The following is a 53,700-nucleotide window of genomic DNA, read 5'->3' on the forward strand; positions in this document are numbered from 1 at the left end:
TCGCGTTTGTTTGAAGATTTACATTATTACTGAATAATAGTACGCTAGTAATCATAATCACCGCCCTAACTCAAACCCGAAAACCAAAAACTCTAAAAAGATAATACACCCGTTTAAACAACCTGATTACCGTAGTATTGCGGGCCACCCCGTCCCACTTATCATAAACGCTTCTACTATTTTCCATCCATACTCCATAATCCATCTTAATATTCATACGAATAAATCTTTTCATAAAAACGTCAACAAGTAAGTAAAGATAATACATAATTACAGCAAACCCATCAATAAAAATCAAATCTTTTCATGAAATAATCAACAAGCAAGTCAAGAAAGTAAAGATAAGACATAAGTACATAACAATTTACAGCAAATCCATCAATAAAAATCAAATATTTGCTTGAAAACATCAACAAAAAAGTGAAGAACAAGATTACCCAACATAACGTTTGGATGACAGAGTTCCATTAAACCCGGAAATTTGAGAAACTGCAGCATTTTCAAGTTCGGAGTGTGCCAAGAAAATGGTAAGTGATATGCAAATTAAAAAAATAATCTTGTACATGTTTTTAAAAAATAATGATTTTGAGCGTTTCAAGAAGATTAGATGGGTATAAATAAAAAATAAAAAAATATATATATCGACAACAAAGGAAAATTTACGAAATTAGACAAGCACCGCGCTTTCCGCCTTCTATGCTTCACCCACACGAACGAAGTTGCCTTTATGTCATCCACCAATTTGTCCACCAAAACCCGCAAGCATTTAAAAATCTTATCATTCCTAGCCTTCCATATCAACCATAACATGACTAAAGATATTGCTTGAATTGTTTGGCATTCCTCCATACTACTCTTGTGTTTATAAGGGAGTTCCAACACCTCAATAACCGAGTCAAAACCTAATGAGAAGGTAATTTAACCCAACAATGGACCAAATTCATTTTACTACCAGACAGTGAGCATAAGATGAACCGATGACTCCGGGAAAAAACTACATAAAGCACAAGCGTCTTCCTCCAAGTAAACGCCCCTTCTAGTGAGTGCGGTTTTTATAGATATTCGGTTTATTAAGAGCCTCAATATGAAGCAATTCACTTTTAAAGGGACCCAGTTAAACTAAAATATCCTATTGAATTTATTTTTCAAATGAAATGGTTATGTTGTGACTTAATTAACTACCGTAATTACTAAATAGTTACTAAACTTATTTACTGAATTAACTATATATATAGTAGACTACGATTAACCAACCATGAATTAACGTTGCCATGCAAACAGTTTAAACAAATTTTATTTTATGCGTGTGTTTCGATCCCTTTTTAGCATACACGTGTACTAATTTACAGATTATATCTCTGAACTTCTCGTTGCTTTGAAAGTTAAAAATTTATGCTTGTCATCCCAATTTTCACTTTTCGTTCTTAAGATGGGAGCATCTGAGGACGTTGTGGACTGGGCAAAGGGAGATTGTAATGTCCTTAGCATGGTCGTCCCCGAGAGCTAAAGAGTCTCATGGACCCTCAACGAGTTATAAAAATGGGACTCGCAAAATTAAGCATAATTAGTTAGGTTATTAGTTAGTTATGAAAAAAAGTAATAAAAAATGTACGTGGTATTTTAATAGAAATAGTTTTGATATTGGGTATGGTTTTATTTAATGAACCAAACACCACCAATTAAGGCAACAATCTAAATGTCACAAGATATTTTTCATGCCGATTTTCATCATCCATGACATTTGCTTTATAATTTTCTGATTTTCTCCTATCATTCTTAACTTAACAAGTGCGTAACACGTTATAAATATCGTGTTAACGCACTATCAATGAGTTTTACTTATATCTGCTTTCCCTCCAACCAACGACTGTAAAACGCCAACGCTTCCTTAGGCTTGTACTCTGGTACCGTATGGCCTGATCCCTACGCCAACATTAACATAAAATTAAATCCAAATAAACACACGACAAGATAGCTTAAACGATATTGTAGCCTAATCAATGGAGTGTGTGTGTGCGCGTATTTATAACCGATTCTTTTCAAAAATAATATCTTCAAACACATAAAAGTGCATGTCTTAAAGCATCAATCCCATACTACACATTAACACATGGTATACCTTAATAGTGAGAAAGGTGAGGTTCTTGTCATATCCTTGTAAGAATCTACAAATACATAGCACAAGAAACACTTGTGCATAAATATAGACATCAAAGAAAAAATTAACCATTTTTATATAAAAATAAAAAACTTACCCCGCAACTTGATCGTCAACCAGCCACTTCCTCCACTCATCAATAACTCGGTAACCTAATGCTCGTGTCCACGCTTCAGTTCCAGTGAAAGGAACACACATATCATGATCCCCGCTGCACGTGAATAAAATTATTATCATATAACTATTTTTTACCTGTTTGGCCCGTTACAGATATTATCAGCCTAGTTATAAGTAAACAAGTCGAACTTGTCACATCTAATACAATTAACGTTGATGCGGCTCGTGATGATTATATAAAACCCTACCTGTAAATAAGAGCCCGATAACCACGAGCGGTTAGGGTTTTATGGTATGGGATCATGCTTCCAACATCATGACCATAGCTTAGCTTACTAGTACATATCTCCCAATTTCCCGCCACGCTAATCTGAGTAATCATTTTAGTTTATTTTTTGTCAAGGATTCCATTGGTGTATAATTTTACAAAATTAGAAATATATTATGTCTTACCGGGTCGGCATGAATCGCCTTTCGGACTGCTTCATTGTTTAGCCATATTGTTGCAACTTCATCATCCTACAAATTTATATATACAGATATAAGATAGATGATTTTTAGATAAAATATAAGTAAGTTATAAGATGTAAATACCTATTTGACCCGTTATCAATAAAACACAATTCGATTAACATAATTAAAATAAGAAGACTTACAGTACATGTGACTCTTACTGCACTGCTGAGAAGCTCGGGCCAAGAAGGCACATAACCAGGCTTAACCGGGGCCCGAAAAGGCCAGGCCCGCCCAAACATTCTGGTTCGAACCGGAAGGGGTCGTTCAGTCTCACCCAATTTCTTGAAGCTAGCAGGCAACTTTGACTTTGCAAGTTTAGTATCATTTGAACTATCACCATGATAACAGGGTTCCAAAATGTTGTACAGGTTTATGCCATCAATGGTCTGAATTTACAAGTGTAAATTCAGTATATATATGTAAGGATATTGTTTAATAAATTCAAGTTAATCAAATAACAGATGGTAGGAAGATTACTTCATAAACTTTTGAAAGATTGGTTTGACAAGAGTCGCTTGGTGGAATGTAATAGTTTCCTTGGCATTCTTTGACAACATCCTGCATGTGTTTATGGTCAACTTCTGTTCAAACGGATGAAAATCCTCAAGTTTGTACCATTTTAAGCTTAATGAAAAAAATTTACAAAGATTATCATGGGTTTGAAACTTATAAGGAAAGCATTTTAAAATTAGAAACTTAAAGATAAATTTTTTAATATATTTGACTTCGAAAGTCAAAGTTCCAACGTGCAACAATTTCCTAACCATATCAAATTTTATAACATTATATTACACTATGGATGTTACAGCTAACAATTTGTCAGATTTTACCTATAAATTAGAATCTTGAAAATAAAAGATTTGACTTTTAAAGTTAAAGATCCAACAGAGAGAAAAAGTATATAGTATTTGACTTTTTAAGTCAAACGGGCCCGTTCTTAACTTCAAATGTGAGACAAAAATCATACGACTCCTTATGGAACTTTTGTAACAATATTGATATGAAAATGTTTAACTTGGAAAGTAGCAGATTAAGTTAAAGATCAAAGAGGTCGAGTATATACTATTTGACTTTTTAAGTCTTCCAAATCTGATACGAAAATCATTCGACTTTATATGGAACTATATTGTTTATTTATTTCTAAACCATTTTCTACCAAAGGAAAACATGGATGGCAAAATTGTAAATATACTATATGAAATGTTGAACCTGGAAAGTAACAGATTTGACCTCAAAAGTCAAAGTTTACCTGATATAGATCTTCTGAAATGAGGCCCATCCCGTGTACATACGGAACAAGTGCATTTCCATCAAACGTTTCATCCGTAATTCCATTTCCGATCATGTATCCCTATATTTTCATAAATTAAAACTAAGGCACATAATATTATATGCACATGCCTCTATTGTTTGAAGTTGTAATAATCAGATAATCATTCTAGTAGTTACTGAATGAGGGTGCACCTTAAAGTTAAGAGTGGGTTTTACACCAGCATCAAGTCCTGAAATATCAAGCAGGGTATTTTAGTAATTTCTCAAACGTGTGTTTCTTCGGGTTTAATACGAGATGATTTACCTTGCACCACTTCTTGCGATAATGTAGGGATGTAAACTCCAGCATACGACTCACCAGCAATGAAAAATGGATTCGAAAGGAATTCGGGATATATCTTAAACCACTAAAATAAAAAAAACAAAAACGAAAATGTAAATATGTTTAATGAACAATAAGATTTAGCATTTAAACTTTCTATGTTGGACTTAAATATTTTCAAATTAGGCTTAAAAAGGGTAATTAAGTAATTTAGCTTTAACACCGGAATAAAACTGATTATCAAATACTTTGATAATCAGTTTTAAAACAAAAATCCACACATTAAAGATTATAAAATTAGCATCTCTAAATTTCGCATTTAATTTGTTTCCTTTTATTTGTTCCTATTTTATCAAGAATACCTCGAGGAGAAATTTGTGCGAGTCTGAAGCTGTTTTTGTATCTGTGGTGGTATAGTCGGTTTTATTCCTTGAATAAGACATTCCGACCCCAGCAGGAGAGTCCAAATATATCACATTCGAAACCTAAACAAATTCAAATAAAAACAACCAAGACTATTATTCTTGATATAATCAAATTTATGCTACTAGTAGCACGTCATACTAGTTTTAACAACTCAAAAACATCATCATATATATATTACAAACCTTGGTCCATGTATATGGATTGAGATGAAGCTTGGGCAAGCCTCTGGTTTTTTCAAAATTAAACGGACCTGCAAAACAACGTCGCCTTTTTCTAAGAATCTTAGATGAGGTAAATAATCAAAGAATCACTTTACAATTTACATATAATATATCCATATATATATACACAAAGCTAGAAAACTATCCACAAATAATATTAAAAATAAATAAAATGATTGGTTGTTAAGAGTTATTAACGTTCTTAAACTATTTGGAAGTTCTGAAATGATTATAGAATTATAGAAAAACCATCAATTGCTGATAGTTACTTGTATATTGAATTTGTGATTGATTGGGGTCAAATAATCAGATTTTTATAATAAATTGGTTAATTAAATTTGATTATTTAGATAAATGTAAAATGTTCTACCCAACCTATAACTGATTAATGGTTATCTTATCATCTTATTCTGATTCTTGAAATATCAATGTTCACTTTCAAAAGGCATATCGAATAAACAAGTTCTTTTGACTGGAATCAAGTCAACTTTGTACATCAATTCAAGATTACATGCAAGTTCAAATAAAACAGTTCATAACACTAAAGCATACCATGTTCATAAACAAACCCATCAAGACTAGAGCAACCAGGGCCACCATTGAGCCAAAGAACCACCGGATCTTGACAAGGGTTCCTTTCAGACAACACAAAATAATAATATAATTTCTTGCCATGTTTTTCATCAATTGTCACATACCTGCAAACCCATTACAACAAACCCATCAACAAAAATAAAATCTTTTCATGAAAGCATCAACAAGTATCTTAAGCAAAGATAATACATAATAACAACTGACCCATCAATAAAAATCAATCTTTTTATATGGAAACATCAACAAGTAAGTCAAGAAAGTAAAGATAATACATAATTACAACAAACCCTTAAATAAAAATTAAATCTTTGCATGAAAACATCAACAACAAAGTAAAGATCTTACATAATTTACAACAAACCCAGCAATAAAAATTAAATCTTTGCATGAAATAATCAACAACAAAGCAAAGATAATACATGATTACAACAAACCCATCAATAAAATTAAATCTTTCCATGAAATGATCAACAACAAAGTAAAGATAATACATAATTACAACAAGCCTATCAATAAAAATTAAATCTTTGCATGAAAACATCAACAAAAAAGTCAAGAAAGTAAAGATGATACATAATTACAACAAACCCAATCAATAAAAATTAAATCTTTGCATGAAAACATCAATAAGAAAGTGAAGAACAAGATTACCCAGCATAATGTTTGGATGGCAGAGTTCCATTAAACCCGGGAAGTTGAGACACTGCAGCATTTTCAGGTGCAGAGTGTGCCAAGAAAAGGGTATGTGATATGCAAATTAAAAAAATAATCTTGTACATGTTTTTAAAAAAATAATAATTTTGGGGGTTTCAAGAAAAATGTATGGGGGACAGATTCTTGAACCTGTGTGGAGAGTGTGAGAGTATAAAACAGAGTGAAATTTGTCTTGGTGTTGCCTTACAAGGCAAGTCAAGATAAAAGGAGAAATGGGTTTACAACATAAGCATATAGAGTCATAGAGCATCAAGACTTTTTGTAATTTAGTCAAAGATAATCCCTCTTTTAGGGCCCAAATTCATAACTATTAATGTATTATGATTCCTTTGTATTTGTGGTTTTTGTATTTGTGGTAATAAAATAAACGGTCTAAAGGATTGAATAACAATTTAAATAATGTCTTTTTAGGGTACACCAATTCAAAATAGACGACTATGAAATTATGGATGAAAGCGTATGTGTAACGCATGAGTTATGAACGGTTTTCTTTCTTTTTTGAGCAATGTGAAAAACTTTTGTTAGCATCGGGCAAAAAGCTAAAGAATCAAGAAGTTACAAAGAGCTTTCACGTTGTAGAAAATTGGCAAAATGAAAGTTGGATACAGATGTATAATCATATGTGGTTGGAGAGAGAAAAATAGACGGCTAAGATTAGTCATATAAATGTTAAATACGGTTTGTATAGTATTTTAGTTTCGCATAAACATTTTAAATGATAACTTTGGATTTTTTTTTTTAAATGACGTGGTTTAACTTTAATGTAGTAAGTTAATTAACCCACCCATATTCACTATAGTTATTACAGAAATCAATGCTTTGGATTCTGAACTTATTAAGTATTAACCAAACTAAACAGTATATTACGATTAACCGACAACAAATTAACCCATGTAAAACAATTTTAATAACTTTTGTTATAGATGTAAATTCACAAGAATAGTTTATACATGTGTTTGTTTTGATCCCTTTTGGTATAGGCATGTACTGGTTGCTAGATTTTGACTTTAAACTCGTTGTTGCTTTAAAAGTTAAAATTTATGCGTGTAACTCAGATGCCCGTGCACAAATCAACCTCAGCAACACCGGTGGCGAGTTTGAAACCGACCAAGAATCAATACGTCCGCGCGGGAGGAAAAACGGAAATGACACCATCCTCATACATACTGAATACAAAGAAAGTTGGAGCAAACTAATGGGGAAGATGTCAGAACTTGTCGGGTTGAAGAAAGATGAATTCGGACATGAAAATGCTTAGGCTAAAGAGTGTGGGTCTCCTACATGGCCTATACAAGGAGTTGATGGGTGGAGTTAAATGATAGAGAAAAAAACCGAGGTGACGCAAACGTGACAAATGAGAGGACATGAGAGGAATGATGTATACCCTTCGACATTTGTACTAAAGTATCTCCATCCAATTGTGAAACATTTGAGATAACCATCACACAAAATACCATACGTAGTACTTTAGGGATTTGATTGGTACATTTATTTTTACTATTTGTGATTTATTAAATGGGCATTTGTCTTTTTCTCACATTTTAAATTAGCTTAATTATTTAATTATAAATTATAATTTAAATAAATATTTGAAAAATTAGATTTAAATAATATTAACCACGGGCTACCGACAAATAGCACCTCTAACTAATAAGTTTGTTATTGACAGTCTCATCTTTTAACATATTTATTTCTAACAAGCCACGACTAACGAAAACTTAACTTTGTTAGTGTCATGATGACATGGCATGCATACATGTCAAAAACATGTTTATGGAGCAAAATCAAAACTTACGTGGCAAATTGCACCACCAGCACCATCACCACCATGGCAGCCACCAACTATTTTTTAATAGTTTATTTTATAGTAAAACTAAATAAAGAGGAAATTTAGAGACTCATTTGCATGTTGTGACAAATAAATGGATAGAGTACATTGGCAGAAAATACAGGCAAGGCTCTTAATTGAACAATTTTATTAGCAAGTGCATGTTATTCAAATTTCAAAATAAGTTTATACAATGCTTTAGCACAACATATAACTTTTTATTAAATTGTTTTGTGGATTCATTTACATGTGCTTATGGATCGGACACACATGTATATATTAACGTAATATTAACGTAAACGTAAACACAAACTTTTTAATGCAATATTTATAAACATAACATGTGTAATACATACTTGAAGCACTTCCACATGTAATTTGCACATTAACATGTTCACTCATCTATAAGCAGTGACGGGCACATGATTTTTTGCCAATGGGGTCCCAATTTTCAAAATTTTCGGGTCAATGCGAGGAACTGAATAAAAAAACAATATTATAATAAAACACACAATATCCCGAAACTCATCAACTAATATAGAAAACACATCGTCACCTAGTTCTTCAAAAAATATGTTTTAAAACTTCTAGTGTAAAACAATTACAAATGTCTTTCTGAATTTTGAGAGATGTCGTTTAGTTATTCCCAGGAGTATTTCCTAGCATAACCTTACCAACAGACTTGTTCAATGCTCCCAATAATTAAAAAATTTTAAGAAATGTCTTCTGTAAATTGAATTTTCAGACTCATTATGATCACGGAAAGCTATCATAACATTCAGAAAAGCTTTAACAAGAAATGTCCTTTATAAACTATAACTCATTACAATTATAGGTGCACAGCCCGGTTTCAAAGTCAAAACCAATTCAGGTTGGTCAAGGAAAAGTCAAAACCAGTTGGTTGGTCAACAAAAAGTCAAAACAAATTCGGGTTCTTGACTGTGTGGGTTCGGTTTAGCCGGTTTCAATGGAGAGGTTTATAAATCAATTTGGAACCTACGGGTTCTATCAGGTCAAAACCGGTTTCCATTAAATTGGGTTCAAACTGATTCGGGTTGGGTCAAGTAAATACACTTTAACATATTAATGTTTGCAATATTATGAATTTGTAATTTTACATAAATAAATTGGAGGTCCAATTACCAAAATGCCCTCACACTAAAAACGAAAACCTTTAAAACATGATATTTTACACCAAAGCTGTATCCTAATTCACTAGAAGAAAATAATATTCAAATATTACTGTTGCTTTTCCCAAAAGATATCAACTTTTTCTTCTTTTATGTTGATGGCACTATGCTTTCTTGATTCATTATCCTATCTTCTATTGCAAACCATTCAAACGCCGTTTAAGTGAACCAAGTCATTCGTACACGCATCAATGCACAATGTAAAAAACACAAACGTAGCTGAATCCCAGTTCACAAAAAGACTCAAACCGAGCAGCAATGAACATATAGTGATGCCAAACACCCCTATTTACCAGGGCAACAATGACTTTTCACCAAGAAATGAACTTTCTATTATCTAATTACAGTTAAGTTAAAGTGAAGAATACAGAATTAGCACTTAGCAGCAGCATTCATGAGAACAATTTGGTCTAAAATATTTTTACCTATAAATGTGTCAAAACTTGATTCTTGATGATGTGTCATCTCATAAAAGTTCCAACAAACGTGATGATGAATGCTATAAAGACCGTTCTAATTACAACACAAGCCGAAGATGTCCCAGAAAAATTAACTCTTTGTGCCTGATCCCTGCAATTGATTTATAAAAAGTTATGTTTTTAAATAAAAACAGGTCAAGCGGGTCAAAACTTGCCAAGATTGTATTTTTAATACATATGAACTTCTACGATGTTTTAGCAAAAAAGTTATATTAATATAGTAATCATATTAAACAGACTTAATATTTTATAAAAATTTAATATTTTAGACAAAAATTGTTTCGGGTCAACCAACCCAGCCTGTAGCAACGACACTAAATACTGCAATTATATTTGACACACTAAGTATTTATCAAAAGTTCAAAACTTTGTGCAAAACATGTTTGGGGTCAACCCAGCACACCCCAAAAAGTACTTTTTTGACCGTTAGCAAACCAGCCCGACCCGCCCATCCTGTCTCTCGATAATTGTTTTAATATCTTACTTTTGTAAGGAAGAAAGTACTCCACAGTATATGGTATTCTCAGGCAGAGGAAGCTCGGTTTTTTCAGAAACCTCAGGGTTGACCACACTCAAATAAACTTCTTGACCAAGGTACCATGAATCTAGGTTTTGTGTTCTAAGGTTCCATAAGCCTGCATTATCAAGATACACCAGAATAGCGGTCCATGCACCCGGAAAAACCTGTCGAATAAAGTAAATACTGCGAGTTTAGTTTTCGTTCTTAAAAGTATTATTGAGTGTGATCATGCAAATATAACAAGTCAAGTGTGCTAGTTTTGACTCAGGTCTCAAAAGGTCAAACTAGTCTATCCCGAATTGAGACTAATATGAATGATTTGTTTCCGTTTAACTTTATTTTGTAAAGATTCCTCTTTTTTATGAATAATAGATTAATGTTTCAAAATCAAGTTAACAAGCACTGAAGTTGACTCGAAAAGTCAAGTCAAGTCAAGTCAGGAGCAAATGGTGAGATAATATTTACTTGCATATTAATTCCCAAAGTAGCAACAAAATCACAAATGGTGGCAATTATAACACACTTTACTTGTAGATAAAATGGGTCAAATAAAAAAAATAGCTGAAAGGGAAACAGATCAAACGGGTCGGATGAGGTCAAACGGGTTGAGACTAGAGTGACCCAGACTCTATTTCTAATTCATACAACCTCCTTAATCATGTTTGTTTGAGGATTTAGAATATTACTGAATAATACTACGCTAGTATATGAACTTGGCACACTATTTTTTTAGAAAAATATGAAGAACAAGTTCATGAATCAACTCAACCCAACTTGTTTAAGTTCATGAGTCAACTAGACCCGACTCGTTTAACTCACACATGTTTTGACCCGTTTCACAACCCACCCAGGCACCCATCTTGCAATTAATAAAAAGTCAAGATTAACATAAACTGATTAGAAAAAATATTGTAAAGTAACGATAAATCAAACCCGAAAACCAAACACTAAAAAAAGAAAACAGACCCGTTTAGACAACACCATTACCTGAGTAGTACTGCGGGCCACCCCATCCCACTTATTGTAAACGCTTCTACTATTTTCCGTCCATACTCCATAATCCATCCTAACATTCATACAAATAAATCTGTGAATCTTATAAACTCATAATAAATTACAAACAACAATATAAAGTTATAAACATACCCGACTACAAAAAATGCATAACCATCCAAATGGTAACTCTGAACGGTAGAATCATTATTTTGGAGAATAATTTCAATAAAACCTTTATATGTACCATTAATCACTGATGTGTCAATTACCGCGGGCCGGTTCATTGGTCGATTTGGGAAATCAAGCTTGTATATTCCCAAAACATTATATTGTTGAGCAAGCTTCAATGGTGTTGATGGGGCAAAATAGGATATTCCATTAAGAGTAGTACACCTTTTTCCATTTATAAGTTCAGGGGGTCTATTTTCGAGCAAATATACATCGGTTACTGTGATTTCACCGTATTTGAAAGACCCTTGTGGATTTGGACGAGCAGCACCAGCAGTAACATTCATTCTAGAAAAAAAAAGGTTAAAAAAACAAGTGTATAATAAAATCAAGAAAGTCTTGGAAAGAAACGAAAACAAAAGGGTGGTTAGTGGTATTAAAGGTGGTGATTTTGACCCATCTCAGTTACAAACGGGTCAATTCGGGTTATGTTTAATTACTAACTAGTCAAACGAGCAAACTTAAAATATAAAGGCTTAAAAGGAAACGGGTCTAGGCCTGTAAACGAATAGAAGATTTAGTGAACTGCCCGCGAACCATTCGGCGGGAAGTTCATTATTTAATAAAGGAATATTGGTTTTAAATAATCCCAACTATGACCTATTGGTAAATATCAGTCCCAACTTTACACTTGCCTGCTGACCGTTCCAACTATTGATGTATTTGTTTTTAATGGGCCGCGACTAACGGATGTTAACTCCGTTAGTGATTTGCTGACGTGGACCTTCTTCTCCGGCCGCATCACGCCGGAAACTTGCCGGAAACCTGCAACTCGCCTCCATTCTCTCTAATATCGTTACACCATCTCTCTCTATCTTTCCCCTCATTCGAAACCTAACCGACGTGCCGCCGTTGTTGTCTCCGGCGAAGTCCACCCTCGTCAATCGTGCACCATTCGAGGTAATTGACACATCATTCGACTCGTTTTTATCCTCTTAACAAAAGCCCTATGCTTATTTTGTAAATCGTGTAACATTGATTTCAAATTTTTGAAAATAAAATCGGGTTTGGTATATAGGGATTGGCCATGAAAGAAGATGAAATCTACTTCATTTTCAAATTTCCGATGTCTTTTGAAGAGGGAGGGAGACGGTGTGACGATATTAGGGAGAATGGAGGTGAGTTACAGGTTTCCGGCAAGTTTCCGGCGTGATGCGGCCGGAGAAGAAGGTCCACGTCAGCAAATTACTAACGGAGTTAACATCCGTTAGTCACGGCCCGTTAAAAACAAATACATCAATAGTTGGGACGGTCAGCAGGCAAGTGTAAAGTTGGGACTGATACTTACCAATAGGCCATAGTTGGGATTATTTAAAACCAATATTCCTTTAATAAACGAACGAACATGAACACATGCCTTGTTTGTTTATGTTCGTTCATTTACAATGGTTTGAGTTTTATTCGCTTGCATTTGTTAATATACATTTAAATTTTTAGGCCCATTACAACTTAGTATAGTTTTAATATTAGGTCCAATGCATTGTTGTTCACATTTAATTTTAATTGGTTTTAGCTCAGTTATGTCCATTCATATCTGTTTGTTTGTTTACTTTCGTGAACTGTTCATTTATATTGTCAATGAAAAAACATGAAACAAGCTCATTTTCTAACAAACGGACATGAACAAGAAACCCCGTTCGCTTAATTTTTCATTTCTGATTGTTTGTTTGGTTAAAGTTAAACGAAAAAACACAAAAATGCTCTGTTCGGTTCGTTTACAAGCCTAAACGCGTCAAACAGGCCAAAAGCTGTCTAAAATGTGTGTTTAATGCATATAACCTCTGAAACTATTTTATCTCAAACTACAGATTATTACTTGAATAATATAAATTTTGCAACCATATTTGATCTGATGACATTATATGAATAAAGTTAAAAACTTTTTGGACAAAATTGTTTCGGATCAACCCAACTCAAACCAAACCGCCCATTTTGCCACCTAATGCAACGCATTCAAGAAAATCTTGGAAAGGAAAAAAATGATATTTTTCTTTTTTAAATTATAATATACCCACCTTATGGATCTTGCTTGATTCATTGAGAATGACGGGTCAGATTTGTTAGGAATATCGGGAAGCGGGCCCGAAGCGGGCCCTTGAGAATTCGAGTAATGCAAGATGGCAACTCCTGAAGCTTTTGTCGAGTTGATAAACCGAGGAGTGGCAACAATGTAATAATCATTACTTCCAGTTTGATCCATTGTCACCAAGAAAGAATATGATTGGCCAACATGAATATCCATGTTGGTGTAATTCTGTTGTAATGTGTATGAACCTTCGGTTTCCACAAGTAGCAAATTGTGGTTTTGGATTCTGAAGTTTACACTAGTTGAGATGCCGACGTTGTGGACTCGAAAGCGGTATGTTTTTCCTGTTAAAGTAAAGTCAAACAGGTCAACCCAAAAAATGGCTTATAAGAAAACAGGTCAAATGTGTGGAAAGGGTTGGAAGTCACCCAAACTGTATATTTTTTAAGCATTAACCCCCCTTAAATCATTATTAGAAGATCAGGTTATTCTTTAATAATATTTGTAATTTTATTTGGCAGTTCGCCTCACTGAATATTTATAAAATTATAACCTTTTTCGGGTTAGTCAAACATGGCCCATATTGGCACATATAAGGAAAAATATCCAGTTTACCCCTTCACTCAAGTACTAATGAACATACGGATTTGGATTTATATGATATCTAACGGGTCAAATGGGTAAAACGCTGAAACTAAAAATAGGTTAAAAGGAAACAAGTCAAATGCGTTAAAAGGGTTAGAAGTCACCCTAACTATATGTTTAATGCATAAAAACTCCAAAATCACTATTAAAAACCAAGATTATTTTTTAATATAAACTCTTTAACTTTGTTTGGCTGTTTGCCTCTCTAAAATTTTATAAAAAAATATATATACTTTACCATGTCAACCCAGCCCAGTTTGGCCCGTATGAGAACAATAGTAAAATATCCATTTGACCCCTTCACTCAAGTACTCAAACCACCCAAACCGCCAAATTTTCCACCCCAAAATTAAGTATTGTAACTTCAAGTTGAAATAATCAAATTAACGCTCATCGGCTCATCCGAACACCCAAAAGTTTTGAACTTTATGCTTAAAGAACCTCAAGAGTCAAGACTAGGCCTGGCAAACTGGACGGGTTGGCGGAGTTCGGGTCACAAGTCAAAACGGTTAGGGTCAATATGGATTCTGAGAAAAATGAGTTCAGGTCAAACGGGCCATTTACAAAAAAAGAAAAGAAACATTAATTGAGTCAAGAAAATACCTGGCTCAATATTTATCACTTGGTATTCAATACCATCAGGAACACTACTACCATCATACCGATACGGGCCAAGCCCATTAAACAATATTCCATCAGGAGATCCAAGATCAACCCCATTTTCAACATTCTTTCTAAGCTCCTGTTTATAAATTCAAATATATGGTGTTACAAATTACATGTGTGCAATTTCGACCCACTTACTTAACAGGTCAATTCAGCTTATGGGTTAAATGGTTGGAAGTTGTCCAATGATTTGTTTAATAACTTTGATTATTACTGCAATAATATAGTTATTGTAATTGTATTTCACACATAGGCCTGTAAATGAACCGTACATTCAGTGAATTGTTAAACAGGAAGTTCATCTATATTCGTTTATTTAATAAACGAACGAACATGAACACATGCCATATTCCTTCATTCATGTTCGTGAACATTGATTCATTTAGATTCATTTGTGCTTGTTGGTTAACGTTAATATATGTTCATTAGTTTACGTTTTTTAAGTTCGTCCATTCACATTTGTTTATCTATTATTTTTTAGGCCAATATATTGATGTTCACATTTACTTTTAATTGGTGTTTCCTCGGATATGTTTGTCTGTTCATCCATGTTCAGTTATGTTCGTCTGTTTGTGTTCATTTCCGTTCGTGAACCATTCATTTATATTTTAAACAAACGAACATAAATGAACACGAAAACACTCATTTTCTTAGCGAACAAACATGAACAAGAAAACCTCATTCGGTTAATTGTTCATGTTCGATTGTTTGTTTGGTTAAAGTTAGCTTAAACGAATGTGTTCGTTCGGTTCGTTTACAAGCCTATTCACACACTTATTATAAACAAACTTTTGGAAAGAAGTATTCCCAGCCAACCCAATATGGCCTGTCCCATACCCAATTTGACCCATTATGAGCCTGACCCGCTCAAATAACTACATTTGTTGCAAATAATTAATAAAGATTTGAATTATGCTAACCTTATGGCTCTTCACAAACCAGTCCCCAATAGTGAGTGTGATATCTCCATCTGGATTCCCAAACGGTACTGGAATCACATCTCGATTATTAATAATAATTCCTCCAAACCCGCCAGCAGCCCGTTGGAAGTTTGTTGATGGAAAATAGAAAAAACTGCCAATTTGATCTTTAACTTGAAAAACATATGTCCAATTCCATCCAGCTGGAATTGGACAATTTGTCCCCAATACGCCATCTTGCCATGAATTCTTTCGGTGTTGGACCCCGTTCCTATAATGAAAATAAAGGAAATTTCATGAGAACTTATAATAATAAACAAAAATATATTTTTAGGTAGGCATGTAAACGAGCCAGACGTTCAGTGAACAGGCCGTGAACCTTTCAACAAGAACTTCAGTTATTTTCGTTTATTTATCAAATGAACAAACATGAACAAAACTTTTTGTTTTTATATGTTTGTTAATTTACATTTGTTTAAGTTAGTCATTTATGTTTCCGTTTAATATGTTACAATGTAGTCTAGTTTTATGAAATTAAAATATCACCCATTACAATCTATGTAGTTTTATGAAGTTTTTCATGTTTACTATTTAATTGGTGTTTGGTCAGTTACGTTTATCTATGTTCGTTCATGTTCAGTTATGTTCATTGTATACATTCATGAACTGCTCATTTATACTATTAATGAACGAACATAAACTAGGCTAACTAGCACAAACACATTCATTTCTGAAAGAACGAATACAAACAAGGAAACCTCATTCATATAATTGTTCGTGCCCAATCGTTTGTTGATGAAAGTTAAATAAACAAACACAAGCATGCCCCGTTCGTGTTTGTTCGGTTCATTTACAGGCATAATTTTGAGTCTAGAAAATGTACCATGTGAGAAGCACGGGCTCATCAAGATTGTTCTTTACATTGACCACAACATTCCAGTTTGTTGTCGCTTCAAGAATCGGGCCCGGAAAGTTCCCGTTTATCGCAATCACCTAATTAAGATTCAAGGATATGACCATATGAGTTACAGCTTACAAATCTTGAAATGTTTATTGAAATGAATTAAAGGCTTTATACTAGAATATGCATTCGAAGTTAATTCGCAATAATTAGTATAAATCTGATCTATGATTTTGGAGGTTTATGCATTACAAAAAGTAACTTTGCAAGCCCAAATTAATAATTTTTTTAACAAATAAACTTTACCAAACTAAACAACCCTACTTTCTTGAATTATAGTTCAATTATAGCTCAAATCCTCTAATGGGACATCATTAAATTGCATAATTTTTTTCAAAAGGATTAAATTGCATAAATCATCCAAAAGAATCATTACTTTACAGAGCAGGATCTTCATAAATTATCAAGCACAGTCAATCTTGGAAACCCCACAACCCTAATCACAGTAATATGCTGATTATAATAACCTCCAAGATCTAACCAAGAAAAAGACAAAACCTTGCAGCAAAAATTCAAGAAACAGAAGTTAAACCTGTTGCTTAACACCAAGGGGTGATGCTGTGATGTAAGATACTGTCCAGTCATAATGCACAAAAGGGTCTCCTGCAAATGCAAAATGTAACAAACCCAGAAAAGAAAATAATAAAAACCACCAGGATGTTGATCTTGATGGCATTGCAGAAACAATCAGTGAAAGGGTTATGGGGATCTGTGGTGGTTTGAATTATGATTGATGAGTGAGAGATGTGAATTGGGATTAGGATTTTGGGGCCCATTGCTGACAAAGTTTGAAAATTTTGGTGCTTTTAATGTGGGAAAAGTGGTGGAGTCTTCTTGTTTACAGTTTCCATTCTTGTTGGTTTGAGCTGGAGGGCCAATCTTGCACTTAAAAAAAGTAGCATTACTAAAAGTTTGACTGTATCAAGGTTTTTAAAATTATTGTAAAGATTAACTAGTCCCCGATCATATAAACTGTGGATGGGGGAGTTCTACTCACTAGGAATGAGCATAAACCAAGTAAGTGAAACCTAAGATCAAACCTGGTTATTTACAATAGGGTCAGCTCCTGGGTCTTAAAACGGGTCTGGGTCAGGTCTCACGAAGCTGACCATATTCTCTTTATATAAACCGGATAACACCTATGAGACCCGTCATATCTATGAGGCCCAAGTCGATCAAACAGGTTATTTACAATAGGGTCGGGTCTCAGGTCCTGAGAATACCACTAAACGGGTTTGGGTTGGGTATTGCGGGTCTGAACCGTTTGCACACAACCTACTTTTGTGAGCTCGTGAGTTAACATAGCACAACGCTCAGGTTTGTACGAGTAGATTATGCGAGTAAGACATCTGGGTAGTGGAATTCGGAGCGTGGAATAGAAATCAAACCATTTACCAATGGATTTATTACTATTTGCATTTTAAAAATAATAATAAATACCCCATTTTTACATATAAATACACATTTACATTACATTTTTTATAAAACTCTTGCATTTCTTCAAAATTCTATTTCTACACCAAATAATTTTATTCAAATGGAGGGTGCATGCAAAATGACAAGATCCTCAAAGCGAATAACATCGACGCCAAAGGTTCGAAGTAGCCAACCATCGACCCAAGCCACTTTCAACCCAACCTATGCAATATACGTGGCCTATATAATTATATTCATTTGTTTGGGATCAAATGAATCATGATTAGAGTATATTTAGATGTTGAAATAGTAAAAATAAGTCAAACGGGTTACGGATTTATAGGCGTGTACAAGATCATACTAGCGACCCATATGACTTCTTAGAAGTCAACAAAGAATGGACAGTGTCACAGTGATTCACAAGTAAGAAACTTCAAAAATTAATGCTCAAAACTATATTTGATATAGCATTTGACTATATGTGGTTTGATACACAAGTTATGCTTTGCATATGTATGTTTATATGGCAAGAACTTGAGTTTAGGGTGAAGTTAAAAGTGCGTTACTTAGTAAAATGGCAATACATCCTGAAATTTAAGAATGGGGACCTTCAATTAAAGTCAATGAATTTTGAGAGAATCCTACGAATGATCCATGTGGTTTGAGTCAAATTTTATGCATTGTCCCTAATGTTTAAATCTTGCATGCATGGTCCCTAACCATCAACTTTGGTTTCATCATTGGTCTAAAAAGATAGCACAGTAAACTTTTGGTGTTAAATGTTGCACGCGAGGGATAGTTTGGTCCATTTAATTCTTTTGTCTTTCTCTCTTCGTGACTTTTGCACCGTACAAAAATAAATCAATTTATTATAATTTTACAATCACATTAGCAATGTCATTAATTACCTTCATCTGTAATTTCTCCTTCAACAGCTCTGGATATATGAAAGGTAGAAGAAAATATGGTTCCGTTCACAAAAGTTTCAGTAACATTACATCCCTGTAGCATATCAAAAAAGCACTATTGAGAAACATAAATTTAAGAAACTGACCTTAAAATATAATAATAACCATTAGTCTACTGCAGATTAAAAAATGTATATCGATAAATGATGGTCCAAATTAAATATGATCAAGTTAAGAAAAGAAAGAAAGAAAAAACTAGAGCCTTCAACATATCATGTCCCTTTTCTTAAAATTAGCAGCAAGAATACTGTTTCCTTCTCTTATATAATCATCCTTTTAAAAAAACATATTATTTGAGTCACAAATTATGTTATTTTAACTGTGCAAAATTAAGGAAAGATGATAAAATTAAATGGATCAAACTATCTTTTCACGTGCAACATTTAACGCTAAAAGTTAGCCGTCTTATCTTTTTGGACCAATAATGAAACTAAAGTTGGTGGTTAGGGACCATGCATGCAAGTTTTAAATATTATGGACACTACATAAAATTTGGCTCAAACTATAGAAACCATTCACTGAATTCTCCCATGAATTTCAAAGAGACGATTAAAGATAAATCCGTAAATTGCGAATTTAGATCTAAAATCTCAAACGCTGGGAAAGTATTGTGATGGCTCGGAGTACCTTCTCCCTCCTCATTTGCGTCCAAGCATCACCAGTTCACCACCAATCTCAAAAGATATATAAATTATTACTTGTTATATATAATAATTACAAACTTTGGTGCCGTAAGTGCCGATTGGGCCACTTACCGGCACCGTATTAGTCCTTAAATTTTGTTTATTTTTCTGTTTTTTGTTTTAGTTTTGTTATCATGACAAACATAAAGGAAACCGAATGAATTCACGTAGACTAACTGTTTTTTGTTTTAATTTCGGTACCGTAACCAGTGTGACGGAAATCAGCCATATTTGCGTAGAATCACCGCCTCAACTTCCGGATCGACAATGCTCGGATCTTCCCAACGCCCGAGTGTTACCGACTACGCCACTGAATTGATCCACCTTAAATTTTATATGTTTTTTTTTAGTTTTGGGTTTTAGTTCAAGTATTATAACGCACTTAACCGAAACTGACTGAATTTGCATCGACTTACCGCCTCAACGCCTGAGACCGACAGTGTTTGGGTTTATTATCGGCCGAGTTTTACGAACGCGTCGGGTAGAATACTAGTTGCCTTGTAAACGAAAGGATATATATGCATATTCATGTGGAGATTAATTGTGTTGATTAACGTTGAATATGCAAACAAAGAAGAGCCACATGTGTATGCTTATGATTGAATGCGGTCAAGTTTACCAAACCATATATTCTGATACTATGTATCAGTCAGGGGCGTTTAAAATTAGATATCTGAATTTTGAATACCCAAAATTTCAAATAGTTGATATCATTATTCCGATCTGAAATTATGGATATCTGATTTTCAGATGCAAATTCGGATATCTAAATTCATAATAAAAAAATAAAAGAATTATTTTTAAAATTATTTTGGATATCCAAAATATCTGAAAATTATCCTAAATATCCAAAAACTATATGAAATTAATTATTTAATAGTTAAAAAAATATTTTTGATAATTCGGTATCCGACAACCACTAGCTTTCTCTAGTGACATAGTTGTATAGCCTTCGAGCAAATTGTTGTGGGTTATAGACTCACTTGAAACATTGGGATAAAAGGTGGAAAAAAATTAGTTGCTCAAAAAAAAAAAAGTTCGGCTTTCCGAATTTCCAAAACTTTTCAAAATCATTATCCGAAATTTTAGATAGTTCGGATTCAGAATCAGATAATTCGGATACAAATTCGGATTTCAATTTTTTTAACACCTCAAATACTAGTTACTTGGTAGGATATGATGTATACTAATTTTGGATGGGAATGAAACAACAATGAAATTAACATGGAAAAACGCTTCAAAAGTTGTCTAATTTTGGAGGGCAACATACCATAAGTTGCTCCATGTTCGCGTACCATACGTCAGGCTCATATGTTATACACTGCCTATACACCCAAAATGACCTTTGAAGTAGTTAATCAGATTTTCAATTGTAAACTTACACATACAAGGAAACGAGTTGACTACTGCGAAAAGCTGAAAAGTAAAACAACCATAAAAGTATACATCTTACCGAGTTAAATGTACTTCTAGAAACAAACGTTCACCCACGGAAAATTTAAAAAATAGTGGCTTCCCATTACTATTAATTTCACAATTCACATTGTTTCTCATATGAAATACGAAAATATGCGAACATTTAAACACGACAAGATGCAACTTCATTGTCACTTAATCCATGAAATAATAAATCCCAAAATGCCATCAAATCTAGAAGTAAGGAACCCAACGAAATTCTAAATATTGAATGTGCATCGTTAACACAAAATCAATTAAATAGCCAAAACTTGTAAAATTGACCTACTTATATTTGTTTGGTGTTCAAAATATAAAAACAAAAACTTTAAAGAGCCAAAATATAAAAGCGAAAATATTGACGGTGAGAGAAGGGTGAACGACCCACAATGATGAAGACGCTAGGGGAGGGGGGCTAAGAAGATGTCGCATGCAAGGACAAATATGGTCGAAGAAGCAGGGCCAAGTGTTGAGCTAATAATTTTATAAGTTAATGAGAATTTGGACAAAAAAAAGAGTTTGAAACCTTGCCCAGTCACAAATCCTCTTTAGTCAGTCCGAATCACAATTGGACGGTCTATCCAATTGTGATCTAAGAGTGCTCAATAAAACCAATTATGCTGATGGTTCCTAGTCTAGTGCAAACATGAGAATAGGCGAGTGGATTAGGGTGCGCGGAATGTTTTTGAGGGAAAGCGAGAAGGAAGCATCGTGAAGAAAATTGGGTTGAGGCGGAGATAATGTGACACGAGATGCAAAATGGAGAGAAAACAATATTGACATGATAATCATGAATTGGATAAGCAACAAAGAATGGGAGGATCGGAACTAGACCCGAGGGATGCATTCCATCCCCATTTCCTTAACCCATTTCCAGTTTGCTAATTTTAATTACTTTTGTTATTTAAATTATAATATTATTGTTACCTTAAAAAGAACATAAAAAATAAATCTTGATATTATTAATTAGATGATAGTCAGTTTTAAACGTTGTTTAGTCTCGTCGCTTTTATCATTTGTATATTTATAAAATTTGGGTTAATAGTACGTGTCTTGAAGTTTAGTCACAAGACTAGTAACGTTTGGTTTTTCTTTGATTTTCTTAAAGGGTACGTACGTGTCACGAATTTTATCTTAAAATAATACCCGGCTGATGCAAAACATATGTAGCCTTTTTTTATTACGAAAAAGGACGACTAACTTAAAAAATATGTATATTTTAATGGATAACATGACAAGAGAACACAAACAAATCACACGTGGCTACAGTTCCACCATGGCATGATGTGGTCCAGCGTGTCGAAAGTGATACACACGTACTTTGTTTATCGACGTGTCATGACAAAATAAAAACCATAAATGATAAATATGTAATCATGTTCACACCAGAACTAGGTCCCCTTCTCCCACAATCCTCATGCACATGTCCGATTTCGCAGCCGACAAACTATTAAATATTATATTATATTATATCTATCTGTAATCTATATAAATGAAACCCTTAAAATCATACATGTCGCGATGTGGTCGCTCCCTCTTTTTATAGAAGCCACCAGATTGCTTTATTTTTAAATGAAGGCCTCTCGTTGATTTAACCCAAATTCATAGGTACGAGTCTTACCAAAACCATATATCTCTTAAATGTGTTATAACATCTCATTAAATTAAAAATTAATTTTATCAATTATTTGATATGAAAATCCTATAAAATAGGTATATACTAAAATTTAGTATCAAATTTAAAAAGAAAAAGATATTATTTATAATTAATAAACAATTTTATAGTTAAAAACATAAGCAGGTTATGGGTCACCAAATCCAGATAGCTTTTAAACGGGTTATAACATATGCCATCAGATTGCTTTATTTGTAAATAAAGACTTCTCACGCATTTGACCCAAATTCACGGGTAAATATCTCACCAAACTCAGATAGCTTTTAAACGGGCTATAGCATCTCATTATATTAAAAATTAATCTCATCAAATATTTGATATGAAAATTCTATAAAATAGGGATACGCTAAAAATTAATATCCTATTTTATTTAAAAAATATATTATTTAATTAAGAAACAATTTTATAATAATGAAAATAAACGGGTAATGGGTATCACCAAACCCAGATAACTTTTAAACCGGATTATAACATATCATTTATTTGTGAAACAATTTTATCATCAAAACCTCAAGTACATTACATTATTAACTTTCTTACAATAAATAAAATTAAAATCCAAATATATACATACATATAAATATTAAAAACGAATAATGTAAAACAGCCCCCGTAATACGGAGGATAAAATCTAGTTAGGTGTGATATAATAGTTTTTGAAGAGAAAAAAAAAGTGTTATGTAGTAGACGATTACATAACCGTCCATCCGGCTTTCTTATTAAATCATTAATGCATCATATACAAGTGGTCTTGCAGCATTTTTTAACATAAAAATGGTTTCAAATTGAAAGTGTGTGGATATATATGTGTTAAACTTTAAATAATCACCTTATATGTTGTCGGTAAAGCAAAATCATAAGGTTTTTGTGTACTTGTACTTGTTTACTTACAATTAGTTCAGTAGTATTAAACGACAATTTTTTTATATTATGCATGAGATCCGTGAAATTCACTTACACGCGCAATGCTTTGCATGTCACATATAAAATAGTCATGTAATCAATTTTCCCATTTATCTAAATATATATTCCTACATATTTCCTCAAAAAGAAAACTTCAAATAAGTTAAACCGAACTTTGACGGTGACCTAAGAAACAACTCCATCATGAAAACAGAACATGCCACCGAAAATTCAAATAAGACTTGAAACTAACATTACTTTGTTTTGTCTCTATGATTTGACCTCAGTTTGGTCTAATCGAACCAATATGGATTTAACAAAATCGCATGCCCATGCCATGTTCAAGAGACATTGACAGCATTATATGAGCATTTCCACAAAATATTCTTTTTTTGTTTTTATGTTTAGGTGGTTTAGAAAATTGAAGTGTATATAGATAGATGGATTAGAAGTTTTCAAGTGTTTATAAACAGTTTGCTAGTGCAAGTATCTGAAGTTAAAGCCCGGCAGCGAAGGTAGCTAGCTTTAAATTCAGTTGATTTTATTTCATCATTCAATAAATCATGTAGCGTATAATGTGAATCTTTTATAATAGCTTGTCTTATTTAAATTTTATGAAAATGTCTGAATATATAGTTTAATTTATTTTGCCTTTGACATTTCGATTCTATTTTTTTTAAAGTATTTCACAATTAAATACTTTTTTAATCTCGTAAACATAAAAAATTCTTAATTTTGAAATTAGTTATTTTTTAATAAAAGTTGTATCCAAATTAAAAAAAACGAAAAGAAAGAAAAAGCAAATAAAGAAATAAGACTATACTTACATGTATAAAAGTTTAAATACTAAACATTATTTACGAAAAATACATAAATAAGACCATCCGTGATCACCGATCACAAATTACATGTCTCCTCACTAAGTCTCTATCCATCACTGGTTGCTTCCTCTCTCTTTCACTTAAACACCATGTTAGCTCCATAGACAATCTTGTTGATGCTATAATCTTTTCAAAAGATTTATTTTTCTTGTAAAAATTTAACAAAACAATAGTTTTTATTTCATTGAAATGCATTATTTACAATTTCCACGTGTCTTGCCATGATAGGTTATGAATCATCCACACACACACAACCCTAGAACCAACACAAATACTAAAAAACCAGACCTACTAGTACTTAAACCCTTAACACCACAAACCCCCCCCCCCCCCCCCAACAAATTAAAAAAAAAAACATGATTCTTGAACAATCTCCAGCACCTTCAATCCTCCTCCTCCTCACACTCTTCACCATCTCAATATCAGTTTCATATTCTCAACAATCACCAACCATATATGACATACTCAAACTAAATGGACTACCCATGGGCTTATTCCCAAAAGGTGTCACCAATTACAGCCTTGATGATTCTGGAAGGCTCCAAGTATTCTTGGATGAAGCTTGTAATGCAAAGTTTGAAGATGAGTTACACTATGATCAAAATGTTTCTGGGAATTTGACTTTTGGAAGAATTAATGAGTTATCTGGGATTTCAGCTAAAGATCTCTTCTTGTGGTTCTTGGTCAAGGAAATATGGGTTGATGTACCCAGTTCAGGCTTGATTTATTTTGATGTGGGTGTTGTCTCAAAACAGTTTTCTTTGTCTTCTTTTGAAACCCCAAGAACATGTGTTGCTTCCTCTGTTCCTATGTTAAGTAAAGTTTGAAGCTTTATAATGGTTGACTTTTTATTCTTGCCAAGTTGGTGGTGCTTTGACTTTTTTTTTCATTGGTTGAGTTCATAATTTGGATAATGATCTTAAATGTGTTTCAAAGTGCAAACGAGCCGAACCCGAACAGGCTCGACTCTCGAGCTTGGCTCGTTTTGACTTACAAAAGCTTGAGCTCGGCTCATTTCGAGCTCGTTTTCTAAAACCTTGAGCTCCGCTTGTGAGTCGTTTTTTTCAAAGTCGGCCTCGACCCCTTTATTCTTTATTAATTAGTTAGTCATTTTTAAAAACCTTAATGAGCCTAAGCTCGGCTCGAGTTTGTGTGCAGACCGGACCTTAAACTAGCCGACGCTCGACTCGAGCTTGGCTATGCATAGAAGTACAAAAGAGTTTAAATTTAATAGTACATTAGGCTCGTGAAGGCTCGACGAGCCTAAATGATCTTCACATACAAGGCTTGAGCTCGGGCTCGATAACTAAACGAGCTTTATTTTTAGATGCATAAAAATAACTCGTGATCCTTTTTTCGATCCGATCTCAAGTAACTCACGGGTAGCTTAACTCGTTTGCACCCCTGGATGGAACTGCTTGCCTGTAACTAAACTTCAATGTTTTCTTATGCTAAGACCTTTTGTCATAAATGATTTGTTGTTACTTGACTTTATGTTTGTGGGCCTTCTTTGCTATTAAATTAATTACATTAGATAGTGATCTGAAATGGGTTGCACTAATTCGAATTGAAATGTGTAAAACATGGTCAATCCGAGTTCCAAATGCTGATTTCTCTGTTTCCATGAGCTTTTAAATTTTTCGAAAGTTTTCAAAATTTATAATTTTCAGTTTATAGTTGTTGACAATGTATGTATAAATTGAGTATGCAAAATCTTGATTGATAAAGTTTTGATCTTTTGAATATTGACCCGATAAATCTGTAATCTTTTCGCTTCTTGTATGTAGATCCTATCCAGAAAGTTGGGGCGCGATGAACCCAATGACCAATTATCAAGGGCGGTTTTATGAATATGGGTTTAAACTTTAAAGGGTACTTAAAGATGATTCAAATCAACACAATTGCTCAATCAAGTTATGGGTATTTCCATTTCTTGTATGTATATGTCTTAAAGTGGAATGTTATTAGTTTAGGTGGTTCTATGCTTCATTGTAGGTGTGCATGCTTTACAATTTTCTGTGTAGTATATGTAAACATGATCGAAATGATTGAAATCGAGGGGAAAATAATACAGGAAACGCAATGTAGGTGTAAGTGAAATCAAGAGAAGTGTAAGTTATTGTATAGGTTCATTGTCGATTCTTGAAATTCGTTAATAGTTTGGAAATAAAACGTTTCAAAGTTTGGTTTTTATAGTCTTTAAGTATTGTTTGAACAAAGAAATAAGAAATAAGCTCGACCTTTGTATATTTTGCTTTAACGATGATCATTTGTCGTTTCTTGGGTTTGTTCTTGTGACATAACCCGTGAAACTCAGGTTTTAGGAAACAAATTGTTGTACGGTTCATCTGAACGAATCTATCTAAGTTTTTTGTGCTTAATGGATTGGTAAATTTCCCCTAAAAAAACAAATGCTAAAATAATCAGTAATGTTAGTACTTGTATGTAACCATTATAGCTTAAAAAAGAGATCCCCTTTTATTAAGGATGACAAAAGCCGCTATCCAACACGAAAACTTATAATAACCCAAAATGGTACTCTGGCATAGATCAGGTGTCAGACTGGTTACTCGCCTATCTCCTTATGAATCGAAAACGTTTGCCCGCATATACTCATATACTATATACCCTTAAAATGTGTAATAAATAGCATGTTAAATTTGTTAAGAAACTTGAAATTGGTAAAACAGTAGAATGTTAAAAAGTAGATAGGTGTTTGATATCTAAACTCGGTTTTTGATGTGAGTTTAGATTGGGTTTCACGTAACAGACACCCAATAAATAACTTTTAACAACTTAAGAAAATAGACAAGTATTTTAACACCGGTAAATCCACATATATTAAGTAGCGAGTACCCACCAAGTGTAGAGCCAAGCAAGGACACAATTTTGTAATTGATTATGCTACTAGAGCTATTAAAACTCACGCATTATTCAATTCATGGCCGTCTTTCCCTTTATAGATATATCATTTTGGGTTTTTTTATTCAAAACCCTAAATGGCCTTTTATGCTTGGTTAACCAGACATGCTAGAAAGGTAATGCCCTTTTCATTTACTATAATTTATACATTATATTTATAATATATTAAGTATTGTTTTCCTTTCGTTATCATCATTTCACATTTTAAAGTAAAGTTAAAACTGTTAGAGAAACCTTTTGGGCCCAACAAGTTGGTCTTGGGCCCTTGGACGAATACTTTTAAAGAACTAGGCTTTTTATTCATGGGCTTTTTGTGTAGTATAATAAATTAATAATTAAATAATATATAAAAAGAATGATTTCAATCAAACTTTGTAAATATAATATACATATAAAAAATAGAAACTAACTTATGTAACCTTATATTTTTCTTAACGAATATGAAGAGTACAAGATGACTATTTATAGTCATAAGCAAGCTACTTAACGAACCAAATAACCAGATACAATTAACTCGGTTCACAAATGCTGATCGAACCCAACATTTTTTAAATACCTTATACCAGAATCTCTCAAGTTTTGACCATCTTTATATTAGCGTTTTGCTATAAATGATTATAGGTAATAATCATTTTAAGGAGATGGTTTGTTTTTTATTTGGAGTTTTAATTTGATTACTAGATTGTCATTACCAACAAACTTGATTGTCACATATTTGCTAAATGCCAAAACATGTTAGACAGGTTTTCTCTTTATATGTCCATCTAATTAGTTTCGTGCCGGTATACTTACGCTAAAGGCTAAAAGAGTAGAAAACTTTGTGGCTAAAACGATGACGAGGGATCTAAGGCTGTAGCGATGACAGCAAAAGGCATGACTGCAAACTATGGAGACAGGAGCTAGCTGGATGAGAAACGAGGCCAAATCCTTAACATATTGGGAGCTAAGGTTTCAAACTTTTAACAATTTCCTTTATTTTTTGCTAACTCCATTAGATACGGAATCTAAGACTCTAATTAATACCATAAAAATAATGTAAATCTTGTAAGACATATTATTAATCAAGTAATTATACGATACGACATTTAAAAGAGTTACAAAATTTGAATAGTCAGATTATATTTCTTTGAAAGTGTTAGTATACTCCAGAATTGTGTAGGAAAGGCCAATTTGTTGCAGCTTAATTAAGTTTACAAATAATAAAAATGTATTATATAAAAGTGGCATAAAAAAACAAAATCAAGCTATTCCATTTGGTATATAGCAAGCACTGTAAAGCTACTCCACTTTTCAGTTTTCATAGCATATTTGTAATCCACAATCATTTTGGGACAAGATAAGAATACAACTACACGCACCTACCAATTAAGTAATCTAAAAAACTTAAAACTTAATATGTGTGCGTATATACACATATATACACACACATATATATATGAGAAAGTTAACATACAAATACGTGCTAATTGTGAGAATCAAATAGGGTAATTATATATACAAATAGAGTAATGATGTAATTACTCAATGATGCAATTACATAATTACTGTCCTTGATTTTCACAATTAACACGCTAATTTCATTTGTATTTGATTCAAACCATATATATATATATGGTTAGGTTATAATAAAAACCCGCTTGAGTTGTGAAAACTCTAGAAACACATTCTCAACCACATGTTTTTAATTAAAGATTAAATCTTGTGGTCCACAATTAAAGTTAATAAAAAATGTAAAAGTTAATTTACATTTTCTCTTTCCTGAAAATATATATAAAAATTAGTAAAAAAAAGTAAAAAAATAGCAAAACATTTTTTTATGTTTTCGATGTTTTGTATTAAATGTAACAACATGTATTACATGTTACAAAAAAAAACGATGTTACATGGGGTTTTCACGGGTTTTCATTATATACTTTGCCTATATGTATGTGTGTGTAATATATATATATATCAGTTTCATTTGAGAACTAAAAAAAAGTTAAGAACTTTTATGAACTCTTAAAAACCAAATATTTTTTTAACTTTTTTTTATATATTAACATTATTTGAGACTTGTTTTATCATATTTAAAAAAAAGTTTGATTACATATATAAATCACAAGTTATACATGTGTAAAATTTATGTGACAAAAAACATAGATATGTGTAAAAAAACATAGATATGTGTAAAAAACTAATTTTCATAATTGTAATCGTAAATATAGACATCAAAAGTGTGACATTTGTTAATTTCGGGTTATTTTATACTTGTATTCTTAATGTAAACCCGACCCGTTTTGTATCCCGAACCTTTCGATATTATCAACATGATGAATTGTATGTTAAATATTTGTTTTATAGTTGTTGGATAAAAAAACACCCTTTTCGGTTCTTAAAATTCCCCGAAAACGCTCAAAACGAACTCCAGGGACTAAAACAACCAAAATGGAGACTTGAATGACCCATTTGTAGTTTGTGCTTTCTTGGGTCTATAACCAACCCATTTTCATGAAACATCCTTTATGAAAGACCCATTCAACTTACCCTATATATACACACCCATCTTCTTCATTTGTGCTTGCTCATTTCTTCATTTCTCTCTCAAATTCTTAAATTCTAAGGTTGTTCTTCATAAGCTAATCTTTCATTTTAACTAACTTCTCAATACTTAAAGCTTGATGTTACAACATATATATAATATACACTCCTTGTTTACCTTCGGTCTTTCATTTCTCCGGTCTCGGCCGGTTGAAATGTCGGACTAGTAAGACAAGGTTACATGGAGGACTTTGTAGTCCTTGTTTATATATTTAACAAATCTAACCATATAACTTGTTATACTTGATTAAATTCTACATATTTTAGTTTATTTTTCATATTTGTCAAGTTCCATGGTATTGGGTATGTGGTGACTAGCCTCGGTTTCATCCCGAGTTAAGGACCGAACAAAAAACCGAACTTTTGTTTAAAAGCTTTATTGTTAACTTTTTGAATGTAAAACTTGAGTATTATTATTTATAAGTTATTTTACAAGTTCCATGGTAATTGGGTATGTGGTAACCATCCTCGGTCTTATTCCGAGTCAAGGATCGAACCAAAAACCGAACTAAACCGAGTTCACTCGCTTAAGACACACAAGTGTGTTTTTAGCCACCAAAACTCATATTTTTCTTCAAGATTATATTTTAAATCAATTTTAGTTAATTTCTAAACATACTTGGCATGTCGGTAACCAACTTGATCTTATAACAAGTTCGAACCGATAAGGTCGTATACTCCCTTAACGAACGTTAAGGTTCTTCATAATAGAACTACATACTTGGTTAAGTCTATTTTGATTTTATTGAGTTATCTCATAACATTTATTATTTTGGGAAGTTAACTGTGAGCTTGGTCAATTATCAAGTCTCGAACCGACAAACCCGAACACTCGTTTAAACCTCGTTTTGGTATTCTTATAACCAAGGGTTTTGCAATATCGCATTTTAACCAACATTATTACTTAACATAGGTTGAGTAAAAAAAAAGAAAAAAACTGATGAATAGAATACCGAGACCCGGCTTCGAGTAAACTTATTTTACAAAACTCGTTTCTTTAATTTCTCAAATATTTACATTTTAAATCCTAAACTTTATTTATTTACTTTATTTGTCATATATTTTATTTTAAACCCTTCCAGGACTACCTACTAACACAAGACCCGTTTAATATAGGTCTTGCTCGTTAAACCGATCTCTCCGATTATTCACGACACTATCTTTCAAGTTACTTGTTAATGTGAGTACTTTTTCATCCCCCGTTTTCCATCTTTCGTTTTGGGGTGGCATTGCATACTTATTCAAATTCAAATGATTTATACTTGAGTCTTAAACCACAACACGTATTGTATATGTTTACTTAAATAAATGCTCGATTTGGTGTTATATGTTTTACATGATTATGTGCAAATTCTTGAATGCTAAGGCGGGTAGCCTCTTGAATGCTAAGGCGGGTAGCCTCATCAAAGTATGATCATACGTTAATTCCGAGTATATATGGTATCCCCATATAGAAAGGTGTCGTCTATGTATTCTTATTGACGATTTCATTATTGTCGTCAATGTATTCTTATTGACGGTTTCATTTATCTAAATTGTTGCTATTACTTATTGTTTTCATATACTAGTTGTGGATTTCATACTATATACTTATTGTCCAAAACTATGAAAATTGCTCACCAACCTTCGTGTTGACAAACTCTATTTTATGCAATGTTACAGGTTTGATGTTAGCTTGATTGGATTACTTGAAGAAACTTATTATCTTGGCTTTAGGATATTAGAAAATAAAAGAACAAGTTATTTGTTTATCTATCTATTTGGCATTTCGTATGAACAATTGTTGTGTTATTTATGATGATATGGATTTAAATGAGTTGTTTAAATATTCTAACTTTATAGTGTCATTGTGCAATGAGCAATCATGTCGCGCCTCGACGTTTCCGCCTTCATTGGTCGGGGTGTGACAAAAAGTGATAAAACTACAGCCACATAACATTAACATACAAAAAAATTTATAAAAAACGTTAGTTATTAAGAGTTTCTTCAAGTTCTTAAATAATTTAAGAGTTCTGTAATGATACTCATCCTATATATATATATATATATATATATATATATATATATAGTAGAAACTCTATAAAATAATACACCTGGGACCACCAAAATTTATTAATTAAAAGAGTTATTAATTAATCGATAAATTAATAATTATTAATTTATATATTAATTAATATTTTATTAATTTATAGTAGAATGTTCTGACTTACCCAGAAGAAAATGTAGTTGCACAGTTGTTGACTAATGAATAAATTATTGAAAGCGTTATTGGAATTAATAAAGATGATATCGATGAAGAAGATGATGAAAGTTCTACAATGGAGCCCTCTTCGCGAAACGAAGCTATTAAAGCGGCAATCACATTGAACAATTTCTTGTTGAGCTATGAGAAAATAACACCAGAAGTTCTTACCATGCTAAGGAAAATTAGAGACAAGATTCAAGGGGAAATTGATTTCAACAAAAAAAAAGACAATTGAGTCATTTTTCAAGAAACCTTCATAAATCATTTATGTAATATGCTATATATAAGGAATTATTAATTTATATTTTATATGGGGTATAAAGAAATTATCAAAAATGTATTATCTTATAATTTTAGCGAATTATTAATTTAGCACCATATCCCCGAGTCGGGACCGACAAAAAATATTATATTAGAGAATTTATTAAATAATCGAGTATTAATTTATCGAGTTTCTACTGTATATGATTAGGTTAATTTCAAAAGTAATTCTTATAACGAGAAGTGCGAGATGTAAGCTCAACCATTAGATTATTAATCAGTTGTTGAAGTATTATTGCATTTATTGTAATTGATAAAATTTGAAAGACATTAAAATAAATAAGAAAATGGTTGTTTAGGTAGAATAAAATAATTCATTTAATTTATCTCATCTATCCCTAAATAAAAATCCAAAGCATAAATATCCATGTCAACCCTAGAATCATTATATACTTTTGGGTCGAAGCTGAGTAAAAATCTGGCCCTTAAGTAAAATATAAATTTAATAATTCATATATAAAAATTAAATAATACGATCATAATTTGGTTATAACTGTGTTACATTTCAGTTTTTAAACACTGCATATATGATGTTGAACAACCATGTCACGTCGTTAAGATAAATTGTCTTGCTTATTTTTTAAATTACGATACACATATGTAGGGTTTATGCTTGATTGGGAAAGTCTGGCCCTTAAGACAAAAAAAAAAATTAAATAGAAATAAGTCCATTTATGTTTGATTGGGAAAAAAAAGGTTTACATAGGCCTATTTTTTATACTTATCTTGAGCACTTGAAATCTAAAAACGACCCTGGCTGACGATAACTCACAGCACCGTCGACAGAACAACAGACTTGCATTGATCTGCATACTTTCAGTATGTTGTATTGCGTGTCATGTGGCATCAGTAAATGAAAACATGGAGTGAATAGAATGTTATTTTTCTAGACATAAAAAAATCCATTTTAAGATATTTGATATGATTTGAATTGAACATGCATTTAAAAAAAATCATTTATTGTCTTGATAATAATTACGTAGAAGTAACATAGAAAAACATATTTTATTTTCTTGTGTAAATGCAAAATTACAAGCATAATACAACGGCTACAATTATAGAAAAAAAACCTTTCAAAGTGTTATGTTACTGCAAGAAGTAATAGCATTACTTATAGAAGAATACCAACTAGGGTAAATTTATTTATGTGTGAATGTTAAGCTTAAGATTTAAATTCTACATGTGTTAATAAAATGTAAATCTATTAGAAAAAAAACCTAAATTCAACAATTTCTCCTATAACTTCTTTTTAATGGATAGATCTAACAATTTAAAATTACTCGAAAACCAGAAACATAAAATAAATGAGTTAGAAAACAAATCTAACTAATATATTAAAGCAATACATGTTTCATGTGACTTTCAAATATACCATCCATATAGGATGCCAACTAATCAGTTTTCATTTATACATATTCCATCTAATTAACTAATTTTTTAATTACCAATTATTCAATTTAATAATTAAAATTATTTTATATGCTTGATTTTACTTATAACTTGTATCAAATATGTAAATATTTTTTTATTGACATTATATTATTTTTCAGTCCGTGTAATACACGGGTTATTAACCTAGTTAACACTAAAAATAGACAAAATTTTAAAGCAGTGTTAAAACATTCCGTCAGTTTCTAAATCTTATCAACAAAGAACACGTTAAATATTAAAAATAATGTGATTTATAATGATCTAGTATTTAAAATGAAACAGAAAGATTAATACATAATCTATAGTGTTTTACTGTTTAAAAAATACAATAGATAATTTTTAATCATTTAATTAACCTGTTTCTTTTATATATTTAAGATTTATAATAACTTACTCCATTAATCTGTTAAAACTGGACCCCGACACGGCGACACAGTCCAAAGAGCTTCGCTTTCATGAGAACGTGCTAAAGTTAAATCACATAAGAACGATTTTAGAAAAATAATAAAATATTAAAATGGAATAAGACTGGGCCCACAAACTTTACAGTGGGCAAAGGAAACCCATGTGCCAAACAGAGGTAGTTGGGCCTCCGTGGGCCACACCAACCTTTTCTTTTCACTGTTTCACCTCCTATCCTAAGTCCTCAGAGCATTCTCATCCCACTCTCCATCTTCCAACAAAAAATTACACTAAAACTCATTTTATTTTCTTTCTTTATTTCAATTAAATAATACTTTTTATACCTTTTATCATTACTTTTTTCTTTCCTTCACTCACAACCACTTTCAAAATATATTAAAAAACTATATGGGATGAACAGTAACTTTTCAAATATGCAGAAAAATCACTACTTTTTCTAAAATATAAAAACTCTTCATTCACAACACCCTGAATCACTCTCTAAATTTTAAAAACACCTCTCACATAATATGAAGGGTTGGATGAGAATGCTCTAAGTCCTAACCCTCTTTTATCATAAATTATAAAAGCACTATAATTACTAAATTATATACTTAAGACCGTGTTCCGTATAGTTGGCTTTCTGCTTCAATAGCATGGGGTGATGTCTACGGTTTGAGATCTTATGGTCTCAGATTCAAAACCTAACTTAAACGGTCTTGGATGAGATAGACATGAAGCGTCAAAATCAATATGGATGATTGACATCCCGTATCAGAAAGGCCTAATCGGGTATTAGGGTAGTTCCAAACGATATGGTTATGCCGTGATACCAATTATTTTTGTTATCATATTCAAGGGTAAATCAGTATATACATACATACAAATATCTATGTATGTAATTGCTCAATATATCTTCTTCATCTAACACAACGTTCCTCTATGTTCTCAAGATCTAATTATATTAGCTAAATTCATTAGTATGATCTTCAGAATTCCTGAGGCGACTGGAATGTATCCGGTCTTTTATTGATATTGAGATACAGTTTGTTCGTCAGGTTTTAGGTCTAAGAAACCAGGCTCTAATAGCAATCATTGAAAGTGAACTAGTGAAACCGAATCACTTAAAAGAACAATATATATATATCAATTTTTATTTTAATAAATATCAATTTTTATTTTAATAAATATATGCGTATGCAATTATGTATACACATAATAAACATGTTATTGAATTATTTATTATAATAAGCAAGATAGTGATTAAATCGAAACAGAAGGCAAGCGCACATTGAAACAAAATTTGACAACGAGTATTAACATTTATTAATCTCTTTGATTACGGAGTTGGAAATAACACAAGAATGAAATTTACAATCAAATGGAAAGTATTTTCCTACAACTCTCCCCTCACCGTTTTTTTTAACTAGGCACTGTACATGGTGCTTTATATTATGTTCATAGTGTTTTTTGGTTTTTAGGTTTTGACGTGCATTGCATTTTAGATTTTGTAGGTGTTTCATCCGCCCAGGTATAAGAACATGGTGTTCTACTCAGTGACGGATCTAGAACTAAATTTTAGGGGTAACCTAAAAATTTTTGTTTTTATCATACATTCAGATAATAATAAAAAAAGTCGATAACAAATAAAGTTAACACACCTACCTAATGGATGATCTCTCCTCTTCGGCATTTGATAGCTTGAAATCGAGCCATTACATCGTCTTCCGTTACTTTATCAAATGTTTCTCTTTCAACTGCACAAACTAGAGCATTGTTCAAATAATCGTCACCCATTCGATTGCGTAAATCCGTCTTGATAAGCTTTAATTTAGAAAAACACCTTTCAACCGTTGCAGTTGCAACCGGTAAAACCAAAGCTAACTTCAATATCCGATAAACCAAAGGAAAAGAAAGATCTTTCCTGGTTTCCATCATTAGACGAGCAAGATCACGTATTCCATCCAATTTTGTAAATCTTTCATCTTCCTTTACCGAGTGATAGAAGACATTAAGCTCACCCAAAAGGCACCCTCTTTCTTTTGTAGTAAAATCGTTCTCATACATCTCAGAAAATGCAATTATCTTAGACGTGTCAAACTTAGAAAACCGGTCACAAGGATTTAAACCCGACATGTTTTCTAGCAAAGTAGCTGTTACCTCATTGAATTGATTTCCATATTCTTGAATTTACATATCCAAAACCGTATTAAAAATATCAACTTCAAAATGATGTCGATTAGTAATGACATTCTTTTGGTTTCTAGCCTTACCCTACGTTTCCGTCATATCTAAAATCTTGATATTGTTTTTTACACAAAAAAAGTTACTTTTTCCAACATTGAAGCAAACCCGTTTTGCCTTAAATCATTCAATGTTCATTTTTGGATCAATATTATCATTATCATCTTGTTCTTGCACATTATTACCAACATTTGGAATTCCATTATTGTCGTCAAACTCTTGAAATTTTCTTTTAAAAAATTTGCCAATAAGAACTTGTTTTGAATGTGGCTTCATACCTTAATTGCCTAATTATATAAGAAAGTAAGAGTTACAATTTTAATTATAAACAAAGACAAAATAACAACTAAAATTAACAACCAAACCCTAACCAAAAGTCCAATTTCATCCCTTTTACATATAAACCCTAAAATCAAAAATAAGAACAATACCTTTGAATCTTTGAATATTTGAGTAAAACAATGGTGAATCGGACTATCAGAGAAGAGAGCTGACGGATTTGGCTGGAGGAACGCCGGCGGACGGTAGTGGTGGTCCGGTGGACCTGCTGGAGTGGCGACGGTGGTGGTGGTCCGGTGGACCTGCTGGAGTGGCGACGGTGGATGTGGTGGGAGCAGAGAAGAGAGCCGATGTGGTGGTCCGGTTGTCTGTAATCATCATCTGGAGGTATAATATGATGTATTTGGGTTTAAGTTTTGTGGGCTTTTTACTAATGTTTGGGCTTTTAAATAATGTGTGGGCTTATTAAAATTTTTGAGGGGTAACCCAGTTTTTGTTGAGGGGTAACCCGATATATAAAACGACGAAAATAAAATTTTTTTTACACTACGGAATGGAAGTTGAGGGGTAACCCGGGTTACCCCTACCCAAAGCATAGGTCCGCCATTGTTTCTACTTTTAATCAAGATGTTTACAACTAGACATCCATTTTCAACATGATGCTTTAACTTGAACATGATGTTTTAATATTGTTAGTCCCATTTTGTTTTAGTCTTTTGTATTGTAATTATATGTTTTGGGCTTTAGTTGTTAGTATTGAATGTAATAGGCCCAAGAGAAATAATGTTGTAAAGCCCATTGGGCATTTGAAGTGGCTTACTTCTCATGCATGCTTCCCTATAAATAGGAAGCATGCCATGAGAAGTGAAGTAGTTAATTGTTGATCAATAGAAAACCTTTTGCTAACTCTCATTCTCTCGGCTCTCTCTCTTTCTCTCAAACCACCCGAAAATAACATCTCAAGATCCGAGACCGCTTAGGTGGCTTAGTGTGATTTCCGCTAGTACTAAGCTCGGTTGATCCAAGATTATTGTTAGATCCACCCGCGTTGAGACCTACAATTGGTATCAGAGTTTCGGCTCACTAGTTGAGGGTTTTGGATCACAACCTTGGGTTTTGATCTTGAGTAGAAGAAAACAAGTGTTCTTGACAAGAAAGTTCACAAAAAACTACAAAATTTAAGAAAAATACAAAAACAATCGGCCAAAATCTTCATAAAATGTTTTAGATTGTGTTCTTGGTGAAGAAAAACAAGTATACTAGACTTAGATCCAAAGGTTTTGGGTTTAAAAGTGTTAAAGTTTGTGTTTATGGGTGTGAAAAATTGATAAATTTAACAAGTTAAGAATTTCGCTTCTCATGGCATCAAAATCAGTGTATCACAAGCTAGGTGGAACAGATCCCGAGAAGCTAGGTGGAACAGATCCCGAGAAAGATTGCTTCTGAAAGCTTAAAACTTTTTCGCTTCGCTAGAACCTTTTTCGCTTCGCATAAGAATTTTTTTTCGCTTCGCATCACTATTCACTTTTTCGCTTCGCTTTACTGTTCACAACTTTTTCGCTTCACCCAGAACAATTTCGCTTCTCTTCATTGTTTTTCGCTTCGCTTTACTGTTCACCTTTTCGCTTTGCTTGCTTAACTTTTTCGCTTCGCTTGTGTAACACCACGACCAAAGGCGGATTATACATCGGGGCGCCACATATTGTTTCATTACTCGTGACACTATTGGGTGTCAATATTTAATAAATACATTCATTCGCGCACGCGCATGGTAAACAAGATAACATAAATCATCATAAATCAATATATCATAATATTCGAACAACAATAACTTGTCTTGATACATTTTAATCTAGGTCCAAAAGTAAAAACGTCCTACGTGTCCACAAGCTTCAGAACAGCTACAGCAAACCTGAACATGTGTTAAAATAAACGTCAAACACTTGCGTGTTGGTGAGAAATCAAGTTTAATACAATACATAGATAACAATAAATCTGCGCGCAACATGTGTATGTCTGGTTTTCAACAAGGGTGTAATCTGATCGGGACCAACTCTAAGGTTCATAGACTGCCAGTGCTCACAATTGAGCTCACAAACAAGACAAACTGTGCATGTGTAAACAAAAGAGAAAATCATAAACGATAGTTCTCCCGTGTTCATCTAATGGTACCATGAGAACTGCGGAATAGACCGACAAGACGGTTAATGATCCACACATACAAATAAACAGCCAAGTCTACGTCCTCAACACATGGGATACTGCGCGACTAAAGTTCATAAACAAGTTTAAGACTCTAAGTTTGTATGAACACATGAACATCCCAAAACATTAAAAGCAAAAAGGGATTAGGTACGAGATTACTCACTTGATAAACGATGCGGTGTAAGATAAAGCAAGAACCAACTTTAAACAAGCACAAGTTAACCTATAAATAAGATTATTGTTTTAATGATTGGTTTTAAGTCTTGATTATAAGTTAGCATAATTAATAAGTAAATTATTATATAATATATATATTACCGAAAATCAGGGCAGAGGAGAGGAGAAAACGGAGGCAAGAGAGGAGGCGGCAGGAGGACAATCGGCAGAGAGCAAAGGAAGAGAGATAATAAGTGTTTGTGTGTGTAGTGTTAAGAAAAATAAGATTATTATTTATAGGGAAACCCTAGGGAACACAATCCCTAGAAAAGGGGAAAAGATCTCAAAAAGCAAAAGATCCCAAAAGCAAAAGATATCAAAAGATATGGCAGCTGCAGGGGGCAAGATAAAGCTGTCAGGGAACAGTAAAAAAGGCATGGGCAGTTCAGATAAAGGTACAGGTCAAGCATGGCAAATGCAGATCTCAAAAGATAATGTCAGTCACTTTTTCTGCCAACCAATGGGGTTGGTGCGCATGCTGCGCCGAAAGTAACTTTTCAGACATAAAGCAGATTTGGTCAACAGCTCAAAAGATAAGACAACACAAAAGCAAACGGCTAGATTCAACAGAAGAAAACTCAAAGGGTTTAGCGCGAGAAGGCTGACACAGAAGGTCAAGAGAGCGCGAGCGCGAAGGCAGACAGAACCAACCTTAACGCGTCGCGGAAAGAACTTCATTTCTAAGCGCGCCACGGGAAGAATCACATTTCTTAGCGCGCCGCGGGAGGAACTAAAATTCCTAGCGCGCCGCGGGAAGAACTATAATTCTTCGCGCGTCGAGGGATGAACTACGATTCTTAGCGCGCTGCGAGAAGAACTACAAATCCTTAGCGCGTCGCGGGAAGAACTACCGTTCTTAGCGCGCTGCGAGAAGAATTACAATTCTTATTGTGCTGCGAGAAGAGCTCGTCTCGCGTATCGCTGAAACAGGTGGTCTTCACGCAGGATTCCTTGTAAGGGGTCTGGCGCGTGGAGCTGCGCAGACAACCTTAGGCGGGAAGGAACAAAGGACAAGCAAAGAGTTAGAAGAAAAAGAGGGAAACAAGGCGTAAGGGCGGGACGGCGTCAAGAGGGAAAAGAAGGCGGAAAGAGAGAAGGAGAGGGACGGGACGGCGGAAAGAAAGAGAGAGAAAGAGGCGGGAAGGAAAAGTATATTATTATTATTAAAAGTAAAATATAAGTATAAATAAATATTAAATCATAAAAGAAAGAGATCGGGTAAGGGAAACGGGTACCTGGGTCGGGTCGGATCGGGGCAGATGTTACAGTCTCCCCTACTTTAAGAAATTTCGTCCCGAAATTTATCTCGAAGTAGGTTGCGCAGAGAACAGGTGCGGGTACTTGATCTTCATTTGATCTTCCCTTTCCCATGTAAACTCGGCTCCGCGCGTGGACTCCCAGCGAACTTTCACGATAGGGATACGACTGCGCTTGGTTTGCTTTACCTCGCGATCCATAATCTCAACAGGCTTCTCAACGAAATGCATAGTTTCATCAACTTGAACTTCATCAAGTGGAATGTGAAGGTTCTCGTCAGCTAAACACTTCTTGAGATTGGATACATGGAACGTTGGATGCACATTACTGAGCGCGGGCGGCAGGTCAAGTCTGTAGGCAACTTTTCCCACACGCGCGAGAATCTTAAATGGTCCAACATATCGAGGAGCAAGCTTACCTTTCTTCCCAAAGCGGACAACACCTTTCCAAGGCGACACTTTGAGGAGAACAAGATCACCAACTTGAAATTCGAGAGGCTTTCGCCTGCGATCTGCGTAACTCTTCTGTCGGCTTCGGGCAGTCAGCAGATGATCACGGATCTTGGCGATTTTATCGGTTGTCTCTTGAACAAGTTCGGGTCCTGTGATTTGAGTTTCACCCACTTCGCTCCAACAAATCGGGGAGCGGCACTTACGACCGTAAAGTGCTTCAAATGGGGCCATACCGATACTGGAATGATAGCTGTTATTATAAGAGAACTCGATCAAAGGCAGGTGCGAATCCCAATTACCTCCAAAATCAAGAACACAAGATCGGAGCATATCCTCAAGAGTTTGAATAGTTCGCTCAGACTGACCGTCAGTCTGGGGATGATATGCCGTACTTATGTCCAAGCGAGTTCCTAGCGCAGATTGGAGAGATTTCCAAAAGCGAGATATAAAACGGCCATCGCGATCGGATATGATGCTCAAAGGAGTACCATGGCGGCAGACAATTTCCTTGACATAAAGCTGCGCGAGTTGCTCAACACGGTAGTTTTCACGAATGGGCAGAAAGTGAGCAGACTTAGTCAAACGATCCACTATTACCCAAATGCTATCATGTTTGCTTGCTGTCAAAGGTAACTTGGTAATAAAGTCCATCGCTACACATTCCCATTTCCACGTAGGAATTTCAGGTTGTTCGAGCAAACCAGATGGGCGTTGGTGTTCAGCTTTCACTTTAGAACAAGTCAGACATTTAGCTACGAACACAGCAATATCCTTTTTCATACCGGGCCACCAATAAGTAATGCGCAAATCCTTGTACATCTTATCAGCGCCAGGATGAATAGAATATCGAGATTTGTGTGCTTCACTCAGGATATCAGCGCGAAGATTCTCATCAAAGGGAATCCATATGTGGTTAAGATAGCAGAGAATTCCACTCAGATTAGGGACAAAGAGTGCTTCCGCGCCACACGCTAACTTGGTGCGAAGGTTACCATTACTGATGGATGCGCGCTGCGCGTCACGAATACGCGATTCAAGGTTGCTTTGAATCGGCGCGAAGTGAAGCTGCGTGCGCGGCAAAATACAGTTAAGCTGGCAGGGTTTTCGGCTGAGCGCATCGGCTACCACATTAGCCTTACCAGGATGATACCGGATCTCACAATCGTAATCGCTGATGAGTTCGTTCCATCGGCGTTGCCTCATGTTAAGTTCCTTCTGATCAAAGATATGCTGAAGGCTTTTATGGTCAGTGTAGAGGATACACTTAGTACCATAAAGGTAGTGTCTCCAGATCTTCAAGGCAAATACCACTGCACCAAGTTCGAGGTCGTGAGTTGTATAATTCTTTTCATGAACCTTAAGTTGCCTTGATGCGTAAGCGATAACCTTGCCTCGTTGCATAAGAACACAACCGAGACCTTGGTTGGAGGCATCGCAGTACACGACAAAATCATCATTACCCTCAGGTAGCGCAAGAACAGGAGCTTCACACAACAATCGCTTGAGCGATAGAAAGGCTTCTTCTTGCTTCGAGCCCCAAATATACGGTTTACCTTTGTGCGTTAGAGCTGTTAAAGGCAAAGCGATCTTCGAGAAGTTCGAAATGAAGCGCCGGTAATAACCAGCTAAGCCCAAAAAGGAACGGATCTCGGAAGGAGAGGATGGCGTAATCCAGTTCTTGATTGCTTCAATTTTGGATGGGTCGACATGAATGCCCATCTTGTTCACAACATGGCCAAGAAACTGTACTTCATCAGACCAGAATTCACACTTGGAAAGCTTAGCATAGAGCTGCTCGGTTCGAAGCTTCTGCATCACCAACCGGAGATGTTGCTCATGCTCGGCCTTGGTCTTAGAATACACCAGAACATCATCGATAAACACGATCACGAATTTATCCAAGAAAGGCCTACACACCCGATTCATTAGATCCATGAAAACGGCGGGTGCGTTGGTTAAACCGAAGGACATGACCAAGAATTCAAAATGGCCATAACGAGTTCGAAAAGCAGTCTTCGGAACATCTTCATCGCGGATGCGCAACTGGTGATAGCCAGAGCGGAGATCAATCTTGGAAAAACAAGAGGCACCTTGGAGTTGATCAAAGAGGTCGTCAATGCGCGGTAAGGGATACCGGTTTTTAATGGTGAGTTTGTTCAACTCGCGGTAATCAATACACATGCGAAACGATCCATATTTCTTTTTAACGAACAACACCGGAGCACCCCAGGGCGAAGAGCTAGGGCGGATGAATCCTTTAGCTGTCAACTCTTGAAGTTGGCTTGCCAATTCTTGCATCTCAGCGGGTGCAAGACGATAAGGAGATTTAGCTACGGGGGAAGCACCAGGGACAAGATCAATACGGAACTCGACTTCACGAGCGGGAGGGATACCAGGAAGATCATCAGGAAAAACTTCAGGGAAATCACGCACAACAGGGATATCGCGAAGCTTCTTTTCTTCAGCAGGTTTAACCACATGGGCTAAGAATGCAATACACCTTTTCCGCATAAGCCTTTGGGCTTCGGCGCAAGACATAAGCTTAAGACCGCGGGAGGGTTTTTCGCCGTAGATATGAAGATCACCATTTTCTCGAGGAATGCGAATCAACTTCTTGGCGCAAATAACTTCGGCGCGATTCTTCGAAAGCCAGTCCATACCAATAATAACATCAAAGCTTCCAAGAGGCATGGGGATGAGATCGATTAGAAAATCGTTTTCGTTAAGGTTAAGCGTACAATCCTTGATCACAGAGTTTATTAAAACAGTTTCGCCATTAGCCAATTCAACTGAAAAATCTTCTTTTAAGTTATCGCGCGGTCGCGCAAGCTTCTGCTCAAAGGCGCGAGAGATAAAACTTCGATCGGCGCCAGTATCAAAAAGTATAGAAGCATAATTTCCGTTAAGTAAAAATGTACCATTAACTACGTCATTATTCGCTTGCGCTTGGTGCGCGGTTATGTTAAAAGCTCGTCCACGCGTCACTTGGTTTGAAATCTGGTTCACCGGATTCGCTTACGTAATCTGAACTTGTAGCCTTGGGCACGCGTTCCGGAAATGACTGGGATCACCACAGTTAAAGCACGATCTGGGTCGTGGGTTTTGGTAGGTTGGTTGTGGGTTCTGCGGGTAGACTGGTGGTGTTGGCGCAATTGGATTGGCGGGAAGGACTCTACAGTTCTCAGCAGTGTGACCAGTACGGCCACATCGGTTACAAAGTCGACACGGGGTTTGGGTTGGGTGGTGAAATCTACAGGTTGGGCAAAAGGGATGGTTTCCTGTGTAAGGTTTCTTAGTTGGCGGGGCAGGGAGTGCTGGATTGGTTAAGGCATAGTTGTGGACTACAGGAGGTGTTGGGTAGGCTGACAGTGGGTTAGGCGCATAAACTGGAGGTTGGTATGCGGGTTGCTGGACTATGGGTGGGCTGGTAAGCGCATAGGCTTGTCTGCGCCTACGTTTCTGGTTATGGTTTGAGGGTTCTGGTTTGGTTTCTGCGGGTTCAGAGACAGTTTTGGTGGGTTTGGTCTTCTCAGCTCCCCGCAGGAATAGGGTTCCTGCTCTGACATGGTTGTCGCTGAGTACAGCGGCCAACTCGATGGCGTCAGAGAGGGTTACTGGGTTTCTGGCCCATACAGAATCTTGAATTTCCATGGGGAGACCCCCAAGGAATTTCTCTATGGCTCGGCGGAAAGGGGTAACAAGGTGAGGGACCAGTAAGCTTAGCTCGTGGAAGCGCGTCGCGTACTCGCGCGCTTCGCCACTGTATTGCTTCAGGTTCCAAAATTCTTCCTCCAGGCGCTTAACTTCGTTGGGAGGGCAGAATTCTCGCGTCAAGAGATCCTTAAATTCCTCCCAGAGCATGCTGGAAGCAGCTTCTGCGCCACGCGCATGAGCTACTCCATTCCACCATGTAAGCGCTCTAGATTCCAGGACACTGGAGGCATATAGGGTTCGTCTGTCTGAGGGGCATTGGGTGTGGAGAAAAGTGTTTTCTATTTTCTCAAGCCACTGGAGCATCACGGTGGCTCCTTCAAGACCTGTGAACTTTGGAGGGTTACCCGCGTTAAAGGACTTAATGTTATAACTGGAGGTATTATTTTGGCTCAAGGCTTGGGCTATCGCGGCGGCCATTTCCTGGGAACGTTGCTGTCTACGCATGCGCGAGGCTTCTCTTCTCTGAAATCGGCGAGATAGCGGAGGCATTCTATAAAATTTTTTATTTTAGTTAATATCTTGGTTTTAGCACAAAGTATAACCTCGAAAAGCTTGGTTTCACGGAGTCAGTTACTGTCAAAAGTTAAAGTAAAATAAATGACCCAAAATGCAGACTTAATAAAGGTAACAAATTCGAATCAAGAATCGACAATTCATGTATCACCATGACTTTCCGAATTCCCAATTTAAAATATACGAGCAAACGAGTATTGGAGATTGACGATTCATGTATCACCATGACTTTTCAATCTTCAATATAAAATATACAAGAAAATGAGTATTGGAGGTTGACAATTCATGTATCACCATGACTTTTCAAGTCTCCAACCTCAGAACATAATCGTAAATGGAAATTGAAAATCAACTATTCATGTATCACCATGACTTTTCGGATTTTCAAACCCAACAAACGAATATGTAAGAAAAATCAATAAAATCGAAATTCAACAAAAATCGAAATATCGCGAAATAAAACATAAAATCATACACTGCGCAAGCGCGAGCATATTCATAAATAACGAGTAATTAACAATAAGCGCGCAAACATGAGATTTCTCTCATGCGCGAGAAGGGACTCTTAGGTATTCTAGGCCGTTACGTCTAACCACCTATCCTAAAGTCAACGAGCTCTGATACCAATCTGTAACACCCCGACCAAAGGCGGATTATACATCGGGGCGCCACATATTGTTTCATTACTCGTGACACTATTGGGTGTCAATATTTAATAAATACATTCATTCGCGCACGCGCATGGTAAACAAGATAACATAAATCATCATAAATCAATATATCATAATATTCGAACAACAATAACTTGTCTTGATACATTTTAATCTAGGTCCAAAAGTAAAAACGTCCTACGTGTCCACAAGCTTCAGAACAGCTACAGCAAACCTGAACATGTGTTAAAATAAACGTCAAACACTTGCGTGTTGGTGAGAAATCAAGTTTAATACAATACATAGATAACAATAAATCTGCGCGCAACATGTGTATGTCTGGTTTTCAACAAGGGTGTAATCTGATCGGGACCAACTCTAAGGTTCATAGACTGCCAGTGCTCACAATTGAGCTCACAAACAAGACAAACTGTGCATGTGTAAACAAAAGAGAAAATCATAAACGATAGTTCTCCCGTGTTCATCTAATGGTACCATGAGAACTGCGGAATAGACCGACAAGACGGTTAATGATCCACACATACAAATAAACAGCCAAGTCTACGTCCTCAACACATGGGATACTGCGCGACTAAAGTTCATAAACAAGTTTAAGACTCTAAGTTTGTATGAACACATGAACATCCCAAAACATTAAAAGCAAAAAGGGATTAGGTACGAGATTACTCACTTGATAAACGATGCGGTGTAAGATAAAGCAAGAACCAACTTTAAACAAGCACAAGTTAACCTATAAATAAGATTATTGTTTTAATGATTGGTTTTAAGTCTTGATTATAAGTTAGCATAATTAATAAGTAAATTATTATATAATATATATATTACCGAAAATCAGGGCAGAGGAGAGGAGAAAACGGAGGCAAGAGAGGAGGCGGCAGGAGGACAATCGGCAGAGAGCAAAGGAAGAGAGATAATAAGTGTTTGTGTGTGTAGTGTTAAGAAAAATAAGATTATTATTTATAGGGAAACCCTAGGGAACACAATCCCTAGAAAAGGGGAAAAGATCTCAAAAAGCAAAAGATCCCAAAAGCAAAAGATATCAAAAGATATGGCAGCTGCAGGGGGGCAAGATAAAGCTGTCAGGGAACAGTAAAAAAGGCATGGGCAGTTCAGATAAAGGTACAGGTCAAGCATGGCAAATGCAGATCTCAAAAGATAATGTCAGTCACTTTTTCTGCCAACCAATGGGGTTGGTGCGCATGCTGCGCCGAAAGTAACTTTTCAGACATAAAGCAGATTTGGTCAACAGCTCAAAAGATAAGACAACACAAAAGCAAACGGCTAGATTCAACAGAAGAAAACTCAAAGGGTTTAGCGCGAGAAGGCTGACACAGAAGGTCAAGAGAGCGCGAGCGCGAAGGCAGACAGAACCAACCTTAATGCGTCGCGGAAAGAACTTCATTTCTAAGCGCGCCGCGGGAAGAATCACATTTCTTAGCGCGCCGCGGGAGGAACTAAAATTCCTAGCGCGCCGCGGGAAGAACTATAATTCTTCGCGCGTCGAGGGATGAACTACGATTCTTAGCGCGCTGCGAGAAGAACTACAAATCCTTAGCGCGTCGCGGGAAGAACTACCGTTCTTAGCGCGCTGCGAGAAGAATTACAATTCTTAGCGTGCTGCGAGAAGAGTTCGTCTCGCGTATCGCTGAAACAGGTGGTCTTCACGCAGGATTCCTTGTAAGGGGTCTGGCGCGTGGAGCTGCGCAGACAACCTTAGGCGGGAAGGAACAAAGGACAAGCAAAGAGTTAGAAGAAAAAGAGGGAAACAAGGCGTAAGGGCGGGACGGCGTCAAGAGGGAAAAGAAGGCGGAAAGAGAGAAGGAGAGGGACGGGACGGCGGAAAGAAAGAGAGAGAAAGAGGCGGGAAGGAAAAGTATATTATTATTATTAAAAGTAAAATATAAGTATAAATAAATATTAAATCATAAAAGAAAGAGATCGGGTAAGGGAAACGGGTACCTGGGTCGGGTCGGATCGGGGCAGATGTTACAGCTTGAACCACTTTTTTGCTTCTCTTGAAAAAGTGTCTCGTGCGAAAATTTTAACTGTTTTCAAGATTTAAACTATTTAAGTGTTGTTAAGTGTTTGAGACTACCAAGACCATGACGAGCACTGATTCTGAGTTGTTAAAGGGATATTTGCTGTTGGAAAACCAAGTGGGAACCCCTCAGAAGCCTCCTAAGTTTATGACCTTAGACAACTTTGCCGACTTCAAATGGAGGTTCATGAACTACATCTCATTGACTGAAACTGACCTAATGAGATGTTTTGAACAAGGTCCTCATATTCTTGTGACTCGCACTGATGCTGGGGAACAACTTAAGACTGTTGAAAACTATGATCAAGCAAACAGAGACTTATTAGCACAAGACAAGAAAGCCTATCTCATTTTAACTGTCTGTCTTTAAAATGAGATCACTGAGACTCTTCGTGAACACACATGTGCCAAGGGTTTGTGGGAAGCACTTGTTAAGAAGATTGAGAGCAATGCTGAAATTAGGGAAAACAAGAAAGCCCTATTGAAGGAAGAGTTCAATATGTTCAACCATCGACAAGGTGAAGCTGTGTTGGATTTGGTAAAGATATTTGAGAAGTTGATGGTTAGAGTCAGAGCTGCCAGTGTCAACATAATCAACTCTGAAGTCAATCACAAGTTGATGAATTCGTTGCCCTACAGTTGGAGTACAAACACAATCACGATCAAGAGAACAACCAATCTGAATGCCATGACAAACAGTGATTTGATTTCTACTATCAAGTCATTTGAAATGGATGAGCATATGAGAATGAACAATCATTTAAGTTCTCTGAATCAAGCTGGAGTGAGTACTGCTTCCTCAATGCCAACTACTTTTATTAGCAAGACTCAACAGAATGTGTATCCTGCGACCACTCCTAAATACTCCCCAAGTGTGCATTCACAACCAACTGCTTTCATCTCAACCAGCAATCAATCAGATTCTTCAAGTAAAAGTTCATTTCAAAAGGCAGTCGACAGTGCGGTTGCCCAAGCATTAAGAGCTCAAGGGATTTCCACATCTTCAAAACCTCAACCAAGCAAACCTTCAAGTTACTGTGAAGCTCTTCCATTGTTGAATGATTCAAATGTCTCAATAGTTCATGCCTTTCTGTCATGTCATGAAGAATTATTGCAGGGAAATCTATTGCCACCACAGTTTGAGGCTGGGGATTTGAGAGATATCAATCAAAAGGATCTTGAAAAGCTGGATATCAAGTACCAAATGGCAATGGCTGTGCAAAGAGCCACAAACTTCATGAAGACGTATGGGAAGGATAGCTTCAATGACTCTGATAGGAAGAGGATTGGGTTTGACAAGACGAAGCTACAATTGTGGCGAGATGGGTCACTTTTCACGAGAATGCACGAATCCCTCAAAGCCGGCAAATGATATTCGTGTGACTGATGTGACAGAGGAAGAAAACAGCAAAGTTGTTGGAAAGAGGCATGAAGTGCAGAAGCCAAGCAGCTCAGTTCAAAGAGTTGGGAATCATCCACACAAGGGAAATACAAGTACAAACTCAAAGGCCCTTGTCTCTCAATCGGAGGTCCAAACTGGTATGGATTGGGATGATCAATTCCAAGAGCTGCAGAATCCTCTCAACATGGTTGGCATGGCTTTCACAACAAATGATGAAGCATCCTCATCCACTGCTGCTAGTTCTGATGCGTCACCCTCTGATGAGGTAAATAAAAATCTTTGCTCTCAAGCTTGTGTGAATAAAGTTACATATTATAGATATCTTCAGGATGAAGTTTTGAAAGAAAATGCAAAACTTCGTCAACTATATGCTGAATATGTAAAGGCTGACAAGATCTATGTTGAAAAGATTAAAACTCATCACGATGATGTTGCAAATCTTAAACTTAAAATCTTTCAAGAAGAGCACAATGTCATTTATTATAAGAACATAATTAATAATTTAAAATATGAGATTGAAAAGTTGAAACTTGATATTTCTGATAAAAGAGAAAAGAAAAAACAAGTTGAAAGATTTGAAGCATCATCTGAACAATTAGATGATCTTATTAGAGCTCAGAGAAGTGCTAAAGTTAAATCGGGACTAGGTTATGACTATTCAGCGGTGCCTCCACCAATGAATGATAATTACACTTGCCTACCCCATTTTAGCTATAATACTTCTCCTGATGAAGAGATGGCATATGGGATTGGTAAGGTACCAAAACCAGTGAAATTCGTTCCTGCTGCCTCTTCATCAAAAGCTCAAATTCCATCATCTGATAATTCTAACGTCAACGTGTCTTGTGTAGTAGGTGATGTAAGTGGTGATTGTGGGAAAGTTAACCAGGGTTGTAAACCAAAAGGAGAATTAGAACCCCGTTTTGAATCTTGTGTGGGTCTAAACAAAAACGATTAACAATCCTGTCTGTAATAAAGTGTGTGAATCAATGTTAGGAAGCTTAATGTCAGGATCAAAAGCTATGTTTTGTGAAACATCTGGTGATGACTGTTGTACAAATATTTGTAATGAAAGTGAATGTTCTTCTTCTGATTCAGAGTGTGAAACTATTTTTGATGAAACCATTGAAGTCAAGGTTAATGAACAGACTAGTCAGAGTTGCTCATCAACTGATAATAATGTTGAGAACTTAGTAAAAGAGAAATCCAGATTTGAAAATGAAAAACCAAGCACCTCCTGTAAATACGTGCCACCCAAAGAAAACCTCTTTTTCCTAATATACAAATTTAAACAATAGTGCTCAATATTATGATCAGATTGATAGTGACTATTATTATTCTCAACAGAAACCTAGACATTCAAACTATTTTGCTTCAAAATTTTCAAATGTTCATCATTATAAGACAGATACAAGTTATAGAAATGTTAACCCAACTACATCACCCTATCACACATATCTCAGTGACCAAGATATCTATAAATGCAACCAAAGAAAATGTTGTTTTGTTTGTGGAATCCGTCTCATCTTGCAAGACATTGCAAAAACTGGTATAAACAACAAAGAGATCTAAACAGCAAGTTTGGTCAAACATTTTCTAGGTTTCTGCTCAAAATAAGAAAATGCCTAACCAAACTTGCACTTCAGCCAGTGAGACAGATATAAGACTCAAAAGAACCGAAAAACCCAAGAAACCTTTCTGGCTAACCCAAAGAGAAATAAAGAGGTTAGCTAAGGGTTCAGAAGCTGAAAAGCCCAAGAACCCTTCAAAGGTTTTCTCAAAGGCTAATCAAGAAGACTTTGTGGTTAAGCCTAAACCAAAACGAAGCAATCAAGAAAACCATTTCAAAACCGAGGAAATCATAATTCTAGTTCCTCGAGGGATTGCTCTTCAGATTCTGACTCACCAAAAGATTACATTTTCAGAAATCATAAAGTTAAACTTGGTGATTTTGTGTTTAATTTTCCCGAGACAAGTACGTCTCGGGAAACCCTCCACTAACTGATTGTTCATGTGTGTTAGGGTCAGCCAGGACGACCTGTCAACAGTATTTGGTACTTGGACAGTGGCTGCACCCGACACATGACAGGAGACGAGTCGCTGTTGTTCGACATCAAATCATTCGATGGTGGACACGTTTACTATTCACTCTCTCTCTTCTCTTTCATCCTTCAAACCCTAAACCTTTTCAAATTCTTCAACGATCTGACCCTCATTATCAAATATGCCTTTGAATCCTGATTATCCTTGATGTGTCTAAAATATACATATTATTATAAAAATATTCTCTATACTTTTAAGTGCTTTTGAGTTCAGTTTTTGTTGAATATTATTAATATTTGGCTCACATGTGAGTTTAGTGGTTTCTTAAAACAATGAGCTAAAAATGGAGCACTTTTACTAAACTTAAGACTGACGAATGAATGTTTGATCATATGTTTTATATTACTAATTATAATTATAATGTATTAAGTATTATATTTAGTATTTAAAAAGAAAAAAATAAATAAATAAAGTCACGTGAAATCAAAAGAAGAGTAAATTAAATATTTCATAAAATAAAATAGAATTTTAATTGTTTATAGGAAATGCTTATGAGATGGTGGATTTCTAAAGGGGTCCCATGTTAAAAATTCATTCATGCTAGTCAAAGATGGTAAAGATCAAGTGGACGTATCTATACATCAAAAAAAATATTTGGGCCATTTATTGGGATGAGGCTTAACTGACGAGCCCAAAAGAAATAAGTCCACAACACAATCTGATTAACCTACAGCCATGATATTAGGAGTGGTCGCAACATCATTCTGATATATATAATTCTTTTTGGGTGTCGAAAGGGAGGAGAGTTGGGACGACAGCCCGTGGCTGTCCTTGAGAGCAGCCGCAAGTTAGAGAGAAGATTGAAGATCATTATTGTTTGGTGTCCGGGTTCACATCTATCCATTCAAACAGCGTTGTCTTATTTTTACTTTTATTAATTTTATTATGAATTTGGGAGTTGAACCTATTTATTTTATTTTCTTGAACATGATTGTTGGCTAAAACCCTTATCAGTTGCCTAGGTTTTTGAATGAATATTTGTTGAACTTTGGATTGCTTGTCGGTTTTATTGGTTATTGGTGCTGGACTAATATTATTGTAACCAACTTTTTGATGCTTTTAAGATGAATATGCATGCTTATTATTAATTTACTTTTATTCAATTGTTCCATATGTGTCTTTATGAAAGTCTTTCATTGTGTAGACGCATATTAGGTTACCTACTGTGTGTTCGTAACTAGTTTATGGTTTATAGTCGACATAATCCATAGGAACTATTGTTTGAGGGTTTAGAGATTTTAAGTGTTCTACCTATCTTGAGACTGAGAGGTAATAGATAGTTAGGGTTGTCTTATTCATTAGGCGGTTTGGGTATAGATTACACGAGAGTTGGTTTCCCCTTATTGTTTTTTGATTTTTGCTATCCTAAGTCTTTTTGAGCATCTTTAGGTTACTCCTTACGTCCCTTACACTCCCGGATGTATTGTGATTAGTGAGACTGAGAGGTGATCTAGTCATTAGAGTACTTTAATATTGTTGGAGAGATTGAGAGGTAATCCAACCAACTGGTATGCGTCATACGCTCCTCAGGTATTCCTTTTAGGTGACAACCCAGAGAATGATCAGGGATCCAATAGGATGTCTAGGGTGTCGTATCTTTAGATCCCGGATCCATCACAGTTTCCATAGCCGATAAGCATCCAAGATTCACAAATAGGATTTCAAGCCTTGGTACGCCTTTCTCATTAGTGGTTTTCATCTAAGTCTAAGAATTTTAAGTTTAATTTATTAGTTCATTTTAGCTTAATTAATTAGTCTAAATAATAATTAGTTTTAAAATAAAATAAAAAAAAAATCTAAAAATATTCTTTTCTTAATTATTAATTTATTTAGCATTTAGAATCTAGTTTCGTTAATTTAATTAGTGTCTCTAGGGTTCGATATTCCCGGACTTCCCATAGCTATTCTACACCCGATAGATTCATTTG

General features: G+C 35.0%; 4 protein-coding genes across 4 annotated transcripts; 1 reads left to right on the forward strand and 3 right to left on the reverse strand.

Annotated features, from left to right (window-relative positions):
* Positions 1–2,251: 2,251 nt before the first annotated feature.
* LOC143557135 (serine carboxypeptidase 1-like) lies at positions 2,252–6,419 on the reverse strand. Its single transcript, XM_077046280.1, has 12 exons — positions 6,278–6,419; positions 5,585–5,730; positions 4,994–5,061; positions 4,748–4,870; positions 4,368–4,470; positions 4,256–4,293; positions 4,041–4,142; positions 3,269–3,349; positions 2,932–3,177; positions 2,729–2,794; positions 2,524–2,645; positions 2,252–2,369 (listed from the first exon to the last, which is right to left on the reverse strand). Exons 1-12 carry the CDS (start codon positions 6,403–6,405, stop codon positions 2,252–2,254), a joined length of 1,341 nt encoding a protein of 446 aa, XP_076902395.1. The 5' UTR covers positions 6,406–6,419.
* Positions 6,420–9,806: 3,387 nt separating this feature from the next.
* On the reverse strand, positions 9,807–17,475 carry LOC143557133 (monocopper oxidase-like protein SKU5). Its single transcript, XM_077046278.1, has 9 exons — positions 17,332–17,475; positions 16,722–16,831; positions 15,839–16,109; positions 14,856–14,994; positions 13,597–13,951; positions 11,504–11,869; positions 11,345–11,423; positions 10,322–10,521; positions 9,807–9,928 (listed from the first exon to the last, which is right to left on the reverse strand). Exons 1-9 carry the CDS (start codon positions 17,473–17,475, stop codon positions 9,820–9,822), a joined length of 1,773 nt encoding a protein of 590 aa, XP_076902393.1. The 3' UTR covers positions 9,807–9,819.
* A 7,661-nt stretch (positions 17,476–25,136) lies between these two features.
* Positions 25,137–25,607, forward strand: LOC143557139 (uncharacterized protein At5g01610-like). The gene has a single exon (XM_077046282.1). The coding sequence runs from the start codon at positions 25,137–25,139 to the stop codon at positions 25,605–25,607; it is 471 nt and encodes a 156-aa protein (XP_076902397.1).
* A 10,736-nt stretch (positions 25,608–36,343) lies between these two features.
* LOC143557141 (uncharacterized) lies at positions 36,344–36,814 on the reverse strand. The gene has a single exon (XM_077046283.1). The coding sequence runs from the start codon at positions 36,812–36,814 to the stop codon at positions 36,344–36,346; it is 471 nt and encodes a 156-aa protein (XP_076902398.1).
* Positions 36,815–53,700: the final 16,886 nt, after the last annotated feature.

The sequence above is a fragment of the Bidens hawaiensis genome, unplaced genomic scaffold, assembly GCF_021521415.1.
Source record: "Bidens hawaiensis isolate Kalapana, Puna unplaced genomic scaffold, B.hawaiensis_p1.1 tig00018836_1, whole genome shotgun sequence".
NCBI classification, from domain to species: domain Eukaryota; kingdom Viridiplantae; phylum Streptophyta; class Magnoliopsida; order Asterales; family Asteraceae; genus Bidens; species Bidens hawaiensis.

What these genes read in the sequence shown, in the direction of transcription:
- LOC143557135 (XM_077046280.1), bottom strand. Translation starts at nt 6,405, where the DNA reads ATGTACAAGATTATTTTTTTAATTTGCATATCACATACCCTTTTCTTG. An exon ending in ATCCATATACATGGACCAAG is followed by an intron (nt 4,871 to 4,993) that starts GTTTGTAATATA and finishes GAATTTGTTTAG; the next exon opens with GTTTCGAATGTGATATATTT. An exon ending in ATCTTTCAAAAGTTTATGAA is followed by an intron (nt 3,178 to 3,268) that starts GTAATCTTCCTA and finishes TTGTAAATTCAG; the next exon opens with ACCATTGATGGCATAAACCT.
- LOC143557133 (XM_077046278.1), bottom strand. Translation starts at nt 17,475, where the DNA reads ATGCCATCAAGATCAACATCCTGGTGGTTTTTATTATTTTCTTTTCTG. An exon ending in AGTGATAAATATTGAGCCAG is followed by an intron (nt 13,952 to 14,855) that starts GTATTTTCTTGA and finishes TTACTTTAACAG; the next exon opens with GAAAAACATACCGCTTTCGA. An exon ending in TATGCATTTTTTGTAGTCGG is followed by an intron (nt 11,424 to 11,503) that starts GTATGTTTATAA and finishes TATGAATGTTAG; the next exon opens with GATGGATTATGGAGTATGGA.
- LOC143557139 (XM_077046282.1), top strand. Translation starts at nt 25,137, where the DNA reads ATGATTCTTGAACAATCTCCAGCACCTTCAATCCTCCTCCTCCTCACA.
- LOC143557141 (XM_077046283.1), bottom strand. Translation starts at nt 36,814, where the DNA reads ATGTCGGGTTTAAATCCTTGTGACCGGTTTTCTAAGTTTGACACGTCT.